This window comes from Triticum aestivum, chromosome 3D, assembly GCF_018294505.1.
Source record: "Triticum aestivum cultivar Chinese Spring chromosome 3D, IWGSC CS RefSeq v2.1, whole genome shotgun sequence".
Lineage (NCBI taxonomy): Eukaryota > Viridiplantae > Streptophyta > Magnoliopsida > Poales > Poaceae > Triticum > Triticum aestivum.
Window position 1 is genome coordinate 610,899,755 of NC_057802.1, and position 72,089 is coordinate 610,971,843.

Below are 72,089 nucleotides of genomic sequence, written 5' to 3' on the forward strand. Positions count from 1 at the left end.
TCATCATCACTTTCATCAATATTATCAGTTTCAATAATTTCACTCTCTCTAGCCCTAGCAAGTTGTTCATCAAGAAATTCACCTAGTGGCACAGTATTATCAAGCATAGAAGTAGTTTCATCATAAGTATCATGCATAGCAGAAGTGGCATCATCAATAACATGCGACATATCAGAATTAATAGCAGAAGCAGGTTTAGGTGTCGCAAGCTTACTCAAAACAGAAGGAGAATCAAGTGTAGAGCTAGATGGCAGTTCCTTACCTCCCCTCGTAGTTGAGGGATAAATCTTGGTTTTCTCATCTTTCAAGTTCCTCATAGTGATCAGCAGATATAAATCCCAAGTGACTCAAAGAATAGAGCCATGCTCGCCGGCAACGGCGCCAGAAAATAGTCTTGATAACCCACAAGTATAGGGGATCGCAACAGTTTTCGAGGGTAGAGTATTCAACCCAAATTTATTGATTCGACACAAGGGGAGCCAAAGAATATTCTCAAGTATTAGCAGTTGATTTGTCAATTCAACCACACCTGGATAACTTAATATCTGCAGCAAAGTATTTAGTAGCAAAGTAGTATGGAAGTAGCGGTAACGGTGGCAAAAGTAACAGTAGCAGCTTTGTAGTAATTGTAACAGTGGCAACGGAAAAGTAACTAAGCAAAGATCAATATGTGAGAAGCTCGTAGGCATTGGATCGGTGATGGATAATTATGTCGGATGCGATTCCTCATGCAACAGTTATAACATAGGGTGACACAGAACTAGCTCCAGTTCATCAATGTAATGTAGGCATGTATTCCGAATATAATCATACGTGCTTATGGAAAAGAACTTGCATGCCATCTTTTGTCCTACCCTCCCGTGGCAGTGGGGTCCTATTGGAAACTAAGGGATATTAAGGTCTCCTTTTAATAGAGTACCGGACCAAAGCATTAACACTTAGTGAATACATGAACTCCTCAAACTATGGTCATCACCAGGAGTGGTCCCGATTATTGTCACTTCGGGGTTGCCGGATCATAACACATAGTAGGTGACTATTGACTTGCAAGATAGGATCAAGAACTCACATATATTCATGAAAACATAATAGGTTCATATCTGAAATCATGGCACTCGGGCCCTAGTGACAAGCATTAAGCATAGGAAAGTCATAGCAACATCAATCTTAGAACATAATGGATACTAGGGATCAAACCCTAACAAAACTAACTCGATTACATGGTAAATCTCATCCAACCCATCACCGTCCAGCAAGCCTACGATGGAATTACTCACGCACGGCGGTGAGCATCATGACGACGGCAATGAATTCCCCTCTCCAAAGGCACGAACGGACTCCAGATCAGCCCGCCCGAGAGAGATTAGGGCTTGGCAGTGGCTCTGTATCGTAAAACGCGATGAATCCTTCTCTCTGATTTTTTTCTCCCCGAACGTGAATATATGGAGTTGGAGTTGAGGTCGGTGGAGCCTCAGGGGGCACACGAGACAGGGGGCGCGCCCCCACCCTCGTGGACAGGGTGTGGGCCCCCTGGTCTTGATTCTTTCGCCAGTATTTTTTATTAATTCCAGAAATATTCTCCGTGAAGTTTCAGGTCATTCCGAGAACTTCTATTTCTGCACGAAAATAACACCATGGCAATTCTGCTGAAAACAGCATCAGTCCGGGTTAGTTCCATTCAAATCATGCAAGTTAGAGTCTAAAACAAGGGCAAAAGTGTTTGGAAAAGTAGATACGATGGAGACGTATCACAATGCCAGACAAGCCCAGGAAGCCGGAAGAGAGCGCAGCTTCAAGAGCGCCAGGGTCGGAGCCACCAAAACGTCGACGAGCCCAATAAGCCGGAAAGCACGCAGCTTGTGGGACGCCGGGGTCGAAGCCGCTACGGGAGCGCCGGCAAGCTGGAAACCGGAAAACGAGGGTCCACGCCTCCCGGGCCGCAACAGCGACGGCCAGATCCACCGCGTGCAGGCCATCACGCCGTCGAGGAAGACGAGATCCGCACCACCACCAAGCAGAGCGGCTGCAGGCCCGCGTGAGCCCAGATTGGGCTCGCTTGCAGAACCAGTGCACGAAGCATCCATCGGCGCACGGCCACGGCCATCAGCGCACGCGCCGGAGAAAGGAGGCGCACCATGCACGCCCACAGCCGGCATGCGCGCACGCGCCAGAGGAAGACGCAGCACACATGGGCAGTGCGCCCACGCGCTGGATCTCTCCGTCGTGGCCCCCATGGCCAAAAACCGCCGCTCTCGTGCGCGTAGCTAGGGAGGGAAGGACGCCACCGGGGACAGGATTGCCGACCGGAGAGGGGAGGCGCCGCCGCGAGAGAAGAAGGCCCCCGCCGCCGAACCCGCCACGCGCCGTCGGGAGGCCATGGCCCCGCATCTCGACGCCACAGGAGCAAGAACGCCCCGCCGCCACCATCCTTGGAGACACGCGGACTCTGTCGGCGTCCCCTCCGGCGGCGGCGATGCGAGGGGGGAGCGGATTCGAGGGGCGGCTGGCGGCGCGCCTAGGGTTCCCCCCGAGTCGCCTGGGTGGCGGCGCGGGGGGGTGGTTTCAAAATTTTCTTCAGATATAGGTATAGATGTAACGATATGGTTTATATTATATGGTATTGCTGCCGCAGAGTGAAGTCGGTCAATGTCTGCCTTCTTGTGCAGGAAATTCTAGCCCATCAAAGAGGGTGATGACAAAAATTTGACAGCCAGCTCATTTATTCAGAATAAACCGCTTTGCATTATTGGCTTGTGATATCAAGATTGAGATATGGTGATCCCCTCGCGTCACCCCTGCTAGGGCGACTCGGGGGCCCCAAACCCTAGCTCCACCGCCTCCCCTTTCTTCTCCCCTCCTCCTCGCCGCCGCCTGAGGCCGCCGTCGGGCAAGCCCGGGGTGTCGCCGAGGAAGGTGGTGGCGGGGCCCTGGCGCCCCTGCCTCTGTTGCGGGGGGCCGTGTTCCCTAGGGCGGCGGCCCTGGTCGGAGAGGCGTCACCGGCCCGGCGGCAGGCGGTGGCGCGGGCGTGGGCCGGCGATCCTGGCCGTGTGGATGGCGGGTGCCCCGGTGGACGGGAGCCCTGGTGGCTCGCGGTGGCGCCAGATCTGGCCGCCCCTGCCCCCCTGTTTCAAGAGCTCCGCCCCGGCCAGATCTGCCCGGCTTCTTTGTGGGCCGCCGGATCTTGCGTCGTGGGGGTGGTGGAGGCGAGGATTCGCAGACCGGGAGAAATTCCAGGCCGGCCTCGTCGGTCTTGGCGGCGGCGACGCTCGTGGCGCCGTTCCCCTCCCTGGAGGCGCCGTTCAGGTCAGATCCGTCGCCCCCCATCCCTCTAGTCTCCCGGGTGAAAACCTCAACTCTGTTGGGCGGCGGCGGCGCCCTCGGCGTCGCGTCCTTCCTGAAGGCGCCGTTTTTGGGAGCTAGGTGGGCAGTGGGCTCCTCGGCGATGTGGTGGGTGTGCAGCGGCGGCAGTAGCTGGTCTTCTTTGTCGGCGGCGAGTTCGTCAGCGGCTCAACGCCTACAGGGACACTATGCTACTGCTCCTCCGTCCGTTCCGTTCCGGCAGCTCTTCCTCATCCGTGTCCAGTCCGTGGGTGTTGGGTGGTGCTCTGCTCCTTGAGATCATTTCGTGGCTAGTCGGGTGAGCTAGGATCCTTTCCAAATGCAGCCTGCCGGTGTCTTTCCTCCCAGGTTCTAGGGTGAACTGCTACACTGTCAACGGTTCGGCGCCTTCGAGCCAGGCGAGGAGACAGGGGTCTTCTTTGACAGTGGAGCTGGGAGGACATGGCAATCCGGGGCCGCTGGTGATTTGGCGACGGCGTGCCCTTCCTCGCCGTCCGTAATGCTGCTCCTGTGCTGACATTCTCCTTCTCCCTGGTGATTTGTATGCGATTGAGGACCTACACATACCCGAGCTGCGTGTCTCCTTGGTCGATCCTTTAGCTGGGTGTGTGTGAGGCTTGTGTGCTGTTGTCCAGCGCCTCTGTATCTTGTTGTTTTTTTTTCGCTTTCTTGTGTTGGTTTCGAGTTTGTAATCCTGGCCGGTTGATGGCTTTGTTAATTCAAAGCCGGGCTCTTCTGGAGCCTTCGTTCTAAAAAATTATTGGCTTGTAGTTCGAGCTGCAGAGATAGATAATGAATGCCATCGACAGTGAGACCCGGCTGCCAATCTTCAGTGCCACCTAGCGAAGATAAGCAACCTGGTTGTTCCCAACCAAGCTGGCTACAGTAACCGAGTTCCATCCCCCAATTTAAGCTGGTGTTTGCTTAACCTGTAACCAAGGGCAGACTAGTAAAGTGAATATTGTACAGAGAGTAAATCAACCATGCCCCATGCCCAGGAGTTCCTGACGAGCCAGGGAGTTCTTGACGAGCTTAAACAACAATGGTACCGACGTGTACTATAAGGAGGACGAAAGCATCGACAATGACGTGGAGGGGATCACGTGTTGAGTGGTGCTCAACCTTGTCCGCCCATGTGGGTTTTGCCTCCAGATCTTTAGCCAAGTTTCTCGGATCATAATAATCAATTTTCATAAACAAGTACAACTCCAACCAATGAACTCGTACAATTATCTGGAAATAAATGGACTTACAATAACAATATTTGCACATTGTTTCCTCCTTTAATACAACTGCACGCAGAGCTTACAAAGGTAGAAACATAATCATCTATTATTGCATCAGTTTACAAAGTGAAACAAAAACATACATTATTATGAGCTCAACATACGGATCTAGCGTGGAAGGCTAGCAGATGCCATGAACTCTTCCTCCAAGCTATAACAGCCTCCTGACCGTATGTTAGCTCTCTCGCCCAATCCCATCGCAGAAGATTGACGAGCAGCTCTACATCTTCGAGTTACTGTACTTGGTTGTATTTGCTCATCATTTCTTGTGTCTGCTTGATGTGAGTTCACATAATTTGTTCGTAAAGTCTGCAGTTCCGTCTCCACTTGTTTCATGGTGGGTATTTCTTCACCATGCAGCCTCAAGCACCGCTCTGCCAAAGAGGCGACACTGTTGACCTCTTCCTCAGTTGCCTCCTCAAGGACCTGAGAATTAACAATACCTCTGATTCTCCCCTCGTTGAACTCCTGCAGAAAATAGTTTGACAAGCTCTTGACTGTGCCTGATTCACTTGTGAAAACAAGCTTCATTCTCAGAAGCAACTCCACTAGTACCACATCAAAACTGTAGACGTCGCTCTTCCCGTTCAGCTGCCTGGTATGGAAATACTCTGGATCTAAGTACCCAAATGTACCTTGCACATTCGTGACAATGTGTGTTTGATCTAACGGAACCAATCTGGATGCACCAAAATCTGAGACTTTAGTTATGTAGTTCCTATCCAAGAGTATATTTGAGGACTTCACGTCACGGTGGATAATTTGTATTGAAGCTGAAGAGTGGAGATAAGACAGAGCTCCTGCTGTTCCGAGCGCAATCCTTAAGTAATCACCCCAGGACAAAGGAAAACCATCAGTTGAATCAGCATGAAGAACATGAGATAGTGAGCCACTGGATACATAGTCATACACCAGCAGTGGAACCTCAGTTTCGAGACAACATCCAAAGAGCTTGACAATATTTCTGTGATTTATCTGAGAGAGGACTGCGACCTCGTTGATGAATTGACTGATCTCACACTTCTCAATGATCTTAGACTTCTTTATTGCGACGACACGCTGATCAGATAATATGCCTTTGTAAACCATGCCATGGCCCCCACGGCCAATGATACGTGTAGCATCAAAGTTGTTTGTTGCCTTCTCCAGCTCTTCTAGCGAGAAAATCTTCGTATTCTCATTTGCAGTTTCATTGGATGATATCAATGTTTCTAGGAGAAGACCTTGGTTCTTACGGAAAAAATTCTTCCGTAGTTGCTTTTGAACATTTCTTTTCCATCTATGAATGAGAAGTGATGTAATGAAGCTCAGAAGTAGAATGCCAAAACCACAAGACAACCCGATAATTATACCTGTAGGCGTTGAGTTCTTTAAGTTTCTACTCTATCTTTTCTATCATAAATTTAACAATAATGGATCATACTCGGTGTTACCTAAGAGTACAGGCTGTTGTTTTATCTTAGTACACTGCATTTTTAATGGATCATACTCGGTCTTGAGAGGACATGCGGTGCAGCTGAAGCTTCCTTTGGTATTATGGCAGACTTCTCTACATTTGTTCGGTTGAAGGCATTCATTAATATCTGAAATTAAAATTTCTTGATAAGATGCGTTGACAAAATATATAACAAAAGTAGCATGAAACCTTGCATCAGCCAATTGAATGAAACCTACATGAGTAAAAAACAAACAACAGTGAAACAAAGAGAGGACGGAGGGATTACCTTCACAACCACTTTGCAACCCATCTGAGCATTTGCAGCGGCAACCAGCGGAGACCCTTTCAGTGCTTACTTCCACACAAGTGCTGTCAATACTTTTTTTTTGAAACGGAGGCAAAGGCTTTGCCTTTTCATTAATTAAGAAGAAGATAGTTGCTCGGTTAATTACAGGAAAACCGGACGAAAACCGATACATCGAGGGTCGAATCCCACACACAGACTCAACAAGCCAACTTGGACATCGCAGATGGCACGCCACAGAAGCCATCCCGCGAAACATCATGCGGACTACTTCCAAAATAAAAAGCACCGGAGAGGAAGGTACATACTAATGGCTAACATCATCCCGTGAGGTCCCCATGCCCGAGGCGATGCTTACTCGTTGGTTGACATTCTTCATCGTTGCTGCATTGACAAGGTGGATCAACCCTTGTGTGATTGAAGGCACGACAATGAGGCCTTTGATCAACTCGGAGAAAACATGTAAAGAGTCTTGGCCCTCAGATGTTGAAGCGCATCCCTTTGCAACGCCCCACACCTCATTGGAGGCCAAAGTGGCTTGGTTAAGCTCGGTGGCCATCTTGTCGAACAAGGCCATAGACTTGACCGACGCATGCTGCCCTGCAGATTCCACAGCAGCCACAAACTCTGAAGGTACCAACCCAACCTTGTCGCCAATGCCAGTAACACCTTGGCTCCCATCTTTTGCTTGCGTCGATCCATGCACATCGGTGACAAAGGAGCAAGGATTATGCAAGGAAGCCGGGCTCAGCTCATGCTCACCATCGGACACCTCTGCCTGCAAGGAAGCCGTGCTGTCAATACTAACACAAGCATATGTAGACCTATTCTTCTGGGCCTCTGTGCAACTAACATTAGCAGCAGCCCACAACATATGGGAGAATGGTGACCCTAAAGATACAAGAAAAAGTTTATCTGCCAAGTATCCTTGTGACTGTAGTAGAGTGTTGGTGAAGTTAAGGGTCCCTTCGTGAATATCTATGTTGACCACCTGGTCACCCCCAAAAATGAGGGCAGGTGATGACGTCATATTTGTGCAGTTGAGGTGGAATTGTTCACTTGCAGAGCAACCCTCATCTAAGCCGAATGGGAATGGCACACTAGTGTTACCACACAAACGGGTGCAATCAGCCCTGCTCGGAATTGGATTATACCCTAGGTTGATCAGTGAGAAGTTAGCATGTATCAATGTCCAAAGTAGACCTAACAACGGTTGTATGTTGGTCAACTGATTAGGAAAAAAAAGTTACCTTTGTCATCATTCGAGCATACAGGTAGAGTGTAGGGTTGCCTGAATAGCCAGTCCTGCACATGCAGCTGTAGCAACGACTTCCGTCAATGCACTCAACATCTTTGACGTACAGACATTGGCTGTGCTGTCATGGTACTCGGCATACTTGCCGATGCAGGCATAGTGTGTCTTGTTTTGCTTGGCCGCAATGCAGTTGGATTCGATTCGTCAATTATCTGCCACAATAGCAGAAAGCCAGTCGGCCCATCACTAGTTATGCTGATTCTATCCCACAGTTGAGAGCTCTTCCTAGAGCGTGCATCAATGTTGCTTTTGCTTTGGTTGTAGACAAATTTGAACCGAAAACTGCCATCACCATCCACATCAACACCCCGAGGTATTTTTACAGTTGTGCATAGCCACCATCTCTGGGATGTTTGGATCCAGGCACACGGTGCTGCATATCAACATGGTTGCGTCGTCTCCGACAGAGTATACATCCAGGTCACAACCGGTAATGTTTAGAACAGCGGCCCCGAGAGAGAAGGACCTCCCAGGAGGTACCAAAGACAAGTTGTAAACACTGACACCAGGTTGTTGTATGGGGATGGTATGCCAGAAGCATGCCTTGATGAAGTTTATATTGAAAAAAGGGTCGTCAAAGTGGATCACCTCGGTGATGTCGTCCCTCAAGAATAGTTTGGGCGGATGAGAGGCGTTGTTGCAGGTGAGGTTGAAGTCAGACCCCCGGGAACACCTGGATCCGATGCCGAAGGGGTAACCGAAGCTCACATTGCCGCAGCTCTTGGGATAACCGTCGAGCGTGGCATGTGATGGTTGCACCCAATCCCCTCCGGGGTTGTGGCTTGTTACAACTCCAGATGATAGCGCACTTAGATTTCCTAGTGACTTGAGTACCAACAAAGGGAGTAGTACAAAGATCACCGGCAAGATGCCCATGATCTTGCGGCACGCCTTGCACAGCTCCCAACTTTGCTCGAGAAATTCAGGTCAAGCAGCAGCGCAACTTTGCAAGTGTGTGGATTTTTACAAGATTGATTCTGTATATTAATGGCTACAGTAACTGAATTCCATTCCCCAATTTAAGCTGGTGTTTGCTTAAGCTGCAACCGAGGGCAGACTAGTAAAGTGAATATTGTGCACAGAGTAAATCAAACATGACCACATGCCAACTGATCGCGAAATCTTCTAGTTGGGCTAAGTAACAGTAACTGAATACATCTCCAATTTTATCTGTTGTTTGCCTAAGCTGCAACCAAGAGCAGAAAGTGAAGAAAAAACAAATTCGAGCACCGGAGATGAACTGCAGACACAGAGTCAAGTAAAAGAAAAAACAGGAAATGAGCACTTGTACATGGATCTCATCTGAAGAGCTGAACAAAGGGAGTAGTACATAGATCACCGGCAAGATGCCCATGATCTTCCGGCACGCCTTGCACAACTCACAACTTTGCTCGAGAAATTCAGGTCAAGCAGCAGTGCAACTTTGCAAGTGTGTGGATTTTTTAGGGGGGAGGGGGTAATAGTGTCTACAGCGTAGGGATTTTTTTATCAAATCATGCCAGCTTTGATTCTGTATATTAATGGTTTGGTTGCATAGTTGCACTTGACTCCTGTGGATGTGGCTGTGGTGGTTTTGATGCGCCGTGAAAGTGAGGTCGCCACGACCACAATAAATTACGCTGCAGCGTGATCTTGTGAGTCAGTCAATACCTTTTCGTGCAGGTAATTCTAGCCCATCGAAGGGGGTGCTAACAAGTCTTTGCATGTCCGACTGAAAGCTGCCCCCGATAAATCATATCATCACATATTTTACTAAGAAAACTCACGCCAAACTTATGCAAATTTATGTGAACATGCTAAATAAGCAAAATTGCAGCATGAAGATGACAAACAAAACAACACCAGAAACTCACCAGAACTGGATCTGGAGTTTTGGACACTGCTTTTGTCAAACATTTTAGTTAATTCAACATTGTAGTGATCAAAGTGGCGTAATTTGCAAGATGGCCATGATCCCCACACCTTTCACAGCTCCCAATTTCACTAGAAATTCAGTTCAGGCTGTGAATTTAACAGTGGTATATATGCCGTGATCGTCTCAGCTGGGAGGCCTTATCTTCTATGTACCACTTTCATGACTGGCTTGGTGCTGCAAATTTATGGTGACACTAGACCCCTGTAAGAAGACATGGGAAAGAGCAAGACAAGTAAGCACCTGGACTCCAGAGTATGTTGATGTGGTTTATTTGGGCACATTCAACTACTTTCTTGTGGTCATGCTGCCACACAGCGACCTGGCAAGTCAGTCAATCCTGCCTTCTTGTGCAGGATGTTCTAGCCCATCAAAGGGGGTGTTGACAAGTCTTTGCCAAATGGCTCATTTCTCTTCAGAATAAACCGCTTTGCATTATCTGGCTTGTGATTCGTGCTGCAGAGATAGGCTGTGAATGCTATCCTGCTCATCGACAGTGATAGCTATCTCCAAATCTTCAGTGCCACCCAGTGAAGATAAGCTAACTGATTGCTTCCAACTCAGCTAACTGACAGTAACTGAACTCCAACTCAGCTAACTGACCCTCCAATAAAGTTGGAAGTACACTCTTTTAAGGACGGAGGGAGTATGTACCCGTGTTGTGCTGCTGAAACGTATCGATCAGACAAGCCGGTGGCTTGTAGTCTCATACGTGCGTGTATAGGCGTGAAGGGAAAATCGATCCAGCAGCTAGGCTGCTTGATTGCTTCGGTGTATACGTGCACCTCGTCTACCTCTACGACTCCAACCAGTTACTACTCGGCAAGCTCGGAAAGTACTCGAGCTAGTCTCGTACGTGCGACTCGCCGGAAAGTACACGGCGGATCGCAGTGTCAAGGTCATGTCTCCAAGTGGCTCAGGGCAAGGCTCGTTGATCGCTCTAAGTGGACAAGGTTGTGCCTGGGTGGCTGACACATAACATTAGAGATTGGCGTTTTGAAGTGCTAGTGGCTGGACCAAGAGGGCAACGCCTATGGCATTGGCGATTTGGAGTGCAGCAGCAACGCCAAAGGGTCTGGCGTTTCTAGCAACGCGGCCAACTTCGGCGTTTCGACTTGCCACGTGGCCGGCTAGCAACGCGGAATAGTTTGACGTTTCTACTTTGGACAGTAACGCCACGTGGCTTGGCGTTTCAGAAAGGGTCAGATCTGAAATAGTTTCTGAGAGAGGTCATTTTGTGTTAAAGATTCTGACAAGGTCAGGACAGCGATTTTGGCCCCTCAACAACAGGTATCATGCAACTGAACTCATCAGAAGAATGGATAATCGTATGACGCAACTGATTTGTGAGTGCCATGCTTTTAAAACAGCGGCGGCCGGATGGCAATCTTCAGTAGTCCCACATAGTGGCTAACTGATAGCTTCCGAGTGAGCTAGCTAACAGTAACTAAATCCATCCCGAATTTTATCTGGCCTGTTAGTATTTGCATACTTAAGCTGCAACCAAGATCACAAAGTAAAGATTCTGAGCACTGAGATAAATAAAGTAAAAATACAGAATCAAGGAACACAATAACAGGGAATGAGCACCTGTACGCGGATCCATCAGAAGAAGAAAAACGGAAGAGAGACCAACGCCATGGAGAGGGAAAGCAGCGGCGGTGTCGGGGTGGCTGACCCCCACGGAGCGGGCGCGGCCTCTTGTACGGCGTCGCCGAGCCGGGGGCGGCGAGCTTCTGCGCGCGGTGCGGTGTGAGCGGCCATGGTACAGTGGAGGGATGTTAGTTTAAGGGTAGGAGGAGAAACCGAGGCACCAAATTGGGCGGCGGCGTCGGGCGCGAATGAACTCTAGGTAGGTTGGGTGGGGTTGTACGGCCGCGGAGCTTGGGAGTCGGGCGCCGCCGGCAGGGAGAGGAAGGCCCATGGTTGAACGGTGGACGAGGAAGAAGAGAGAATAGGGGTGAGAGAAGAAAGGTTTTTTTTAGGGATGTGAGAGAAGAAACGTGGACTGGACTGGTCGCAGCAAATTGGGGGATGGGCTCTTGTCATCTTGAGTACGTCTTGCCAAACAAAGCCCATACAGCGTTTTGTGCTGCTCGGCCCATACTCGCCGGGACCTGCCTCCATTCTTTCCTCACTCCTGGCTCAAAACGAAGAAAAAAAAAACAACTCTCCTCGAACATGGAGTTTCTGCCCATGGATAAGTGTTACACATGTGTGCAAAATTTCATGATGGAATTACAATTCAGGAGGCATAGGCGGAAAAAAAATTGATGATTAAAAAATTTATTTTAAAAAGCATTTTCAAGCACTATTCTTTTTTGTCCACATATCCACAAATGTCATTTCATCACGAAATTTGTACACGGGCAGAAAACCATCATACGGACACATCAACACAACCTAGTTGCGGAACAACCACGGGCCTTGCATCATCATGCGTTCCCAATCACCCAAGCAATACACTTGGACGACGAACCGATTGGGTCCAACATGCCAATGTGGAGAATCATCATGCGTTCTCTCTCTCTCTCTCATAAATAATTACTTTTCCTCACAAGTCCGGCCATCTTGAGGACATAAACACATTGTAAAAGAATCCTGAATATGTGTGCTCTCTTACCAAAACATATGTAAACCATATTGAAAAAGTTCAAATCCAGCAAATACTCACTCTCAACATGCATCGATCATATTTAAAGTAATTTACAAAACCGAACCTACACCGAACCAAGGAGGTGCGCTATCAGTTTAGTGGTCAGACCTTCGGTTCATTTGCATCAAAAACCCAAAATATTTAAGGTGATTTTTCAAAATTTTGAATGCATGTAATACTGGATGTAAACCATTAATAAATCACGAAGTGTTATTAGCCTAGTTGGTTAGTGGTCCTTTAGCATGCCTTGCCTCAAGGTCAGGTGTTTGATTCCTTGTTGGTGCACTTTTTTCTGATTGTTTTTCCTGTTTTTTAATAAAAAAAAGGTACACCTTTGAAAACCGGTCAAGGTGCCGATTTTTGGTTTTTCCGGTTGGTCCGATCCAATTTTTAAAACTAAGATTTAAACTAAAGGTGCGATATGAAAATGAATTAAACGTCAAACCTCTTCCTTGGGTCTTTGTCCACGTCCATCCTTCCACCGTGACTCTTCACCGGGCTTGATGCCGTGTATGAGGTATCCGGATCAAGGTTCTCTTGCGCGGGAACAGTTTGAGACCATCCTTAGCTGAAGTCCCATCCTGTCCCACATTAGAACTAGGGCCAGCCGCCCTATTTGGTTTTGATTCTGTCCGGGTCTGTTAGGAGCATCTGCATATAGCCAGTCCCCGTATTTAAGCTTCTCATCATGAATTCCCAGACCACACTCTTTATGCTCATGACCAATAAAGGCCACACACCTTACATAACCTAGCAAGCTTTTCATAACGAACACGGTGGACTTGTCGTTCCTTTGCACGGACAAATACTAAAAATGTCGTCAAGGGTTGTTGGATATCATGCTTCACCTTCACCCTTACGTAGTCACCTCGAGTGTTGCCGTTCAGACGCATCTCAATGATATCTCGTGCACCTTTCAAGAGCTTCTCCACATTGTTCTTTTTGTAGTGGGTCAGGAAACTTATAGATTTGCAGCCAGATTGGCATATAGACGATATTTACGTCCTGCGCCCTACTGAAACCCTGAAGGAAATATGCCCTAAAGGCAATAATAAATTTATTATTTATTTTCTTATATCATGATAAATGTTTATTATTCATGCTAGAATTGTATTAACCGGAAACATAATACTTGTGTGAATACATAGACAAACAGAGTGTCACTAGTATGCCTCTACTTGACTAGCTCGTTGATCAAAGATGGTTATGTTTCCTAGCCATTGACATGAGTTGTCATTTGATTAACGGGATCACATCATTAGGAGAATGATGTGATTGACTTGACCCATTCCGTTAGCTTAGCACACGATCGTGAAGACGTACGACTACATCAACCGCGTTGTGCTAACGCTTCCGCTTTCGGTCTACGAGGGGCTGAATGTGTGCTGAACTCGGAGGTGCCGTGCGTTCGGTACTTGATCGGTCGGATTGTGAAGACGTGCGACTACATCAACCGCGTGGTGCTAACACTTCCGCTTTCGGTCTATGAGGGTACGTGGACACACTCTCCCCGCTCGTTGCTATGCATCACCATGATCTTCCGTGTGCGTAGGAATTTTTTTGAAATTACTACGTTCCCCAACAATGGCATACGAGCCTGGTTTTATGCGTAGATGTCATATGCACGAGTAGAACACAAGTGAGTTGTGGCGATATAAGTCATACTGCTTACCAGCATGTCATACTTTGGTTCGGCGGTATTGTTGGATGAAGCGGCCCGGACCGACATTACGCGTACGCTTACGCGAGACTGGTTCTACCGACGTGGTTTGCACACAGGTGGCTGGCGGGTGTCAGTTTCTCCAACTTTAGTTGAACCGAGTGTGGCTACGCCCGGTCCTTGCGAAGGTTAAAACAGCACCAACTTGACAAACTATCGTTGTGGTTTTGATGCGTAGGTAAGAACGGTTCTTGCTCAGCCCGTAGCAGCCACGTAAAATTTGCAACAACAAAGTAGAGGACGTCTAACTTATTTTTGCAGGGCATGTTGTGATGTGATATGGTCAAGACATGATGTTAAATTTTATTGTATGAGATGATCATGTTTTGTAACCGAGTTATCGGCAACTGGCAGGAGCCATATGGTTGCCGCTTTATTGTATGCAATGCAATCGCCCTGTAATGCTTTACTTTATCACTAAGCGGTAGAGATAGTCGTAGAAGCATAAGATTGGCGAGACGACAACGATGCTACGATGGAGATCAAGGTGTCGCGCCGGTGGTGATCATGACGGTGCTTCGGAGATGGAGATCACAAGCACAAGATGATGATGGCCATATCATATCACTGGACATTGTAGCGGCACGTTGGCTGAGAGCACTGCCCACGTGTTCTCCTGGTCTCTGCGCATGTTCAATGCCGAAGATACGTGACTGGACATGACGAGATGACTATCGGCCGCATTCACAATGGTTGCTTGTCTGTCCGCCTGGCGGCATAAAACATGCGCGACGGCCGATAAACCCACTCTAGCGTCCCCATTGATACAACCCACCGCTTGGCCTAGCTGGTGTCCGCTATTTATACGTGCCCACGCCCGGCACGAACCACACCGCACCATCCCCACTCTTGTTCCTACTCCGTGCACCACCTTCGCCATGACCGCGAGCTCTAAAGAGATGTGGGAGAGCATCTCGACATAGCAGAAACACGAGCTGGACGGCTGATAACCCACAAGTATAGGGGATCGCAACAGTTTTCAAGGATAGAGTATTCAACCCAAATTTATTGATTCGACACAAGGGGAGCCAAAGAATATTCTCAAGTATTAGCAGTTGAGTTGTCAATTCAACCACACCTGGATAACTTAGTATCTGCAGCAAAGTATTTAGTAGCAAAGTAATATGGAAGTAACGGTAACGGTAGCAAAAGTAATATTTTTAGGTTTTGTAATGATTGTAACAGTAGCAACGGAAAAGTAAATAAGCGAAGAACAATATGTGAAAAGCTCGTAGGCATTGGATCGGTGATGGAGAATTATGCCGGATGCGGTTCATCATGTAACAATCATAACATAGGGTGACACAGAACTAGCTCCAATTCATCAATGTAATGTAGGCATGTATTCCGAATATAGTCATACGTGCTTATGGAAAAGAACTTGCATGAGATCTTTTGTCCTACCCTCCCATGGCAGCGGGGTCCAAATGGTAACTAAGGGATATTAAGGCCTCCTTTTAATAGAGTACCGGACCAAAGCATTAACACATAGTGAATACATAAACTCCTCAAACTATGGTCATCACTGGGAGTGGTCCCGATTATTGTCACTTCGGGGTTGCCGGATCATAACACATAGTAGGTGACTATAGACTTGCAAGATAGGATCAAGAACTCACATATATTCATGAAAACATAATAGGTTCAGATCTGAAATCATGGCACTCGGGCCCTAGTGACAAGCATTAAGCATAGCAAAGTCATAGCAACATCAATCTCAGAACATAGTGGATAGTAGGGATCAAACCCTAACAAAACTAACTCGATTACATGATAGATCTCATCCAACCCATCACCGTCCAGCAAGCCTACGATGAAATTACTCACGCACGGCGGTGAGCATCATGAAATTGGTGATGGAGGATGGTTGATGATGACGACGGCGACGGATTCCCCTCTCCGGAGCCCCGAACGGACTCCAGATCAGCCCTCCCAAGAGGTTTTAGGGCTTGGCGGCGGCTCCGTATCGTAAAACGCGATGAATCCTTCTCTCTAATTTTTTTTCTCCCCGAAAGTGAATATATGGAGTTGGAATTGAGGTCGGTGGAGCGTCAGGGGGCCCACGAGGCGGGGGGCGCGCCCAGGGGGCAGGCGTGCCCCCCACCCTCGTGGACAGGGTGTGGGCCCCCTGACGTGGATTCTTCTTCCAGTATTTTTAATATTTTCCAAAAATATGTTCCGTGGAGTTTCAGGTCATTCCGAGAAATTTTGTTTCTGCACATAAATAACACCATGGAAAGTCTGCTGAAAACAGCGTCAGTCCGGGTTAGTTCCATTCAAATCATGCAAGTTAGAGTCCAAAACAAGGGCAAAAGTGTTTGGAAAAGTAGATACGACGGAGACGTATCAACTCCCCCAAGCTTAAACCTTTGCTTGTCCTCAAGCAATTCAGTTGATAAACTGAAAGTGATAAAGAAAAACTTTTACAAACTATGTTTGCTCTTGTTGTTGTAAATATGTAAAGCCAGCATTCAAGTTTTCAGCAAAGATTATGACTAACCACATTCACAATAACTCTTAGGTCTCATGTTTACTCATATCAATGGCATAATCAACTAGCGAGCAATAATAATAAATCTCGGATGACAACACTTTCTCAAAACAATCATGATATGATATAACAAGATGGTATCTCGCTAGCCCTTTCTGAGACCGCAAAACATAAATGCAGAGCACCTCTAAAGATCAAGGACTGATTAGACATTGTAATTCATGGTAAAAGAGATCCAATCATAGTCATACCCAATATAAATTAATAGTAATGGATGCAAATGACAGCTGCGCTCTCCAGCTAATGCTCTTTAATAAGAGGGTGATAACTCAACATAAAAATAAATAGATAGGCCCTTCGCAGAGGGAAGCAGGGATTTGTAGAGGTGCCAGAACTCGGTTTTAAAACAGAGATAAATAATATTTTGAGCGGCATACTTTCATTGTCAACATAACAACCAAGAGATGGCGATATCTTCCATGCTACACACATTATAGGCGGTTCCCAAACAGAATGGTAAAGTTTATACTCCCCCTCCACCAACAAGCATCAATCCATGGCTTGCTCGAAACAACGAGTGCCTCCAACTAGCAACAGCCCCGGGGGAGTTTTGTTTGCAATTATTTTGATTTAGTTTGCATAAAGCATGGGACTGGGCATCCCGGTGACCAGCCATTTTCTCGTGAGTGAGGAGCGGAGTCCACTCCTCTTGAGAATAACCCACCTAGCATGGAAGATACGGACAACCCTAGTTGATACATGAGCTATTCGAGCATACAAAACAGAATTTCATTTGAAGGTTTAGAGTTTGGCACATACAAATTTACTTGGAACGGCAGGTAGATACCGTATATAGGAAGGTATAGTGGACTCATATGGAATAACTTTGGGGTTTAAGGGATTGGATGCACAAGCAGTATTCCCGCTTAGTACAAGTGAAGGCTAGCGAAAGACTGGGAAACGACCAACTAGAGAGCGACAACAGTCATGAACATGCATTAAAATTAATAAACATTGAGTACAAGCATGAGTAGGATATAATCCACCATGAACATAAATATCGTGAAGGCTATGTTGATTTGTTTCAACTACATGCGTGAACATGTGCCAAGTCGAGTCACTTAAATCATTCAAAGGAGGATACCACCCCACTATACCACATCACAACCATTTTAATAGCATGTTGGCATGCAAGGTAAACCATTATAACTCATAGCTAATCAAGCATGGAACGAGCAACTATAATCTCTAATTGTCATTGCAAACATGTTTATTCATAATAGGCTGAATCAGGAACGATGAACTAATCATATTTACAAAAACAAGAGAGGTCAAGTTCATACCAGCTTCTCTCATCTCAGTCAGTCCATCATATATCGTCATAATTGCCTTTCACTTGCACGATCGAACGATGTGAAAATAATAAGAGTGCACGTGCATTGGACTAAGCTAAAACCTGCGAGCATTCAATAAACAGGAGAAGACAAGGCAATAAGGGCTCTTGGTTAAATCAACAACAATGCATATAAGAGCCATTTCAACAATTTAATCATAGTCTTCTCCTATCGACCCCAAAGAAAAGAAAAGAAATAAAACTATTTACACGAGAAAGCTCCCAACAAGCTAAAGAAGAACGGGAAATCTTTTTGGGTTTTCTTTTAATCATTACTACTACAGCAAGAAAAGTAAACTAGCTAAAGCTATTACTATTTTTTTTTGGTTTTTCTTAAGGTTTATTAAACACACAAGAAGAAAGCAAGAAAAAGGAAAATAAACTAGCATGGATATTACAGTGAAAGAGTATGAGCACCGACATCTAGCAATGAGTGTGTGAACATGAATGTAATGTTGGTGGGAAATACGTACTCCCCCAAGCTTAGGCTTTTGGCCTAAGTTGGTTTATTGCCACAGATGGCCTGGCGGATATCCATAGTTGTAGCTGGGGTCGTACTGCGATGCGGCAGTTATTGCCTCCTGGCTGCAGCGTGGCGGCGAGCTGCGTCCGCCTCCTCTCGTACTCATCTGCCTCCTCTCTGGTAATAAAATGTCTTCCTTTTGCCTCCTCACAAAGGAACTAGTGAGATAGTGGTACTGGCGGCACTTTTCCTCCTCGGAGCTCACAAGATCGGCGTTACGCAAATATGCGTTAAATTCTTCCTTGATTCCCGCTTGATCCATAAAGTTTTCTGAAGGCCATTCACAAGTCCGCACTGGAGCGTCCCTTGGTGGCTCATCGTCAGCATCACGCATTGCAAGCCTGGGTCCTTGCTTCCTTGAAGAACCACCATGGTACATATTTCCTAAGCATATTTCTTCCTCTGAAAAATTTCTGAAATTTTTAGTAACTTCAAATAAAAGTGAACCAAGCTCAACAAAATTGATAGCAACTACTCCTACAAGTGCCTAGAGACTAAATCAAGCATTAGAACTACTTGGAACCATATAAATTTGACATGCAAGCTCAAGAACATGGTCACCTAGGCAGCACAAATTTGCAATGAATAGAGCACTAGAACAAAAACTAATTGGACCAATGGAGGAGTCACATACCAAGGAACAATCCCCCCAAACAGTTTTGTGAGAGGTGCTTTGAGCAAGGAGATCGAAAATCGCAGCAAAATGAGCTAGAACTCGTGCTTGAGCTGGATGGTGATTTTTTTGGGAGGAAGAAGAAGTGTGTGGGTGCAGGAATAAGTGGAGGGGAGCCACAGTGGGCCCACGAGGCAGGGGGCGCGCCTTGGACCCTCGTGGCCAGGTGCTTGCTCCCCCTGCTGTGTTCTCAGTGCCAGATATTCTCAAATATTCCAGAAAAAATCATATTCCATTTTCTTTGGTATTCCACCCTTAAAAGTGTAATTAGCAAGCATGGTGGAAATTTCAGCTTCCGGTATCTTTCTTTTATTAGTAACAATATCTTTCATGTACTTAGCATAAGGATTCATTTTGAGCATATCAGTTAATCGCATACGCAAAAAGATAGGTCTAATCATTTCAGCAAAGCGCTCAAAATCCTCATCATCCTTTTTCTTGGATGGTTTGGGAGGAAAAGGCATGGGTTTCTGAACCCGTGGTTCTCTTTCTTCACCGTGTTTCCTAGCAACAAAGTCTCTTTTATCATAACGTTGATTCTTTGATTGTGGGTTATCAAGATCAACAGCAGGTTCAATTTCTATATCATTATCATTGCTAGGTTGAGCATCAACATGAACATACATCATCATTAACATTCTCACTAGGTTCATGTTCATTACCAGATTGTGTTTTAGCATCAGAAATAGAGATATCATTTGGATTCTCAGGTGGTTCAGCAATAGGTTCACTAGAAGCATGCAAAGTCCTATCATTTTTCTTTTTCTTCCTTTTAGAGGGACTAGGTGCATCTATATTATTTCTCTGAGAATCTTGCTCAATTCTCTTAGGGTGGCCTTCAGGATACAAAGGTTCCTGAGTCATTTTACCAGTTCTAGTAGCCACTCTAACAGCATAGTCATTTTTCTTACTATTCAATTCATTGAGCAAATCATTTTGAGCTTTAAGTACTTGTTCTACTTGAGTGGTAACCATAGAAGCATGTTTACTAATGAGTTTAAGTTCACCTTTAACATTAGCCATGTAATTACTCAAGTGTTCAAGCGTATCGGAATTGTATTTCAATTGTCTACCAAAATAAGCATTGACGTTTTCTTGTTTGACGATAAAATTATCAAAATCTTCTAAGCATTGTCTAGCAGACTTATAGTGAGGAATATCACCTTCATCAAATCTATAGAGAGAATTTACCTTTACTACCTGTGTCGGGTTATCAAGACCATGAGTTTCTTCAATAGGTGATGGATTAAGATCATATGTTTCTTCAACAGGCGGTAGATTAAGACCATGTATTTCTTCAATAGGAGGTAAATTCTTAACATCTTCAGCTTTAATACCTTTTTCTTTCATAGATTTCTTTGCCTCTTGCATATCTTCAGGACTGAGAAATAGAACACCTCTTTTCTTCGGAGTTGGTTTAGGAATAGGCTCAGGAATTGGCTCAGGAGCTGGCTCAGGAAGTGTCCAATTATTTTCATTTGTCAACATATTATTCAATAGAATTTCAGCTTCATCCGGTGTTCTTTGCCTGAAAACAGAACCAGCACAACTATCCAGGTAATCTCTGGAAGCATCGGTTAGTCCATTATAAAAGATATCAAGTATTTCATTTTTCTTGAGAGGATGATCAGGCAAAGCATTAATTAATTGAGAAGCCTCCCCCAAGCTTGTGGGAGACTCTCTTCTTCAATTTGCACAAAATTATATATTTCCCTTAAAGCAGCTTGTTTCTTATGAGCAGGGAAATATTTAGTAGAGAAGTAATCATATCCTAGGGACTACGCACACAACCAGGATCAAGAGAATTAAACCATATCTTAGCATCGCCCTTTAATGAGAACGGAAATATTTTAAGGATGTAAAGGTAGCGAGATTTCTCATCATTAGTTAACAGGGTGGCTATATCATTTAACTTAGTAAGATATGCCACAACAGTTTCAGATTCATAGCCATGAAAAGGATCAGATTCAACCAAAGTAATTACATCAGGATCAATAGAGAATTCATAATCCTTATCAGTAACACAGATAGGTGAAGTAGTAAAAGCAGGGTCAGGTTTCATTCTAGCATTAAGAGATTGCTGCTTCCATTTAGCTAATAACCTCTTGAGCTCGTATCTATCTTTGCAAGCTAAAATAGCTATAGCAGCTTCTTTTTTCCAAAACATAACCCTCAGGAACAACAGGCGATTCATATTTATTAGGGGGAGAGTCTTCATCATCACTTTCATTAATGTTATCAGTTTCAATAATTTCATTCTCTCTAACCCTAGCAAGTTGTTCATCAAAAAATTCACCAAGTGGCACAGTAGTATCAAGCATAGAAGTAGTTTCATCATAAGTATCATCCATAGCAGAAGTGGCATCATCAATGACATGCGACATATCAGAACGAATAGCAGAAGCAGGTTTAGGTGTCGCAAGCTTACTCAAAACAGAAGGTGAATCAAGTGCAGAGCTAGATGGTAGTTCCTTACCTCCCCTCGTAGTTGAGGGGTAGATTTTTGTTTTCTCGTCTTTCAAGTTCTTCATAGTGACCAGCAGATATAAATCCCAAGTGACTCAAAGAATAAAGTTATGCTCCCCGGCAACGGCGCCAGAAAATAGTCTTGATAACCCACAAGTATAGGGGATCGCAACAGTTTTCGAGGGTAGAGTATTCAATCCAAATTAATTGATTCGACACAAGGGGAGCCAAAAAATATTCTCAAGTATTAGCAGTTGACTTGTCAATTCAACCACACCTGGATAACTTAGTATCTGCAGCAAAGTATTTAGTAGCAAAGTAATATGGAAGTAACGGTAACGGTAGCAAAAGTAATATTTTTAGGTTTTGTAATGATTGTAACAGTAGCAACGGAAAAGTAAATAAGCGAAGAACAATATGTGAAAAGCTCGTAGGCATTGGGTCGGTGATGGAGAATTATGTCGGATGCGGTTCATCATGTAACAATCATAACATAGGGTGACACAGAACTAGCTCCAATTCATCAATGTAATGTAGGCATGTATTCCGAATATAGTCATACGTGCTTATGGAAAAGAACTTGCATGACATCTTTTGTCCTACCCTCCCGTGGCAGCGGGGTCCTAATGGAAACTAAGGGATATTAAGGCCTCCTTTTAATAGAGTACCGGACCAAAGCATTAACACATAGTGAATACATGAACTCCTCAAACTATGGTCATCACCGGGAGTGGTCCCGATTATTGTCACTTCGGGTTGCCGGATCATAACAAATAGTAGCTAGGTGACTATAGATTTGCAAGATAGGATCAAGAACTCACATATATTCATGAAAACATAATAGGTTCAGATCTGAAATCATGGCACTCGGGCCCTAGTGACAAGCATTAAGCATAGCAAAGTCATAGCAATATCAATCTCAGAACATAGTGGATAGTAGGGATCAAACCCTAACAAAACTAACTCGATTACATGATAGATCTCATCCAACCCATCACCGTCCAGCAAGCCTACGATGGAATTACTCACGCACGACGGTGAGCCATGAAATTGGTGATGGAGGATGGTTGATGATGACGACGGCGAAGGATTCCCCTCTCCGGAGCCCCGAACGGACTCCAGATCAGCCCTCCCGAGAGGTTTTAGGGCTTGGCAGCGGCTCCGTATCGTAAAACGCGATGAATCCTTCTCTCTGATTTTTTTTCTCCCCGAAAGTGAATATATGGAGTTGGAGTTGAGGTCGGTGGAGCGTCAGGGGGCCCACGAGGCAGGGGGGCGCGCCTCCCACCCTCGTGGACAGGGTGTGGGCCCCCTGACGTGGATTCTTCTTCCAGTATTTTTAATATTTTTCAAAAATATGTTCCGTGGAGTTTCAGGTCATTCCGAGAACTTTTGTTTCTGCACATAAATAACTCCATGGAAAGTCTGCTGAAAACAACGTCAGTCCGACTTAGTTCCATTCAAATCATGCAAGTTAGAGTCCAAAACAAGGGCAAAAGTGTTTGGAAAAGTAGATACGACGGAGACGTACCAACGGCCTTGCGGCTTGTTGGCAGACCCTCATGCGCTACGGATAGAGGTCGGCTGGACGGCTAGCTCGCCGTGTGTGAGCGATGACAACCGAGCACTGGAGGAGGCCTCTGACAACAAGTTGGTGCCCCCGCCCACTTGGAACCATGAGGCCGCGCCGTTCACGTCCATTATGGACCTTACCTCCACTAGCGACGTCCTGGATACAGACTCCAACAAGGAAGAGTAGGGAATGGGAGAGGGAGGTATTCCCTGTCCCATGTGGGCACAGACATGCCCCATGCCTTATGCTTCCTTGTGTGCGGCCCATAGCTTCACTTCCCGAGGCACCCTGTCTGGGAAGATGCCGGACATGAGGAACAAGGACTTCGAGCACGGAGGCCAACGAAGATTTATATTATGTTAACTTTTGGACGCTTTTGTTTAATTAAATATGTCAAGAATGTGGTCCGGTTTAAATAAAAATCATCCGATTTGCATCACACCCACCGGCTTGTTTAATTAGTATCGTCAAATATGTGGCCAATGGATGGTTTGAAAATTTTAGTCATGCATGCATGGAATATTCTAAGGCTAGCTTGCTGCTCTAGCATCATTCATTGTTTTGGTGATCAAATCGGATTGACAAGAACTAGTCGATCGGTCATGCATGTGAGTGGGGTGAGGTCATACATAAGACCGACCGACCATGTTTTGTTTCATGAATACACTTTATTAGCACCAAATGCATCACATGTATATGCAAACCAACCTGTGGTTGGGTGGTTAGAGGGACAATGGTATCTTAGCCCATCAGGGTACAAGTCCTGGTACTCGCATTATTCTTGAATTTATTTCAAGATTTTCGGCGATGCGTTTTCAATGGGAGGACACGTTCCCATCGACGGCGAGGCACCTACGGCGACTTCGTAAATCTCAAGATAATATGCCGGCTCAGTCTCTCGAAGGTGCTCATAAAGGTAGGGTGTCCCCGTTTTATATATAAAGCAACGACCAATCATCATACAACTCAACACACTCCACTCAGCACCACAATACACACACTCAAGGCTCAATACAAGGGTGATAAGAATAGCTACAAACAGAAGCCGTGTATGACGAAGAAGACTCGCGACGACGTATTCAAGAAGGGAACGACACCATAGATGTTGTGATCCTTGACCTGGCATAGCCAGAATGGGTTTTCACCTCGCCATGCCCTCTACATCTCCCAGACAGAGTACACCAAGCCCGTTTGTCGTACCACCATCACCAGCCGCCGCCGCCGTTGACCATGGCAACCAGTCCACACCCCAACCGCGAGCTCCACCCACGAGCACCACGGCTACCACCACCAAAGCCGCTGCCCCGGAATCCAAGACCTTGACACCACCCATATCCTAGATGTGTAACTACAACGACCAAAGAGATGGGCAGAAAGGACCCTCTTTTCCCACCCCTGGGCGACCCCCAGCCTCGAGACCCACCCTCGGGCCGACCAGATCTGGCCACCACCCCCCGCCCTGCCGCTCCTTGGCAATGGACGAGCTCCCCGGTGGTACACAACCAACCGACGGGGGAAGGATGATTCCACGGCCCTCCTAGCGGGGTAATCGTCCCTCAACAGTGGATGATGACTAGGAAAGGAGCAACCCTCCGGCGAAGATAGCACACGCACGACGAGGAGAGGAGGCGGAGGCCAAAATGGTCTGCCTGCAGACGAGCCGACCCTGGAGAGACCGGTCGTCGTCGTAGCGGGAATCGCCGAGCTACCATGCAGCGCCACGCTGCAGGAAGGCCACCGTCTCACCTCACCATGACACCGCCGCCCACGGCTAGAGCAGCAACCACACCAAGTTGTTGCCCCAACCCACACCACCCGCCGGTCACCACAGCAACAGAGACCACCGGGGCGCCCACCAACACCATAACACGTGCGCCTCCATGCCCTGGCCAGGTCCAGCCGGAGTCCCACCACCCCAAACCGGAGCAGACGGACACCAGTTGCATCACCACCACCTTAATAGAGCCGTCGGCAACCCCTGCCACCGCCAACCGCCACTCCCATCCAGATCTAGACAGGGACAACCAGATCCGCCGCCAGCTCACCCCAGGACTCCGGATCCCCCACGAGCTGCGCTGGAGGGGCGAGGAGGGGAGAAGGCGGCGCCGGCGGGCAACCAGGACGCTAGAAGGAGGAAGGGAGCCGAAGCAGGGCCGGCCCGACACCACCGAGTAGAAGGGGACACCCCACGCCGCCCCGCCGCCGCCGACACCATGCGGCCTTTGACCGGCGACGCCCACGGCAGCGGCAAGGGAGGGGCCAGGGTGACGGGTCAGGGGCGGCGGCGCTAGGGTTGCCACCCAGGGGCGCCCACGGGAGCGCCTTGGGAGGGGAGGGGAGAGGTGTTTTTCTGATGTTTTATTGAGTTCACATGGATAATTTTTTTGATAAAGGGCGATTTATTATCTCAAAATGTAGCATCACGTGGATACAAAGCATTATGAGTAACAACCGGCCTCTGCATAATTAGGATGCACATGGCCCAATATGAAAGTCTGACAAAAATTCATGAAATAAAAACCGACAAATCGGCAACAATAGAGTCCTCTAAACCAACACTATGACTATGTCGAAGAAGGTGGTGGGTCGATCTGAAGGTTATGTTGCCACCCATGTTGGGAAAAAACCTCCGTGGCCACCTGCTCCAATCGCATACACACCGCGTTGAACAGCGGTTAATCCTCCTATCGTTGTAACATAGACCATGTACATAGCGAGTGCGTACACCGGAAAATAACCTGCAGAGGAGAAACATTTTTTCACTAAAAACCAAATCATTTCTACATAGCCAAAGCCACCAAATTAAGGCATACGCTCCCACCCTTATTAGCGTTTTGAACCTATTTAAAATACCGTCCAACCAATGACCAAAAATATTGACAACACTTATGGGTGGATATAAATTTGACGCTATTTGGATGACTAACCACGTAGAACATGCAAACTTGCATTGAAAAAGTAGGTGTTTGATTGTCTCGTCATGAGTACAAACACAACACTTCTTACTCCCTTGCCAGTTGTGCCGTGCGAGGTTATCTTTGATTAACACAACTCCCCTACAAAGATAGCACATGAAAATTTTCACTTTTAGTGGAATCTTGGAGTTCCAAATTTTTTTGTTATTACTCACAGGTACCTCAGAATGTGTGATCTCATGGTACATAGAGTCTACAGTGAAAGGCCTTGATGTAGTAAGGTTTCAGCAAAACATATCCTGTCGTTGTTTCAGGTTAATCGAATCCAGCCGGGACAAAAGATTATGCCATGACACAAGTCAGGGGCCAATCAAATCCTGCCTGAACGAAATATTCGACGGGGATGAACTGAGCACATGCGCAATAATATTATTTTTATCGTGAGCAATGTTGTATATATTGATCCAATTAAGAGGAGTGAAGTGTTAGGGAGATATACTGATCCAATTTGTGGCGTTCTGCCGGAACGCCCATGGCGGCATGAAGAAGCACTTTAGAGTTTCACAAGTGAAAGGTAGTCAAAAGAACGACTCTGTATGTACTATAATTCTTGTATTAAGACCCCGGACACCGCGCCTCCCGGGTCGCACGCGCGTGTGGCTCAATAGGCCCTCAAATCCCTAAACCAGAAGCCGCCGGACATCCTCCCCCGGCCGGTGCCGGCGGTGGCGACCATGCCCGGCCGTCAAAGGCGGCGGGTGCTGGCGACGCCCCCACAACAGGCCCCTTCGCGCGGAGTGGGTCTTCCCCGGGGCCAGCCTTGGAGGTGGGGTGGCCAGTGGCGTGATCTCATTGCTGGTCGCCGGAGCACGGCGGAGAGCGCGGTGGTGCGGAGGAATCAAGTCAGGAGGCTGCAGAGCGGAGGAGGAGGAAGGCGGCGCGCTGGCGCTGGTGGGAGGCGACGGCGCGAGCGCTCTGCCATGGAGGTGGCGGCGCCGAGGAGGCCCTGCCAGGCAGGAGATCCTGGCGGGCAGCGGGCGGTCGGCCGTCTCCATGCGGTGGGCGTGCGGTGTTGCCCCCGGAAGCGCTGGCGCCGGAGCAGTGGAAGGAGGTCCGGTCAGATCCAGATCCGTTTTTGATCTGGGCCTGCGGGGTTGGTTCCGTCGCGCGGCAGTCCCCTGGCGGGTGAAGGTCGTCGTGGTGGTCCTGGTCCTTGCACGGCGTGGTAGGAGGCTGCAGCTCCTCGCCTTGGTTGAGGGTGACCGTGGGGGTTCGCTCTCTCAGCAGTGCAGGTGTGGAAAGACCATGGCTTTCTTCTCGCGGGCGGCGTGGTCTGGCGCGGCGTTCTTCTCGCGGGCGGCGCAGGGACTGGCGGTGTGGTTGGAGGCACTGCAGGGGGCACGGCGAGGGCGTTCTCCGGATCCTGACGAGGAGCGCTTCTGGTAGGTGGCTGCAGGTGGAGCGCCAGCAACGGCGGTGGCGACAGCGTTGGATCAGCCATGGGGGCGGCGGCGCTGAGATGGCCCTGCCAGGTAGGTGTCCTGGCGCACAGCGGGCTTCCGGCCACCTCCGTGTGAGGGGATCGCGGCGATGCCCCGGTGGAGATGGCGCCGGAGTGAGGTTGGAGGGGCGGGCCAGATCCAATCTGGCGACAGTCTCTTGTGTCGATGAAGGCCGATGGAGCGGATCTGGCTTTTGATCCGCTTGGAGGATGTGGTTGCTTCTCGACGACGATGTTTGTGGAGGTCTGGTTCGCGCTCTCTCGGCAGTGCGGGTGGTGTTGGACCACGGCTACGCGGCTTCAGCGGATTTGCTGCGATGACGGCGGTGTGAGGCTTCAGGAACGGTGCTGCCCGGTACCTTGTCGGAGTGGAGATGCGCAACATTACGGATGAAAATCCTGTCCGGTTTTGGCCGGCCGGCGTCGATGGCACCCGCGGGTGTCATTCCCCTCGCTGGACATCGAGTGTGTCGCCATCTCCCTCGTGCTTGGTGTTGGCAGTTGTCTCCGGGCGAAAGCCTTGGTCCTCTGGAGCGGCATGATGGCGGCGTCTGCGACGTCGTTTCTCTGTTGGGAGCATCGTGCAAGGAGACTGAGTTTCCTGTTGGCGCTCCTCCAGTGTTCGTCGTGGCCCTGACCGCTCTCCTCCGGCGCTATGTATGGTCGTCGCGGATGTATCCAAAGGAAGCTGGAGTTGCTGTTCTTCGGAGGTGTTCGGTGTCGGTCAAGACGCGGCGAGGTGTTTCGGTTTTGGGCAGGTTTTTCCGTGTTGTAGTTGTGTTGTCGTGTGTGGGTGTCCTGAGGAAAGTCGGATATGGTGTTGTGCTACGCTCGTTGTTCGCAGCGAGTGGTAGATGTCATATACTAATTTTCTCTCCTTCTATAAAGCTATGGTACGCAATTTGCGTACCCTCGAAAAAAAAGAACGAGTCTATCATACACAGTATTTCAATTTAAAGAATGAGAAGTACAGCTGGTACACAGCTTCTTTCTTGATATATTATTTGGGAAAATAAACATAGTACATATCGTAATGGGCCCGTACGTGAGGGTTCCCTATATCTGGATTATTACAAGTGCTCGATCATGCGAAGCAAAGTCGACAATAGAAATAGAAAGAAATAAAAATGAAACAAGAACTACTGCATGTACGATGTGCATGCATGGCAATGGAAATAAGAAACAAATCGAATATAGAGGTGAACGAGGTGCCAATTACGGAGCCAGGCTAGAAGCAGCCTCAGTAAAGCCTTTCTCCATGACCAAGAACTTCTGAGCGGGCGGCGTGGCGAGGACTTGCTCACCGACCTTCTTGTAGGCCAACATGAACGCATCTAATTTCGCCTTGTCTCCTTTGGCCGTGTCCACTTTGGCAATAGCGAGTTGCACCTGCTTCTCCGCGGCCGCTTGTACTTCGGGTATTTTGGCTGGTGGGGTGGCGGCGATAACGTCGTCGAGGACCGAACTGATGAGCCCGGCGAGGACAAACTTGAACAGGTTCTCGCCAGACTTGGTGAGGGTGGCGCTTGACGACGGTAATAATGCAGTTGCCACCATGACGATGACAAGGATTCGTGCCGCCCCAATGTTCTTGGCTGGGGCCATTACTCTGGTTGACAAGGAAAGTGGTAGAGGGACGATTCAACAAGATGTTGCTTCTTTCAATGAGATCGATGCTTACGTCAGGGACGCTTATGAAGGTGGCCGTTGCTTTAAATAGGAGATGTTGTACAAAGAGAGCGTGAGGCCATGCGAGCTTCGCGGACGCCATACTGCATCTGGGTGAAAATTTAGCTGAACCACCATCGTCTACTTTTACTGGAGTGCACTCTGAATTCAAAAGGATACTATGCCATTCACATCTGCAACAATAAATGGATTCATATTGCAAGAAGTATTATTGATGCATTGTACTACTATGTTGCAGGCTGTCTGCCATCTCTGTTCTTGGCACATGATCTCTGGTGTTACTCCATTGTACCATAGGTAATTACTGAGAATCCATGGACAAATTAACTTTGCAACACGGGTAATAGCTACCCCAATATTTATTTTGTGATGTTCCTTTTGTCTAGGTATTATGATTTATTTGAAGCTCCAATGTGATGCATGCTATGTTTAGTTGTAGGATTAGATTTGCACGTGTGAACAAAACAAACCACTGCAAAATAAAATATCCTCTGTTTAGTAAGTTCTACTTATCATTAGTACGCAAGTTCAGTTTTCCATCTATAAGCTATCCACACATGCCGTTTCCTTGATCATATATTTTATATCTTATATATTTATTCTAGCAAAAAATTAGATAATTGTCCATAGGATCGACTTATTATCTAATTGTAACATACCCTACAGCGTCCAAGGATCAATATCCTAAGGTGATGTTGCCGTTTCTACCACAAACATGTCTCCAATGGTGGACTGCATGATTTACAAAAAAGAAAAGAAATGATCCCCACAGGCTGCTAAAAAGAAATCTTAGATCTCCCCTGTAGACTTTGCTTTGCCATGCCTTCAGACTGGTACATCATCCAGAATTCCCTGCTTTTCCATTAATGTTATCAGCAATCTAGAAACAGAGTCCGATCTATCAAGTGAGCATGTTCCTACTCAAGCATTGAAATGTTGAATCCCATCAGCTTTCAAGTTATGATCGCGTAGTAAGGTATCTATTTTATTCCACAAGATGAATTTATCCCACGATGGATAATGCAGCAGAGGAGAAGGTGTACAAAGACTCTTTGGAGCAGATTGACAGCCGTCATTGCTGGCGACGAGACTGCCAAGTCAAAAATTATTTGCTAATTGACATGTGCTTACACTTAGTACATGCAGATGCAAAACAGAAAAAAGCTCTCATAGATTTCTTAACCCAGGCGTATATTTGCTAAAATGATCTTGACTTCTCCACAAATAATTCACATGCAGTCATGCCGGTCCGCATCCAGCGACAGCTTCTTGCGCGATCGATGATGGCACCAATTCGCACTGGCGGTCATATCAACTGCACGCTCCAAAGTTTGGATGAAAGAATCCGATCGATTTACAAGAAAGGAATCAAAGGAATGTGATAAGAATCCGCATGCAATTTCTGAGTAGTGATGCGTCGGCAAATGATTGAAGAATGGCAGGACTGCACTAGAGAACTAAAAGATTGTGGACGAGTGGACACCCTGCAATTTGCTAATTCAGTTTGTGTTAAATTGAGAAAATGACAGAAGGTTGGGAAAGCATAATTCTACATATAGATTGTGGCATTGGTAAAGGAAGTTGGATCTACTACGCAAATGCATAAGAAGGATTACGCTGTTGTTGGAAAACATTCAAACCACATCTCCACTTAACAAAAGTGTCATCTTATTTTTTTGAGCAACATATAAGCAAGTTCACTATTTTGTTTTGGGCGTGATCAACTGGAGTACTGAACCAATTTAGGCTTTTCTATAAAAATATGTCCAGTTTTGTAGTTGTTTTGCCACTTTTATCTTAAGAGATTGAGAAAAGAATATATATAAAACAATCCGCTTTTCATTAACTCCTGGTCAGGAGCAAAACCGAGAAATGTAGCTAATTTTTGTAATATGTTTATGGAACCAATCTTTTTCTTAATTTCAGTAAAGTCATTCAAAATTGCACTTGGTTCCCATTCACCAAAGCACAATTGATGGCCATATAACTATTGAAATCATACAATCATATTTTACAATACACTTTAATGGCGGATCATTTGGTTCAGTATATTCAGAGTTTGCATAGGAAGAAATACATATTGATGAATGCCAGAGCAAGTAAATTATTATTTGTTTATATTTTCGGATTCCTACAAAATTATCACATATTAACGCATATGCATGCAAGAACAGTATAAAAACTAACCGAGGAATTTGGTCCAAATATGCATGCATGCATGCACATATTACAAGCTATCCATATGCATTCATTTTCTATCTGTATGTGTTTCTGTTATAATATTTTTCAATAATATAATATTTAATACATTGAAAATGTTATTTAATAGTTTGACTAATTTAAAATGTGAAAATAGCTAGCCTGTGCAGTTGCACGGGTTGATGACTAGTCTATCTAGCTAGGAACCACAACCAGTAAAGCGACCGGATGAGCAAGGTTCCAAATCTGAGAGGTTCATGATACAACCTTTTGAATGAGGAGTTCATGAAACAGCCAATTGCCTCGTACGCTCGCCTACATTTATTCGCTTTCTTTTTCTCAGTTTCTCTTATGAGGTTGTATTGTCTACCAGAAGAACCGGTTGCCGATTTTTTTAATTAAAAAATGATCATAGATTAGAAAAATCTCAAATTTAAAATAAGTTTGTGAATCTGAAAAAGGTTCACAGATTTTTATTTTATTTTTTAAATTAAGGAGAAGCTTGTCCAACATCGTCTAAGATGGTTTGGGCATATTCAGCGCAGGCCTCCAGAAGCTCCAGTGCATAGCGGACGGCTAAAGCGTGCGGAGAATGTCAAGAGAGGGCGGGGTCGACCGAATTTGACATGGGAGGAGTCCGTTAAGAGAGACCTGAAGGATTAGAGTATCACCAAAGAGCTAGCTATGGACAGGGGTGCGTGGAAGCTTGCTACCCATGTGCCAGAGCCATGAGTTGGTTGCGAGATCTTATGGGTTTCACCTCTAGCCTACCCCAACTTGTTTGGGACTAAAGGCTTTGTTGTTGTTGTTGGAAAAAGTTCACGAAATTATTCAGAAAAAATAAAAAAGAAATCCGGATTTGAAAAATGGTCATGAATTTAGAAAACCTTCATGAATATGAAAATAGTTCATGAATTTGAAAAAATATCACAGATTTTGAAATTGAATTTAAAAACTTTGCAATTTTCTGAAGGGTCATAAATTTTAATAAAATAAATAATTTGAAAAACAAATTTAGAAAAGTTGAAATTTGCCTATATTTGGGTGTGTGCTGACGAAACTAGCGAAGAGTGGGTGTGCGATGTGCCCTGTCTACAGATTTGCCTATATTTGGCGGCTTGACAGCTTAATAGGACTTGGCCGCGCCATAGCCACCAAACGCACAAACCCACTGCCTCGCGTGCACTTTTGGACTGGCTCATGTTCGGGGTGGTTTTTTAATTTTGAACTTCGAAAAAAAATCATGAATAAATTTTTTGCAAAATATGATTTGGATTCAAAAAACATTCTGAATTTCATGAATTTTAAAAATGTTCCCTGATATTAATTTCTTTTCTGAATTTCAAAACATGTTCATGAAGTAGAAACATGTCCCAAATTTCTAAAAAAATCATGGATTTAAAAGAATCACGAATTTAAATAACATTGAGAATTTAAACTAGGTTCAAACTTTGGAAACATACTCTGAATTTCAAAACTTCTTCTTTTTAATGTTCAAAGATTTTTAAAAATGTTCTAACATTAAATAAACATAAATTTGAATACATTTCCTACATTTAAAAAGTATAGTTTGTTAACTAAAACATTGTTTTGGCAAATGTCTATGAATTTGAAAATTGTTCCCAGATTTTAGAAGTTTATGAATTTTATAGTTTTTCATAGATTTAAAAAAATCTGTTTTTTTAAATGAACTTAAAATTCGTTCTCCCATATAAAAATGAATTTTCCAAAATGTTCACTAATTTGAAAAAATTCCTGGACTTCAAAAAGATGTTCATGAATTTGTAAATTGTTCTCATATTTGAAAAAGAATTCAAATTTTAAATTTATTACCATATTTTAAAAATAAGCGGATTTCAAAAAATCTTCCTGAAATTTGAAAAAATGCATGAATTCAAAAAAAAATCTCTTACTTAGAAAATGTTCGCAGATTTCGAAAATGTTCTCGTGTTTCAAAAAATGTTCACGGAATCTAAAGGTAAAAACATATTACAAAAGAAAATAAGAAAAAGATACCAAAAACACAAAATAAAATAATAAAAAGGTACAGGGAAGGTTCCCAACACCGGTTGGGAGGAAATAGGGAAGGGGCGGGCCATATAGTCGCACTCTCACTAGCGGTTGTGTGTTTCCCTCTATTCTGAACCTACGCGGGGAATATGATTTGCCCTATTTCGCTCCACCGGTGTTTCGCACCTCGCTTCGCCAAACCTACTATGTTTCTTATGACCTCCTTCCTTTTTCATTTTGTTTTCGTCCATCCGATTTATTCTCATCGAGTCGGAATCAAGGCGGCTCAAGAGTCCGCCTAACCAACAACCAAAAAAGTAATTCTAACGGCGAAGTATGTAGCTGTGAAGAATCCACGGTCCCTGTAGTTCTAATGTAGTTTTTGAGACTTGTGAAGCTATTTCGGGTATAGAATATGTGAATGGAATACGGGGGGAATACAAGTGGGGCCTCTGCATGCAGCACAATTTTTCTCATAGTGATGGTGGAGGGAAAGGACACTTCCATGCATACTATAATGTTCTCTCTCTCCCAGTGCAAAGAATCTTTATTTTCTCTGTGCACCTTTTATAATGCTATATTTTTATCAAACTCTATTTTTTGTACAATTTTTATAGATATTTGAATTCATAGTGAGAAGATCTTTCGAACGACATCAATCATGATAGCGTTTAAACTAGATTGAATTTTACTGTTGGAGTCGTATTTCAATTTCAGTTATAGTGAAGTTGCCTATTTCACTAAAATTTTCAAAAAACAGATTTCACTCATTTCAAAGCGTGGATTTCGACCCATTCAAAAAACTTATTTCACTCATTTCAAAAAGTATATTTCACTCGTTTCTGAACACCAATTTCACTCAATTACGGAATATGATTTCAGTTAATCCAAAAAATGATTTCACTCGTCTTAAAAAACTTATTTCACTCATTTCAAAAACCTAATTTCACTCATATTAGAAAAAAATACTCAATTCAGAAATTTAATTTGGCTCATCTCAAAACACTAATTTCACTCATTTAAAAGGTTGGTTTCATTCATTCCAAAAAAGCTGATTTCGGTCATTTCAAAAATCAGATTTCACTCATTTTAATAATATGATTTCACTCATTTTAGAAACAGAATTTACTCATTTCAGAGAAATATATACTCATTTCAGAAAACTAATTTCGCTCATTCTAAAACATTTTCATTATTTTTGAAAATGGTCTAAAAAAATTCATTACTTAACACATATTTCAGTTAACATAAATACGATTGAAGATGTAAAATTTAATGTTAGTTTCAATGTATCCAAGAATTGTCTTGTCTGAAAGGTCTCACCGTAGGATTTCAAATATATAAAAAGATTCACAAACAATTTTTTGTTTAAAAGGTATGAATGTTTAAATTATCAAAAGAGCAATGAAAGCCATAAATTTTCCTAGTGGGAACTAGAAAAATTGAATGTGTCTATGTTATGCATGTATCACTACTAGGAAATAGCTTATAGATAGAAGCTTACTAGTAGCGCGCTATTTTGACCCACGCTACTGCTAATTACTAGTAGCGCGCCACATTAACCCCTCGCTACTAATAAATATATACTAGTAGCGCATGGCAAAAAAACGCGCTATTAGTAAATATCTTCCGCGGGCAGGGCATAGTAGTAGCGCGGGTGGCAAACCCTGCGCTACTAGTAAGCAAATAGCTATAGCGAGGTGAGATACCCCATGCTACTACTGAGCCTGTCCACCACCGCACCACACCCTCCCCCCTCCCCCCGGTCGACCCCCACCCTACCAAACTCTCTCATGAATCCCTAAAAAAAAAGCTCTCTCTCGCGCGCGAACCTCGCCCCACCCCTCGGTCGATGTCCTCTCCCCCACGATCTCCTCGCCGCCGCCACCACCCACGCCGGCCAGTTCCGGCGAGCTCCGGCCGCGCGCCACACGCCCCCAAGATCCTCAAGCTCCGCCCCTCCGTCCAGATCCGTGCCTAAGGCCTGCACCTTTGCCCGCAGCTAGGGTTTCGGGCACCTCTCGTATTCTTGCCGGAATCCACCACGATCGGCGATGGCGGGGCCGGAGCTTGCGGGATCCATCACCGGCGTAGGCGGGGAGCCCTCGGGCGCCGCATCCTCCACCCCAGCGTCTGGCGGCAGGAGGATCCTGCGCACGCAGACCGCGGGCAACCTGGGCGAGTCCATCGTCGCCAACGAGGTCGAGGCCAGCAACCCGCACGTCGCGTACCTATGTAAGGCTCCTACTCTTCTTCACACATTCATCTAATCATCTTCTGTTAATTACTGTTACCAAGGCACGAAAGCAGAGCAGATCCTCTTCTCTCTTTGTTAATTGTACTTACTGCTCACTGCTGCTGTATTCTATTAGCACCGAGTCTGCCTGCATATTATATTCTTCATGCTGGAGTATAAGATTAGTGCTATTTTTGTTGCAGCCGGTGATAGTCCATGGATTGACTGTGAATTTATTTCATTAAACAAGCCCATAATTCCCTCTCTACCCAGCCGCACCACATAGTACAGAGAACTACTACCTCTTCTCTTGTCTCATCCCGATCTCGTCCGTGATGCCCCTCTCGCTCTGCTTTCTTTTGCCTTGCTTTGCTTTCCTGACCAGATGTTCTATGGTGCAGGATTTGCTCACCAGCCTGAAAATGCTGGCCGTGAAGCGGGCGGAGACCGTCGGACGTCCCCACCTCGCCGACCCGTTCGATTTGCGCACGCTGCGTGCTATCGGTATTGCTTGCTGCATCCTCTGTTTCCTCCATCGATGGACACTGGCACGGAGTATACAGTAGAATGCTTAAAGTTAGTCGATTGCTGACCTGCTGCTGGTTACTTGCTCGATGCAATGTGCTCATCTCTTTGTTGTTTGGTAGTAAATCAATCGTCGGTACTCTGAATTTGTGTGCGTCGAATTTGGAGCAAACTTCTGAATTCATAGTGTAGGCCTTTTGAATTCAACCTTGTTGTTTCTTGCTCAGAGTAAATCATTGTTGTGTTGGGGAACATAGTATTTTCAAAAAATTCCTACGATCACGCAAGATCTATCTAGGAGAAGCATAGCAACGAGCGGGGAGAGTGTGTCCACGTACCCTCGTAGACCGAAAGCGGAAGTGTTAAGTAACGCGGTTGATGTAGTCGAACGTCTTCGCGATCCAACCGAACAAGTACCGAACGCACGGCACCTCCGCGATCTGCACATGTTCAGCTCAGTGACGTCCCTCGAACTCTAGATCCAGCTGAGGCCGAGGGAGAGTTTCGTCAGCACGACGGCATGGTGACGGTGATGATGAAGTTACCGACACAGGGCTTCGCCTAAGCACTACGACAATATGACCGAGGTGGAAAACTGTGGAGGGGCACCGCACACGGCTAAGAAATCTACTTGTGTGTCTATGGGGTGTCCCCTGGCCACGTATATAAAGGAAGGGGAAGAGGAGGCCGGCCTAGGAGGGGCGCGCCTATAAAGGGAGTCCATCTAGGATTCCCCATCCTAGTTGGAGTCCCCTTCCTTTTCCAAGAGGGGACAGAGGGAAGGAGTAGGAGAGGGAGAAGGAAAGAGGGGGGCGCCGCCCCCTCCCTAGTCCAATTCGGACCAGCCCATGGGGGGACGCGCGGCCTCCCCTTGTGGTCCTTCCCTCTTTCCACTAAGGCCCATGAAGACCCAATACTTCCCCCGCGAATTCCCGTAACTCTCCAGTACTCTGAAAAATACCCGAACCACTCAGAACCTTTCCGATGTCCGAATATAGCCTTCCAATATATCGATCTTTACGTCTCAACCATTTCGAGACTCCTCGTCATGTCCGTGATCTCATCCGGGACTCCGACCAACCTTCGGTACATCAAATCACATAACTCATAATACAAATCGTCATCGAACGTTAAGCGTGCGGACCCTACGGGTTCGAGAACTATGTAGACATGACCGAGACACATATCCGGTCAATAACCAATAGCGGAACCTGGATGCTCATATTGGCTCCTACGTATTCTACGAAGATCTTTCTCGGTCAAACCGCATAACAACATACGTTGTTCCCTTTGTCATCAGTATGTTACTTGCCCGAGATTCGATCGTCGGTATCATCATACCTAGTTCAATCTCGTTACCGGCAAGTCTCTTTACTCGTTCCGTAATGCATCATCCCGCAACTAACTCATTAGTCACATTGCTTGCAAGGCTTATAGTGATGTGCATTACCGAGAGGGCCCAAAGATACCTCTCCGATACTCGGAGTGACAAATCCTAATCTCAATCTATGCCAACTCAAAAAACACCATCGGAGACACCTGTAGAGCATCTTTATAATCACCCAGTTACGTTGTGACGTTTGATAGCACACTAAGTGTTCCTCCGGTATTTGGGAGTTGCATAATTTCATAGTCATAGGAACATGTATAAGTCATGAAGAAAGCAATAGCAATAAACTAAACGATCATAGTGCTAAGCTAACAGATGGGTCTTGTCCATCACATCATTCTCTAATGATGTGATCCCGTTGATCAAATGACAACACATGTCTATGGTCAGGAAACTTAACCATCTTTGATTAACGAGCTAGTCTAGTAGAGGCATACTAGGGACACTCTGTTTGTCTATGTATTCACACATGTACTAAGTTTCCAGTTAATACAATTCTAGCATGAATAATAAACATTTATCATGATATAAGGAAATATAAATAGCAACTGTATTATTACCTCTAGGGCATATTTCCTTCATGTTGTTGGGTAGTAAATCTTGTTGGAAATATGCCCTAGAGGCAATAATAAAATGGTTATTATTGTATTTCCTTGTTCATGATAATTGTCTATTGTTCATGCTATAATTGTATTAACTGGAAACCGTAATACATGTGTGAATACATAGACCAAAACATGTCCCTAGTAAGCCTCTAGTTGACTAGCTCGTTGATCAATAGATGGTTATGGTTTCCTGACCATGGACATTGGATGTCATTGATAACGGGATCACATCATTAGGAGAATGATGTGATGGACAAGACCCAATCCTAAGCATAGCACAAGATCGTGTAGTTCGTTTGCTAAGAGCTTTTCTAATGTCAAGTATCATTTCCTTAGACCATGAGATTGTGCAACTCCCGGATACCGTAGGAATGCTTTGGGTGTACCAAACGTCACTGTTGGAAATATGCCCTAGAGGCAATAATAAAATGGTTATTATTATATTTCCTTGTTCATGATAATTGTCTATTGTTCATGCTATAATTGTGTTATCCGGAAATCGTAATACATGTGTGAACACATAGACCATAACATGTCCCTAGTGAGCCTCTAGTTAACTAGCTCGTTGATCAATAGATGGTTACGGTTTCCTGACCATGGACATTGGATGTCATTGATAACGGGATCACATCATTGGGAGAATGATGTGATGGACAAGACCCAATCCTAAGCATAGCGCTAGATCGTGTAGTTCGTTTGCTAAAGCTTTTCTAATGTCAAGTATCATTTCCTTAGACCATGAGATTGCGCAACTCCCGGATACCGTAGGAATGCTTTGGGTGTACCAAACGTCACAACGTAACTGGGTGGCTATAAAGGTGCACTACAGGTATCTCCGAAAGTGTTTGTTGGGTTGGCACGGATCGAGACTGGGATTTGTCACTCCGTATGACGGAGAGGTATCTCTGGGCCCACTCGGTATTTCATCATCATAATGAGCTCAATGTGACTAAGTAGTTAGTCACGGGATCATGCATTACGGAACGAGTAAAGTGACTTACCGGTAACGAGATTGAATGAGGTATTGGTATACCGACGATCGAATCTTGGGTAAGTAAAGTACCGATTGACAAAGGGAGTTGTATGCGGGATTACTTGAATCCTCGACATCGTGGTTCATCCGATGAGATCATCGAGGAACATGTGGGAGCCAACATGGGTATCCAGATCCCGCTGTTGGTTATTGACCGGAGAGTCGTCTCGGTCATGTCTGCATGTCTCCCGAACCCGTAGGGTCTACACACTTAAGGTTCGGTGATGCTAGGGTTGTAGAGATATTAGTATGCGGTAACCCGAAAGTTGTTCGGAGTCCCGGATGAGATCCCGGACGTCACGAGGAGTTCCGGAATGGTCCGGAGGTAAAGAGTTGTATATAGGAAGTCCAGTTTCGGCCACCGGGAAAGTTTCAGGGGTCACCGGTATTGTACCGGGACCACCGGAAGGGTCCCGGAGGGTCCACCGGGTGGGGCCACCTATCCCGGAGGGCCCCATGGGCTGAAGTGGGAGGGGAACCAGCCCCTGGTGGGCTGGTGCGCCCCCCTTGGGCCTCCCCCTGCGCCTAGGGTTGGAAACCCTAGGGGTGGGGGGCGCCCCACTTGGCTTGGGGGGCAAGCCACCCCCTTGGTCGCCGCCCCCCCCTTGGAGATTGGATCTCCTAGGGCCGGTTCCCCCCCAGGGGCCCTATATATAGTGTGGGGAGGGAGGGCAGCCGCACCCTAAGCCCTGGCGCCTCCCTCTCCCTCCCGTGACACCTCCTCCTCTCGCTGAGCTTGGCGAAGCCCTGCCGAGATCCCCGCTACTTCCACCACCACGCCGTCGTGCTGCTGGATCTCCATCAACCTCTCCTTCCCCCTTGCTGGATCAAGAAGGAGGAGGCGTCGCTGCTCCGTACGTGTGTTGAACGCGGAGGCGCCGTCCGTTCGGCGCTAGGATCATCGGTGATTTGGATCACGACGAGTACGACTCCATCATCGCCGTTCTCTTGAACGCTTCCGCTCGAGATCTACAAGGGTATGTAGATGCACTCCTCTCTCTCGTTGCTAGATGACTCCATAGATTGATCTTGGTGATGCGTAGAAAATTTTAAATTTCTGCTACGATCCCCAACAGTGGTATCAGAGCTAGGTCTATGCGTAGTTACTATGCACGAGTAGAACACAAGATTGTTGTGGGCGTAGATCATGTCAATTTACTTGCCGCTACTAGTCTTATCTTGATTCGGCGGCATCGTGGGATGAAGCGGCCCGGACCGACCTTACACGTACGCTTACATGAGACAGGTTCCACCGACTGACATGCACTAGTTGCATAAGGTGGCTAGCGGGTGTCTGTTTCTCCCACTTTAGTCGGATCGTATTCGATGAAAAGGGTCTTTATGAAGGGTAAATAGTAATTGGCATATCACGTTGTGGTTTTACGTAGGTAAGAAACGTTCTTGCTAGAAACCTATAGAAGCCACTTAAAAACATGCAACAACAATTAGAGGACGTCTAACTTGTTTTTGCAGCATATGCCTTGTGATGTGATAGGGCCAGAAGATGTGATGAATGATATATGTGATGTATGAGATTGATCATGTTCTTGTAATAGGAATCACGACTTGCATGTCGATGAGTATGACAACCGGCAGGAGCCATAGGAGTTGTCTTTATTTTTTGTATGACTTGCGTGTCATTGAATAACGCCATGTAAATTACTTTACTTTATTGCTAAACACGTTAGCCATAGAAGTAGAAGTAATTGTTGGCGTGACGACTTCAAGACACGATGATGGAGATCATGGTGTCATGCCGGTGACGAAGATGATCATGGCGCTCCGAAGATGGAGATCAAAAGGAGCAAAATGATATTGGCCATATCATGTCACTATTTGATTGCATGTGATGTTTATCATGTTTTACTTCTTATTTGCTTAGAACGACGGTAGTAAATAAGATGATCCCTTATAATAATTTCAAGAAAGTGTTCCCCCTAACTGTGCGCCGTTGCGAAAGTTCGTTGTTTCGAAGCACCACGTGATGATCGGGTGTGACAGATTCCAACGTTCACATACAACGGATGTAAGACAGATTTACACATGCAAAACACTTAGGTTGACTTGACGAGCCTAGCATGTACAGACATGGCCTCGGAACACAAGAGACCGAAAGGTCGAACATGAGTCGTATGGAAGATACGATCAACATGGAGATGTTCACCGATGATGACTAGTCCGTCTCACGTGATGATCGGACACGGCCTAGTTGACTCGGATCATGTATCACTTAGATGACTAGAGGGATGTCTGTCTGAGTGGGAGTTCATTAAATAATTTGATTAGATGAACTTAATTATCATGAACTTAGTCTAAAATCTTTACAATATGTCTTGTAGATCAAATGGCCCACGCTAATGTCAACCTCAACTTCAACGCGTTCCTAGAGAAAACCAAGCTGAAAGACGATGGTAGCAACTATACGGACTGGGTCCGGAACTTGAGGATCATCCTCATAGCTGCCAAGAAAGCATATGTCCTTGAAGCACCGCTAGGTGAAGCACCCGTCCCAGCACACCCAGACGTTATGAACGCCTGGCAAACACGTGTTGATGGTTACTCCCTGGTTCAGTGCGGCATGCTTTACAGCTTAGAACCGGGGCTCCAAAAGCGTTTTGAGCAGCACGGAGCATATGAGATGTTCCAAGAGCTGAAAATGGTTTTCCAAGCTCATGCCCGGGTTGAGAGATATGAAGTCTCCGACAAGTTCTACAGTTGTAAGATGGAGGAGAATAGTTCCGTCAGCGAACACATACTCAAAATGTCTGGGTTGCACAACCGCTTGTCTCAGCTGGGAGTTAATCTCCCGGATGACGCGGTCGTTGACAGAATCCTTCAGTCGCTCCCACCTAGCTACAAGAGCTTTGTGATGAACTTCAATATGCAGGGGATGGAAAAGACCATCCCTGAGGTATATTCAATGCTGAAATCAGCGGAGGTGGAGATCAAAAAGGAACATCAAGTGTTGATGGTGAATAAAACCACTAAGTTCAAGAAAGGCAAGGGTAAGAAGAACTTCAAAAAGGACGGCAAAGGAGTTGCCGCGCCCGGTAAGCCAGTTGCCGGGAAGAAGACAAATAATGGACCTAAGCCTGAGACTGAGTGCTTTTATTGCAAGGGAAACGGTCACTGGAAGCGGAACTGCCCCAAGTACTTAGCGGATAAGAAGGCCGGCAATACCAAAGGTATATGTGATATACATGTTATTGATGTGTACCTAACCAGCGCTCGTAGTAGCTCCTGGGTATTTGATACCGGAGCGGTTGCTCATATTTGTAACTCAAAGCAGGAGCTGCGGAATAAGCGGAGATTGGCGAAGGACGAGGTGACGATGCGCGTCGGGAATGGTTCCAAGGTCGATGTGATCGCCGTCGGCACGCTACCTCTACATTTACCTACGGGATTAGTTTTAAACCTCACACTACAAGAAAATCTACGTGTAGAGACGTTCAATTCCATAGCTAGGGACATGTTATTTCATCTCTAGGCAACCATAGAGTCGACATAGTAAAGCATCTTTGGAGCGTCTTCTCACGGACCGTCTCAAAACATCTACATACGCCGACAAAGCGTGTGTACATGGCATGAGACGCTATATTGGGACGTTCAAAATCGTCTCTAGATATATAAAGACGTTCTATTAGATGCGCTCATATCACGTCTCTACTCATATACATACGTTTCATTCGTCATGGGCCCAATGCTTATATGCGCTACGTAGAGACGCTATATTCGTCTCTAAATATACATAAGCTTCTTTGTAACTATGGAATATTTTACTTTGATTATTATTTGATTTATGTTGAATTTGTATTTCATAATTTCAAATTCAGTTACTATCACGCCACAGATGCATGTTCAGAATGATCATCAAATATAATTACATAAAGGCATCCGCCCATATCACCATTTGCATTCACAGGCAACAAATATCATCATATAAAGGCATCCACCCATATCACCAATTGCATTCACAAGTATCCCATTCGTACAATTAGCATACTTCAAGTGTACTAGTTAGTAGGAACAAACATCTTGAGTTCACAACTGAATCAAATCAGACATTCATATGAAAGATGCAAATAATTAAGAAATTATACTGAAACTAGAACTAAGTTTTCCTATAAAGCTAAAATCTATACATAATCTATAATATTTGTTCACTTAAAGACTAGATCTTCTGTCTGTAGTTCCTCCTGGCTCTTGGAATGCACTCCTTTTCTAAATCTTGAGCTACCCTGAAAAAAGAAAGATTTATCATAGAAACTTTCAGAACATAAGCTTTCAGTCTAGTGTAAGAAGAAATGCTGAACTGCCAGGTGATTCTTCAACTTTGTTGTCTTTCATGTGGGAGGTCACTACCAGCTACTCTTCCATTCAGATCAACCTAAAACAAGAATATGATAATAATATATTAATACTCATACTTTTGTCTTTGTAGAAAGAGATGTGGCTAAGATACCAACTTCATCACTTCCCTCAGTTACAAATTCATTTCTCCAATTCTCTCCAGGGAATTTTTGCTTCAGAAACGAACTCATCATAGCCATCTCATCTGTCATGTTTTCTACATTATCACCTAGTGCCCACAGTGCAAACTGAACATTTTCTCCTCTATAAGAATGCCGAAAGAAGGTCAGTCCCTGAGAGACTTTATTTCTTCTTCACCATGCACACTTTTAAATACTTCTCTATTATATTGACATGAAAGGCTCCCACTGTTATCTTTTGTTTTCTTTCTTCCAGTTTCTCCTAGTGTTGAAATAAATATGAACATCTCATTATACTAAGTATTAAGTTAAAATCGTTACTTTAATCACAAGTAGAAGTATACCATCACTTTCTTCGTAAGAAATCATTAATTTTCTGGAGGGCCTTGTAAATTTTCTTCATCTGCTTGTACACTATCAGCAGCCAGCACTGGGATTTTCAGGCTTCGAAGCCGTCTCGGTACCCTTGACATAAAATCTTTTCCACAAGAATGTTAAAATCATATGTTAATCAACAAGCTAATGACAGGTAATGTGTCCATAGAAATGCATGTCAAGGTCACGCATTGCACTGCATCATCTAATAAACATCTCAGATTTTGGCATTCGTAGAACAAGCAGAACATATGATGTTTGTCCTCCCAAAGTTTCCAATCAGAATGGCATGAATCCTGGTACTGTTGTGCTTCCATGCAGAAAAAATTCTAAAACACTAGAAACTCCACATATGTGTATTGTCATTGCTAATTAGGTTTTGTTGTTGCGGACTGCATCTCCTAATTTGTTTATTTTTGTTTTAGTTCTACCAGAATTAGCAGTTCACTATTCACTTTACTTTGGTACATGAATATTAGCTATAGCCTCATTTCTGCTATAGATAAGTGTTGAAAATACAAGAGGTACGCGTACTCATTACTGTTAATTTTTGTATAGACTTTGCACACTATGTTAGGATGAGAAGTAAGATAAGCTTGCTACTGCCGGAGGTGAGAGGAGCTGCCGCAGGAGCTTTGCCTGCTTTGGAGCGAGTCGAGATAGCAAGTGAAACGAAGAAGCCATGTTGTGAGCATTGATCCGGAATGGCAGCGGTGCATAAAAATTTGAGAACTTGACTGACAATAAACAACCAATGGAAAACTACAGACACCACAATTTCATGCACCGGTAGTGCTTTTCTACGTCCAAATACTTAAGTGAAGTTCTATTTGTTATTGGATTAACTTAAGTTCTTAACAGCCCAAAGGAGGACAATGGAAATTCCTGGAGTCAGGGCAAAGCTACTGAAGCACACTGCAGTTTAGATCTTCAATGCCATCCGTGTGGAGACTGACCGTATTAACTCAAGTTCTTAACAACTGAAAAGGAGGACAACGGAAATTCTTGGAGTCAGAGCAAAGCTACTGAAGCACATTGTAGTTTAGGTATTCAATGCCATGGGTGTGGAGACTGATGGCAAACTGACTTGGAGAACTATTGTGATCTGTACTTTTGGCTTGTTTCCCGTTATTTCTTTTGCAAGGCTGATTGTGATCTGTATTAAGTGATTTTCGGACACTTGTACGGAGGTGACTAGGTGCTATGTTTGGTCAATAATGAAACATGAAATCTTTAGATGGCTTGGGTTATTTAGTACTACACTGGCAGGTGTCATTTTTCATCACAAAGAATGTCTTGGGACAGCAAATAACTTAAGAGCACTAGCACTTTGTTACAGCATTTTGAAAGTCCACAAAATGTTTTGTAAATAGTCTACAAAATATAGTTTAGCCAGTACAAAACACTATTTGGATGTTCAAGCCAGGTAACTACAGATTGTTTTCATAAATTTACTGCTTACACCTCTATCATAAGCCCACCGAGGAAGCAGTATCATGTAGCTTACTTTGAAAAGGAATCACTGAGTCATTTATATTCTCAAATGGAAAGATTATGGGACCAAATGGATCAACCTTGTGGAGAATGATTTCTGATTCATCAACGGTTAACCATATGGATCGACCTGATGAAAATTACTTCTAATCACCATTTACAATTTATCCGAGCAATAAGCATGTGAACTATAGACCATTCCGAATAAAGCAATGTAATTCATTTCAATTAAATTAAACATCAGTCCAGTTGTTGTAAATTCAAAATTCTTATGTAAACGATTATCTCCAGATGTAACCCCTTTCTGGACGATGGATTTTAATACATGTCTTTTCTTGACTGTCGGTAATGAAAATTCAGAAAAGTCATGGTAAAAACTTGCTGTTAGGTCTGTGAGGGTAACATACACCCCTTGTACTACTTTCAGTTTTACTATATATTGTTTTATTGGACCAAACAGTTGATGACATATTTTACCATGTTAGGATTGATTTCGAGGCAAGCAAACAATTCACCAAACACTTAGAGTGCATTGCGACTACCAGCGGGAAGTAAGGAGACGGAGCTGGAAGTATTGAACTTAGGAAAGAGAACCAATAGAAATATAGGCTTGAGATGCATAAATTAAGGAGGCCACTTTGAATGATTTAATGGTAAAAACCATAGAGGATATGGGATTCAAGGGATTACCTGCAGACGTGTCGAAGGCTGACGATGTTGGATGGAGGCGAGATGCGGGGAGGTGTAGCAACGGAACACGCCGCGGAGCTTCCGGTGAAGGATGTAATCGGCCTGGATGCGTCTTGGTGACGGTGATAACGACGTGGGGAGGAGCACGTTGTTGTTGGCGACGGTGAGGAGTGAGGACGATGGACGCCGACGGGGCTCCAACTACTGAGATTGCCGATGGGAGGAGAACAGAAGTCAGCGGCTGGCGGAGCTAGCGGCGGAGGGCACCGCTTCTAGCTGAGGCAGCCACCGCGTGGGTTGCGTGAATGGACGGCGCGCGGTGGGTGATGCCGCTGTAGATTGGAATCAAGAGGTTGGAGCAACTGGGAGGTGGGGAGGTGAGGGGATGGCGGCGTGGGCAAATTATCCGGGCATATATTGGAGCGCAAAAAAATCAGACGCGGGAAGTATTAGGCGGTAAAGAAAATAATTTGGAGCGCCAAATTTGTTAAGAGAAAATTGTATAGGAATGCCAAATTTGATTAACAAAAATAATTCAGAATCCCAAATTAACCATATATGAATAAATAGTATTTTCAAGGTTTTGTTTTACTGGATCAATCCGTATTCATTTTCTTTTTTAAAATGGATCAAACTTTATTCGATAATACACATATTCAATGTGATATCCACAAAATGGACGAGCTCGCGGCAGCGACGCCGACGCGGTGGAGGAGCTCAGTCATCGGTCAATCTTCCTCGTCGGAGCTGACGAGGTCGATGTACATCTTCTTCTGCTCCTCGCGGACACGCCGTCACTCATCGTCCTTGTCCTTCGCGGTGAGGTTGGCCGCGACCGACGCGCCGTCACTCATCGTCCTTGTCCTTCGTGGCGAGGTTGGCCGCAACCGCTTGCTTGAAAAGGAGCTCTTGGATCTTCTCGTCGTGGCGGTGGCGCTCCTACTCCTCTTGCAAGCTTCGTGCGGCAATCGCGGCCATGACCGCCTCGACATCGTTGCTGACGTAATCTTCGGGACCGATGATGCCTCGGCGCAGGATCTCCTCCGGCTCCCGCTTGACGGCGACGAGCTCGCCCTCCTCCGGCTCCCTCTTCACGGGGAGAAGTGCCGCGTCGGATGGGCGCTCCGCGCTGGAGGTGAGCCACGCGGCCGAGGAGGGGATCCTCCCGTGTCGGCGGTCGTACTCCTCCGTCTTGCGACGGAGGAGCCTTGCCGGCGGCTGGAGGCCTTGGTTGGTCCACTTCCTGGCCATGTGCTTCCTCGAGCCGTTCACACAGACACACCGCTCGCGCTCGGGGTCGCCGTCCTCGCCGAACCTGCGGCCGGAGCTCCACATACCTCCCCACATGGCGGTTGGAGGCAGAACTGGGCTCACCGGCGGTGAGAAATGCGATGGAGAGAGTGGGGAATCGCGGGGAAATGCGGCGGCGGGCGGCGGCAGGGGGATAGGGTTTTGACCCGTATTTGCCCCGCAAACCCATAGTTATACGGCTTCAGGGGTAAGGTTTATGGGTCGCGGTAAAAAACATTACGGGCCGGACGAGTATACGGGCTCTGTTCTGACCAGAAAATTGGGTCGAGCCCGTATACTCACCGGAATTATGCAGGTTCACGCGTTATACAAGGGGAAATCCTATACGCCGCTTACTACGTCGAACTATCGACGCTTCGCACAGGGAGGTGCAAGCGAGCGATCGACCGGGCCGGCCCATTTATAGCGCGAAGCAGGTTTTCGAGAAAATCCTTTCCGGGTTTTGGGAAACATCTAGAATTTCCTAGCCGGTTTTTCCTGGTTTTAGGAACCTTCTAGTAGGTTCCCAAACCGGTTTTCTGGTTTCTTTTTTTGGTTTTTCTTTTTTTTCATTTTCCTGTTTATTTTTCTTCTTTCTTTTTTCTTTTCTTTGACTTTTCTGTTTCTTTTTTTCCTTTTCCATTTCGTTTTTATATTTCAAGTTTTTAGTTTCTTTTTTAGTGTTCATGTTTCAAGAATTGTTTGGAAACCTAAGAAACCTTTGTGCTTTTCAAAAAGTTCAATTTTAAAAAATGTTCGTGTTTTCAAAATTTTGTTCGTATTAAAAAATGTTAGCGAATTTCACAAAATGTTTCCTTTTAAAAAAATTGTTCAGAATGTTTTTGTTCATTTTTCTAAATTTTAAATAATAACCAGGATTTCAAAAAAATGTTCGTGTTTTCAAAAATTGCTCACAAATTTCAAAAAAATTCTTTGTTCTAATTTTTTTTCACGTCTTAAAAAATTGTTCACATTTCTACTTTGTTTGGGATTTTCAAAATTGTTCTCCATTTCGAAATTTGTTCAAAATATGTTCATGATTTTAGAAATTGTTCCCGTTTTCAAATTTTTTGAAAAATGCGAACAATTTTTGAAAAATATATGCAGCATTTTGAAAAATGTTCGTGGTTTTTCTAAATTTGGATTGCAAAAATTGTTTACAGTTTTTTCAGAAACAACACTTGGAATATCAAAAAAAATGCGGCATTTCGAATCGGTCGAAAATTTCAAGAAATGATTCTAAATTGTTTTTTTCTAAAATCACAACCCTGCTGTCTGTTCTTATAGAGTTTAGCGCTTTAAATTTCATAGGCAGCAGTGTGATGGAGTGGCAAGCTGGTCGCTGTCAGTACTCTGGTGTGAGCAAGATCATGGGATTGAAACCTAGTGCCTTTTTGTTTTTCCGGGGTTTTTTTAGGTCGCGCGTGATGCAGAAAACAGAAACGGATTTCGCGTCCATGGGCCGGCCCAGTCATGCTATGGGCGACTGCTTTTTTTAGGGAGCTGTGTATCTCCGGGGTGATTGGTTAACATAGTAGGAGAATATCACAGAGGTAATATAATATACATTACATAGGAGAATATTACACACCGGATAATTAAGGTTACAATAAAATAGAAAAGTATGATTATTCAAAGTTTAGTACAACTATTTTTGATAGCTACTATCCAAATTTATAAAATATATTATTCAAGCTTTGCTTGAGTCTAAGATAAGAATAGAGCCGGACACTAAAACGTCTCACAATTCGTCTCTAAGTTGATTAAAATTATATACTTTTTTTCTGAAAAGTCTAATTATAAAGAAAATTGGCGCTTTATTAACGTCTTAAGAAGCGTCTTTAGGTCGCCGGTGTTCATGGGTGTAGAGACGAACAAAATAGCGTCCCAGAAAAAGCGACCATACACGGTGTTTTTGTTCTAGTGTCAATAATTGTTATTTAGTGCCAGCTTTGAGCATGAACATTGTATCTGGATCTCGTTTAATGCGAGATGGCTACTCATTTAAATCCGAGAATAATGGTTGTTCTATTTATATGAGAGATATGTTTTATGGTCATGCCCCGCTGGTCAATGGTTTATTCTTGATGAATCTCGAACGTGATGTTACACATATTCATAGTGTGAATGCCAAGAAATGTAAGGTTGATAATGATAGTCCCACATATTTGTGGCACTGCCGCCTCGGTCACATTGGTGTCAAACGCATGAAGAAACTCCATGCAGATGGACTTTTGGAGTCTCTTGATTGTGAATCATTTGACAAGTGCGAACCATGCCTCATGGGCAAAATGACCAAGACTCCGTTCTCCGGAACAATGGAGCGAGCAACCAACTTATTGGAAATCATACATACTAATGTGTGCGGTCCAATGAGCGTTGAGGCTCGCGGTGGCTATCGTTATGTTCTCACCCTCACTGATGACTTGAGTAGATATGGGTATGTCTACTTAATGAAACACAAGTCTGAGACCTTTGAAAAGTTCAAGGAATTTCAGAGTGAGGTTGAGAATCAACGTGACAGGAAAATAAAGTTCTTACGATCAGATCGTGGAGGGGAATATTTGAGTCACGAATTTGGCACACACTTAAGGAAATGTGGAATTGTTTCACAACTCACGCCGCCTGGAACACCTCAGCGTAATGGTGTGTCCGAACGTCGTAATCGCACTCTATTGGATATGGTGCGATCTATGATGTCTCTTACCGATCTGCCGCTATCATTTTGGGGTTATGCTTTAGAGACTGCCGCATTCACTTTAAATAGGGCTCCGTCTAAATCCGTTGAGACGACACCGTATGAATTATGGTTTGGAAAGAAACCTAAGCTGTCGTTTCTTAAAGTTTGGGGATGCGATGCTTATGTCAAGAAACTTCAACCTGAAAAGCTCGAACCCAAGTCAGAAAAATGTGTCTTCATAGGATACCCTAAGGAAACAATTGGGTATACCTTCTACCTCAGATCTGAAAGCAATATCTTCGTTGCCAAGAATGGGTCCTTTCTGGAGAAAGAGTTTCTCTCGAAAGAAGTAAGTGGGAGGAAAGTGGAACTTGATGAGATGACCCCTCTCGAACCAGAAAGTAGCACAGCACAAGAAAATGTTTCTGTGGTGCCTGCACTGACTAGAGAGGAAGTTAATGATGACGATCATGATCAAGTTGCCACTGAACTTCGTAGGTCCACAAGGACACGTTCCGCACCAGAGTGGTACGGCAACCCTGTTCTGGAAATCATGTTGTTGGACAACGGTGAACCTTCGAACTATGAAGAAGCAATGGCGGGTCCAGATTCCAACAAATGGCTTGAAGCCATGCAATCCGAGATAGGATCCATGTATGAAAACAAAATATGGACTTTGACAGACTTGCCCGATGATCGGCGAGCGATAGAAAATAAATGGATCTTTAAGGAGAAGACGGACGCGGATGGAAATTTTACCATCTATAAAGCTCGACTTGTCGCTAAGGATTATCGACAAGTTCAAGGTGTTGACTACGATGAGACCTTCTCACCCGTAGCGAAGCTGAAGTCCGTCCGAATCATGTTAGCAATTGCCGCATTCTACGATTATGAAATATGGCAAATGGACGTCAAAATGGCATTCCTTAACGGCTTCCTTAAGGAAGAATTGTATATGATGCAGCCAGAAGGTTTTGTCGATCCTAAGAATGCTAACAAAGTATGCAAGATCCAGCGCTCAATCTATGGGCTGGTGCATGCATCTCGGAGTTGGAACATTCGCTTTGATGAGATGATCAAAGCGTTTGGGTTTACGCAGACTTATGGAGAAGCCTGTGTTTACAAGAAAGTGAGTGGGAGCTCTGTAGCATTTCTCATATTATATGTGGATGACATACTATTGATGGGAAATGATATAGAATTCTTGGAAAGTATAAGGGCCTACTTGAATAAGTGTTTTTCAATGAAGGACCTTGGAGAAGCTGCTTACATATTAGGCATCAAGATCTATAGAGATAGATCGAGACGCCTCATAGGTCTTTCACAAAGCACATACCTTGACAAGATATTGAAGAAGTTCAATATGGATCAGTCCAAGAAGGGGTTCTTGCCTGTATCGCAAGGTGTGAGATTGAGCACGGCTCAATGCCCGACCACGGCAGAAGATAGAGAAAAGATGAGTGTCGTCCCCTATGCCTCGGCCATAGGGTCTATTCTGTATGCCATGCTGTGTACCAGACCTGATGTAAACCTTGCGTAAGTTTGGTAGGAAGGTACCAAAGTAATCCCGTCATGGAACACTGGACAGCGGTCAAGAATATCCTGAAGTACCTGAAAAGGACTAAGGATATGTTTCTCGTTTATGGAGGTGACGAAGAGCTCGTCGTAAAGGGTTACGTTGATGCTAGCTTCCACACAGATCTGGATGACTCTAAGTCACAAACCGGATACGTGTATATTTTGAATGGTGGGGCAGTCAGCTGGTGCAGTTGCAAGCAAAGCGTCGTGGCGGGATCTACATGTGAAGCGGAGTACATGGCAGCCTCGGAGGCAGCACATGAAGCAATCTGGATGAAGGAGTTCATTGCCGACCTAGGAGTTATTCCCAATGCATCGGGGCCGATGACTCTCTTCTGTGACAACACTGGAGCTATTGCCCTTGCCAAGGAGCCCAGGTTTCACAAGAAGACTAGGCACATCAATCGTCGCTTCAACTCCATTCGCGAAAATGTTCAAAATGGAGACATAGATATTTGTAAAGTGCATACAGATTTGAATGTCGCAGATACATTGACTAAACCTCTTCCACGAGCGAAACATGAGCAACACCAGAACGCTATGGGTGTACGATTCATCACAATGTAACTAGATTATTGACTCTAGTGCAAGTGGGAGACTGTTGGAAATACGTCCCTCGAACTCTAGATCTAGTTGAGGCCGAGGGAGAGTTTCGTCAGCACGACGGCATGGTGACGGTGATGATGAAGTTACCGACACAGGGCTTCGCCTAAGCACTACGACAATATGACCGAGGTGGAAAACTGTGGAGGGGGCACCGCACACGGCTAAGAAATCTACTTGTGTGTCTATGGGGTGCCCCCTGGCCACGTATATAAAGGAAGGGAAAGAGGAGGCCGGCCTAGGAGGGGCGCGCCTATAAAGGGAGTCCATCTAGGATTCCCCATCCTAGTTGGAGTCCCCTTCCTTTTCCAAGAGGGGACAGAGGGAAGGAGTAGGAGAGGGAGAAGGAAAGAGGGGGGCGCCGCCCCCTCCCTAGTCCAATTCGTGCCAGCCCATGGGGGGACGCGCGGCCTCCCCTTGTGGTCCTTCCCTCTTTCCACTAAGGCCCATGAAGACCCAATACTTCCCCCGCGAATTCCCGTAACTCTCCAGTACTCTGAAAAATACCCGAACCACTCAGAACCTTTCCGATGTCCGAATATAGCCTTCCAATATATCGATCTTTATGTCTCAACCATTTCGAGACTCCTCGTCATGTCCGTGATCTCATCCGGGACTCCGACCAACCTTCGGTACATCAAATCACATAACTCATAATACAAATCGTCATCGAACGTTAAGCGTGCGGACCCTACGGGTTCGAGAACTATGTAGACATGACCGAGACACATATCCGGTCAATAACCAATAGCGGAACCTGGATGCTCATATTGGCTCCTACGTATTCTACGAAGATCTTTCTCGGTCAAACCGCATAACAACATACGTTGTTCCCTTTGTCATCAGTATGTTACCTGCCCGAGATTCGATCGTCGGTATCATCATACCTAGTTCAATCTCGTTACCGGCAAGTCTCTTTACTCGTTCCGTAATGCATCATCCCGCAACTAACTCATTAGTCACATTGCTTGCAAGGCTTATAGTGATGTGCATTACCGAGAGGGCCCAAAGATACCTCTCCGATACTCGGAGTGACAAATCCTAATCTCAATCTATGCCAACTCAAAAAACACCATCGGAGACACCTGTAGAGCATCTTTATAATCACCCAGTTACGTTGTGACGTTTGATAGCACACTAAGTGTTCCTCCGGTATTTGGGAGTTGCATAATTTCATAGTCATAGGAACATGTATAAGTCATGAAGAAAGCAATAGCAATAAACTAAACGATCATAGTGCTAAGCTAACAGATGGGTCTTGTCCATCACATCATTCTCTAATGATGTGATCCCATTGATCAAATGACAACACATGTCTATGGTCAGGAAACTTAACCATCTTTAATTAACGAGCTAGTCTAGTAGAGGCATACTAGGGACACTCTGTTTGTCTATGTATTCACACATGTACTAAGTTTCCGGTTAATACAATTCTAGCATGAATAATAAACATTTATCATGATATAAGGAAATATAAATAACAACTGTATTATTACCTCTAGGGCATATTTCCTTCATGTTGTTGGGTAGTTAATCTTGTTGGAAATATGCCCTAGAGGCAATAATAAAATGGTTATTATTGTATTTCCTTGTTCATGATAATTGTCTATTGTTCATGCTATAATTGTATTAACTGGAAACCGTAATACATGTGTGAATACATAGACCACAACATGTCCCTAGTAAGCCTCTAGTTGACTAGCTCGTTGATCAATAGATGGTTATGGTTTCCTGACCATGGACATTGGATGTCATTGATAACGGGATCACATCATTAGGAGAATGATGTGATGGACAAGACCCAATCCTAAGCATAGCACAAGATCGTGTAGTTCGTTTGCTAAGAGCTTTTCTAATGTCAAGTATCATTTCCTTAGACCATGAGATTGTGCAACTCCCGGATACCGTAGGAATGCTTTGGGTGTACCAAACGTCACAACGTAACTGGGTGGCTATAAAGGTGCACTACAGGTATCTCCGAAAGTGTTTGTTGGGTTGGCACGGATCGAGACTGGGATTTGTCACTCCATATGACGGAGAGGTATCTCTGGCTCACTCGGTATTGCATCATCATAATGAGCTCAATGTGACTAAGTAGTTAGTTACGGGATCATGCATTACGGAACGAGTAAAGTGACTTACCGGTAACGAGATTGAACGAGGTATTGGGATACCGACGATCGAATCTCGGGTAAGTAAAGTACCGATTGACAAAGGGAGTTGTATACGGGATTACTTGAATCCTCGACATCGTGGTTCATCCGATGAGATCATCGAGGAACATGTGGGAGCCAACATGGGTATCCAGATCCCGCTGTTGGTTATTGGCTGAAGAACGTCTCGGTCATGTGTGCATGGTTTCCGAACCCGTAGGGTCTACACACTTAAGGTTCGGTGACGCTAGAGTTGTTATGGGAAATAGTATGTGGTTACCGAAGGTTGTTCGGAGTCCCGAATGAGATCCCGGACGTCACAAGGAGTTCCGGAATGGTCCGGAGACAAAGATTTATATATGGGAAGTCCTTATTCGGTCGCCGGAAGTGTTCGGGGGTATATCGGTATTGTACCGGGACCACCGAAAGGGTTCCGGGGGTCCACCGAGAGGGTCCACCTGCCCCGAAGGGCCCTATCACTAGTAGAAAACAGGGCTTTGGTTCGGCCAGAAAAGAGCAGTAATCCCGGTTGCATTACGAACCGGGACTAATGTGAGCATTAGTCCCGGTTCGAGCGGCTAGGGCACCGTACAGGCATTAGTCCCGGTTCAAATGGGACCTTTAGTCCCGGTTGGTGCCACGAACCGGGACTAAAGGGTGTGATGCCCATTAGTACCGGTTCGTGGCACCAACCGGTACTAAAGGTTAGACCTTTAGTCCCGGTTCGAGCCACCAACCGGTACTAAGGGGTTTGAGGCATTAGTACCGGTTCATGGCACGAACCGGTACTAAAGGTCCCATTTTCAAACTCTACCCCCCCCATGGATCGCCTTTTCAGTTTTGTGAAAAGCAAAAGAAAACGATAAAAACTTCAAAAATTAAAATCCTTCTAGATGTAGTTATGTTACTACATCTACTAGTTAGGAAAATTTAAAAACTTAAATTTGGACATGTTTTGCAAAAAGTGTAGAGAAAATGTAAAACGGCTATAACTTTTGCATACGATGTCAAAAAAAAGGTATAATATATCAAAATGTTCAGCATGAAAATCCGCATCCGATTTTGATGGCCTACGGCCTGTTTGCAAATTTTTAGAATCCTCAAATTCTAAAAGGAAAATAAGTTATGCTCAAATTTCTGTTTTTTTGAATTTTTGTTAAATCTGGTCAAACTACTTATTCAAGAAGTATTAGTGTTACTAAATAATTATTCAAGAATATTAGTGTTACTAAATAATTATTTTAGTATTTTTGAATTTTGGTCAAATCTGGTCAAACTGTGGTCAAACAATGGTCAAACTAATTATTCAAGAAATATTAGTGTTACTAAATAATTATTTCAGTTTTTTTGAATTTTGGTCAAATCTGGTCAAACTGTGGTCAAACTATGGTCAAACTACTTATTCAAGAAATATTAGTGTTACTAAATAATTATTGTTTTTAGAACAATAGTTTCAAACTCAAACAGTGAAATGTGTGACTTCATGCTCAAGCTAAATTCCTGAGGGTTAATAGGATTGACATCTTACTATTGTCAGGAAAACAACAAGTGCAGACTTGGAAACGAGGGAGAATAGAACCCGGAAGTTAAGCGTGCTCAGGCTGGAGTAGTGAGAGGATGGGTGACCGTCCGGGAAGTTAGATGATTTGGAATGATGAGGGGTGATTAGAGATTAGAGGTTAAATTGAGCAGTGATGAGGGGTGATTAGAGATTAGAGGTTAAAATAATTCAGAAATTTGAAAATAAAAAAAATTCAAAAAAAAATCATAAAATTTCCTTTAGTACCGGTTGGTGTTACCAACCGGGACTAAAGGTGGACCTCCAAGTAGCGGCCACGTGGAGGGCCTTTAGTCCTGGTTCGTGTAAGAACCGGGACTAAAGGGGGAGGCTTTAGTAACGACCCTTTAGTCCCGGTTCCAGAACCGGGACTAAAGGCCCTTATGAACCAGGACTAAAGGCCCTTTTTCTACTAGTGTATGGGCCGAATATAGAGGGGAACCAGCCCCTAGGTGGGCAGGGCGCCAAACCCCCCTAGGGCCCATGCGCCTAGGGTTGGGGGGAAACCCTAAAGGGGGCGCCCCCCTTGGCTTGGGGGGCAAGCCTCCCCCCTTGGCCGCCCCCCCTCTAGATCCATCTGGAGGGGGCCGGCCCCCCTCTCCCTTGCCCCTATAAATAGAAGGGGGTGGGAGGGCAGCCGCACCCCTTGCCTGGCGCAGCCCTCTCCTCCTCCAACTCCTCCTGCTCCTCCGTAGTGCTTAGCGAAGCTCTGCCGGAGAACCACGAGCTCCATTGCCACCATGCCGTCGTGATGCTGGAGTTCTCCCTCAACTTCTCCTCTCCCCTTGCTGGATCAAGAAGGAGGAGACGTCCCCGGGCTGTACGTGTGTTCAACACGGAGGCGTCGTCCGTTCGGCGCTAGATCGGATCTTCCGCGATTTGAATCGCCGCGAGTACGACTCCATCAACTGCGTTCTTGTAACGCTTCCGCTTAGCGATCTTCAAGGGTATGAAGATGCACTCCCTCTCTCTCGTTGCTAGCATCTCCTAGATTGATCTTGGTGACACGTAGGAAAATTTTGAATTATTGCTACGTTCCCCAACAAATCTACCCGTATTTTCTTGTCAATTCACCTGCCATTGTAGACATGTTATAGGAGGTTCAGCTGTTCTTTCTTTTGTCAGTACTATGAATTTCTATGGTCGATACTCTGAAGTCATGCGAAAAATGGACAGATTTGAAGCAAACTTTTGAATCCATAGCATAACTCTTTATTTATTTTTGCTGAATTAGAACTGTAAACTCTGCATGCATATAGAAATGCTACAGCATGCTCAACCAAATGTGTTAGTTATTGAGTCATTGGGCTGACTTCATACAAAAGCCTATTGCAAGTGCATGGAAAATTTGGCACTTGCCATTCCGGAATACTGCCTGTTTTCTCTGTGATTGAAGTGTCTCTGTCAAATACTTCTAAACTGAACAACTTCATTCAGAATTCTGACACTTCTTAGTGTAGCATTGTAGCTTTATTTTTACATGATCAAACTACCTTCTGTATGCAGTATGCAGCCACACTATGTCGTATATCTTCAGTAGTAAATGTATCATCTTAATAGTGTACTAAAGCTAGATTATTTTGTAGCTCATTTTTTAGGCTTTCTCCATGGTTAATATAAATTATGCAAAGCAATGTTTACTTTGAGTGTAACTCTAGTGCCATTCTTATTATTCAATGTACATCGATGGTGCTGCTGGACTTGTGCTAGTGAGAGGGGAGAAAGCTATGAACCTTGGCCTTTAAGTTCTAGCAAGGATCAGAGGGTATGCTGATACTGCTCAGGTAAATCTTACTTGCCTCGTCATTAATCATTGTTGGTGAAACAAATGTCATTTGAGAAATCTCAGTCCATTGTTCTTGTTAATGAAGACTTTTACCAATATTACCCTTTCCCATGCCTCGAAACTATCAACCTGGCCCAAAGAATGATCTTTTTTCTAGGATTCATGTTTTTTTCTTGTTATTATGCATTACTATTGATTCATGTGCATGTGCTAAAAAGAAAGAAAATACCCTACTGGATTTGGATGCGGACGCCAACTAACAAATTTTCACTTTCCGATGTGGGCGCAGGGGTGATTGACGTGGACTACTGCGGCCTGGTGGGCGTCATGCTCTTCAACCACTCGGAGGTGGACTTCATCATGAAGCCCGGCGATCGCGCCGCACAGATGATCGTCCAGGTCATTGCGATGCCGGAGGTCGCCGAGGTGGAGGACCTCGACGCCACCGTCCGGCGGGAGGGAGTGTTTGGATCCACCGACGTTTGAACTCCGAGCCTTGGTAGATACCTCTAGAGAAGTGGTCTAGTTGTTTGCATATAATGTTAAATGATATCTCGTGATCTCGAGTTGAGATGTTCAATGTTGTATCCATGAATGCTGCAAGTGCTAAGATGGTTATGTGAACTTAGTTTATTTACACTGGACGTGTCTTGATTTCCATCCATGAATACTGCATCTGATTTTTTTGTTTTTTTAATTTCTATTAGTTAGTTGTAGCGTGGGGGGGGGGAATGGAGGGCTACTAGTACTTGGATACTAGTAGTGTAGGTGTAACTGGGGCGCTACTAGTACTTAGATAGTAGTAGCGTAGGTGCGGAATAGTGGCAGCATGGGTGCAACACGCTACAACTAACTTTTTTAGCTGTAGCACGGGGTAAAAAACGCGCTACTGCTAAAAGTTAGATGTAGCGTCTTACTAGTAGTGTGGGTACCCACGCTACTGGTATGCAAAAAACATACGCTACTGCTAGCGTTTTTCCTAGTAGTGTATGGGGAGGAAGGGGATAGATGTGTCATGCATGCATGCGTGGACGTGGGATGGATGGGACCATTGATTTGACGTAAGTGTGAGATACGAGAGTGGAGGTTGGACAATACAGAAATACTATATCATTGATGGTGTGCATTGCTGCGCCCATTCATTTTTACAATATAGTTACATGAATTATGTAAATATGTGGAGACATAAAGCACGGAAGTTAAATTTGCACAAACATATACGGTTGAGAGGTGTTGATACTAAGTCGCTTCCCCTATAGGTCTTACATTGTTCTTGACAAATTCGATTCGGTCATTGTAATCTGGAGTAAAAGGATTCGAACCTTTGCATGTCGATACCAACCAATATCTTACCATTTGGCTTGGCTCGAAAAACCCATACTACATATTCTCACAACATTGAGGCAATTGCATAAAGTATGCTAGAAACTCCATGAAAGGTCGTGCTAGAAACCCACTTTATCATCCGGAGATGAGAGTTTATGCGTAGAAACCTGATAGATGTTGATGATGTCTCCCTGGCAACGGCGCCAGAAATTCTTCCTGATTGCTTGTATTTGCGTTGGTATTTCCCCAAGAGGAGAGGATGATGCAGCACAACAAAGGTAAGTATTTCCCTCATTTATGAAACCTAGTTTATCAATCCTGTAGGAGAACCAAGCAACACTATGTAAACAGCACATGCACACAAACAACAAAAATTTGCAACCCAACGCGTAGGAGGGGTTGTCAATCCCTCCTCGGTATTAAGATAGATTAAATAGTATGAGATTTGATAAATAGATTTAACAAAAACACAAAATAAGATAAATAAAGGAAAAACACAGCAAGGTATTTTGATTTTATATGATAGGAAAATAAACCTGAGGGCCATAGTTTTCACTGGAGGCTTCTCTCGAGAAAATAGCATACGGTGGGTAAACAAATTACTGTTGGGCAATTGATAGAAAAGCAAGTGATCATGACGATATCCAAGGCAATGATCATGTATATAGGCATCACGTAAGATTAGTAGAGCGAAACGATTCTGCATCTACTACTATTACTCCACACATCTTTTTATCCTTAATAGCAACGATACATGCGTGTCATGTCTCTTTCTATCACTGAGATTGAGCACCGCAAGATCGAACCCATCACAAAGCACCTCTTCCCATGGCAAGAAAAATTAATCTAGTTGGCCAAACCAAACCAAAATTCCGGAGAAGAAATACGAGGCTATAACAATCATGCATAAAAGAGTTCAGCAAAAACTCAAATAATATTCATGGATAGAACTGATCATAAACCCATAATTCATCGGATCCCAACAAACACACCGTAAAAAGAGTTACATCAAATAGGTCTCCAAGAACATCGACGAGAACATTGTATTGAAGATCAAAAAGAGAAAAGAAGCCATCTAACTACTAGCAACGGACGTGTAGGTCTACGGTAAACTAATCACGCATCATCGGAGAGGCAACAAGGATGATGAAAAACCCCTCCGGGATCGTTGACCCCTCTGGCGGAGTGCGAGAAAAGGCCTCTAGATTGGATCTCATGGTTCTGGAACTTGTGGCGACGAAAATTGTATTCTCTCGACTCCCCTAGGGTTTTTGGGATTTCAGAGTATTTATAGAGGTGGATGGCGGTGGAGAAGCTTCCCGTGGTGCCCACTACCTACTAGGGCACGCCTGGGCCTTCTAGCACGCCCTGGTACCTACTGGCCCCTATGGGCCTCCTCCCGTGCACTTCTTTGGCTCCCTGGGTGTCTTCTGGGCAGAAAAAAATCTCCCAAAAGTTTCGTGGTATTTGGACTCCGTTTGGTATTGATATTGAAGGAAATATGCCCTAGAGGCAATAATAAAGTTGTTATCTATATTTCCTTATATCATGATAAATGTTTATTATTCATGCTAGAATTTTATTAACCGGAAACTTAGTACATGTGTGAATACATAGACAAACAGAGTGTCCCTAGTATGCCTCTAGTTGACTGGCTCAATAATCAAAGATGGTTAAGTTTCCTGACCATAGACATGTGTTGTCATTTGATGAATGGGATCACATCATTAGAGAATGATGTGATGGACAAGACCCATCCGTTAGCTTAGCATTATGATCGTTTAGTTTTATTGCTATTGCTTTCTTCATGACTTATACATATTCCTCTGACTAAGAGATTATGCAACCCCCGAATACCGGAGGAACACCTTGTGTGCTATCAAACGTCACAACATAACTGGATGATTATAAAGATGCTCTACAGGTGTCTCCGAAGGTGTTTGTTGGGTTGGCATAGATCGAGATTAGGATTTGTCACTCCGTGTATCGGAGAGGTATCTCTGGGCCCTCTCGGTGATGCACATCACTATATGCCTGGCAAGCAATGTGACTAATGAGTTAGTTACGGGATGATGCATTACGGAATGAGTAAAGAGACTTTCCAGTAACAAGATTGAACTAGGTATGATGATACCGACGATCGAATCCCGGGCAAGTAACATACCGATGACAAAGGGAATAACGTATGTTGTTATGCGGTTTGACCGATATAGATCTTCGTAGAATATGTAGGAACCAATATGAGCATCCAGGTTCCGCTGTTGGTTATTGACCGGAGATGTGTCTCGGTCATGTCTACATAGTTCTCGAACCCGTAGGGTCCTCACGCTTAACGTTCGATGATGATTTGTATTATGAGTTATGTGTTTTCGTGACCGAAGTTTGTTCAGAGTCCCGGATGAGATCACGGACATAACGAGGAGTCTCGAAATGGTCGAGAGGTAAAGATTCATATACTGGAAGGTAGTATTCGGACATCGGAATGGTTCCGAGTGATTCGGGTATTTTACCGGAGTACCGAGGGGTTACCGGAACCCCCCCCGGGGGAAATATTGGACCTTAGTGGGCCTTAGTGGAGAGAGAGGAGGGCCGCAAGGGGTGCCCCCTGCCCATGGCAGTCCGAATTGGACTTAGGGAAGGGGGCGGCGCCCCCTTTCCCTCTCCCTCTCCCTCTCCTTCCTTTTCCCTCTGGTGGAGAAAGGAAAGGGGGGGTGAATCCTAGTAGGACTCCCCCCTTGGCGCGCCCCTCCTGGCCTCCGGCCTCCTCCTCCCCTCCTTTATAACGAGGGAGGGGGCACCCCAAAGGCACATCAGTTGTTCTCTTAGCCGTGTGCGGTGCCCCCTGTCGGTGTCAAAACAGGCGGATCTCGGGTAGGGGGTCCCGAACTGTGCGTCTAAGGCGGATGGTAACAGGAGGCGGGGGACATGATGTTTACCCAGGTTTGGGCCCTCTCGATGGAGGTAATACCCTACTTCCTGCTTGATTGATCTTGATGATATGAGTATTACAAGAATTGATCTACCACGAGATCGTAGAGGCTAAACCCTAGAAGCGAGCCTATGGTATGATTGTTGTTGTCCTACGGACTAAAACCCTCCGGTTTATATAGACACCGGAGGGGGCTAAGGTTACACAGAGTCGGTTACAAGGAAGGAGATCTACATATCCGTATTGTCAAGCTTGCCTTCCACGCGAAGGAGAGTCCCATCTGGACACGGGACGAAGTCTTCAATCTTGTATCTTCATAGTCCAACAGTCCGGCTAAAGTATATAGTCCGGCTGTCTGAGGACCCCCTAATCCAGGACTCCCTCAGTAGCCCCTGAACCAGGCTTCAATGATGATGAGTCCGGCACGCAGATTGTCTTCGGCATTGCAAGGCGGGTTCCTCCTCCAAATACTCCATAGAAGATTTCGAACACAAGGATAGTGTCCGGCTCTGCAAAACAAATTCCACATACCACCGTAGAGAGAATAATATTTCCACAAATCTAATCTGCTGACGCATTCTGCAGCGTGACATCACACCATGGCCCGGTCATTATTCGAACCGTTTTTCATAACCAGCCACTGCACATATTGCGAGGCGGTTTTCTTGACACGTCTTGTCGAAGCAGAGATCGTGTCCCCTTATCACGGGATTCTCATCAATACGGGTGTGGGTAACCCAACCGCGCCATCAATTACGGCGCTTGGGGAATAAGCGAGTTAACCAGGCAGGTGGGGAGGCGTATAGTTTCTTCCGCCCTTATAAAGGGACAAGGATTCACCTTTTTCACCCACGCCCTCTTCCTCCTCGCTCATCCATTCTTGCGCACTCGAGCTCCAGCACCCAAGTTCGCATTTTCTCCTCAAACCACTCCAAGCATGTCCGGAGCGGGAGGCAAGTGGATGGTTTCCTCCGTCACGTAGGAGGACATCAAAAAGCTATGGGGAGCCGGATATCTGGCCGCGGATATCGCACACCGGCTGCCAGATGAGGGGCAGATCGTCCCTACTCCAGAACCCCATGAGAGGGTGGTTTTTCTTACCCACTTCGTCCGCGGACTGGGATTTCCCCTCCACCCGTTTGTCCGCGGGCTCATGTTTTACTACGGGCTGGATTTTCACGATCTGGCCCCCAATTTCATCCTCAACATCTCGGCGTTTATCGTCGTGTGCGAGGCCTTCCTCCGCATCAAGCCCCACTTCGGCCTGTGGCTAAAGACCTTCAATGTTAAACCGAAGGTGGTGGTCGGCCAGCAAGCGGAGTGCGGAGGCGCCATGGTGGGCAAAATGCCCAACGTCATCTGGCTCGAAGGCTCCTATGTGGAGACCATAAAGGGGTGGCAATCGGGGTGGTTCTACATCACCGAGCCGCGCGACACCAACTGGGTGGCGGCCCCCGAATTTCGATCCTGAATCCCCACGCGGCTCACCTCCTGGAAAGAGAAGGGCCTATCCTGGGGTTCCTCGGTAGAGCTGACCGGACTCCAGACCTGCATCAAAAACATGATGAGAAAGAAAATCAAGCTCGTCAACGTGGTCCAAGTCATGTTCTTCCGCCGGATCCTCCCGTGTCAAAGACGGGCATTCAATTTGTGGGAGTTCGACCCGGCCGAGCACCAGACGCTGCGAAGGCTCTTCGACACGACGCACAAGGACGTCTGGAAGGTGCTGTTCAAGGGTGCCGAGGTACCTCCTCCGAGGACCGCGGACTCAGCGCGAAGCGCCCTGCCAATCCGGTAAGCCTTCTATATCTCATAAGATGTTTATTCTGCCCAGTTTAACCATGCGGGGGATCTAAGCCTCCATGCCATTTAACAGGACTGGGTGGCGATAGCGGAGCAGATCAATTGCCCAGCCCCCCTGCCCGAAGATCCAGCAGATGCTCTCCTAACGGAGATGCTGGTTCCGGCGCCTTATGAGGTGCCGGTGAAGAAGGCCAAGAAGAAGGCCACGGGAACCAGGAAGGGTCTCCGGCGCAAGGTTGTATCGGACTCATCGTCCGAAAACACCGAGGCGCACTCCTCCCACGAAAATGAGGAGGGGGAAGAGGAAAGTTCTCCCCCCCCCCTGCCGGGGGAGACAAGAAAAGGAAGGCCGCCCCATCCGGGGAGGCCGAAGGGTCCAAAAAGGGAAGGACCCTCCTCCTGGACTGCTCCACGACGGCCGCCTATAGCGACGATGAGTGGTTGCCTAGGGACAAGCCCCTGGCGAAGTCGTAAGTATCCGGATACCATAATAATTCTTGGTACGTCTTATTGTACTGTTTCTTATCACGCTGCGCGTGATTACGCAGGCCCTCCCGAGCCCACATCGACGTATCTTCGTCGGATGAGTCTTTGGGCCCATCGGACCTGAACAGCGATTCACTTCTGACCGCCTCCTCCCCTCGCCCTACAGACAACGTCGAGGTGTTGTCTCAAAGGGCACCGAACCAAGGGGAGGTAGTCCTGGAGGCGCCTCAAGGCGACATTCCGGACACTGGGCGCAAGGGGAGCAAGACTCCCATGGGCTCCGATGACGGGGGCAGCAAATTCGGCCCCCAGCCGAATACTGCGCCGGAACCTCCATTGGTTCCGGACTCTGCCAGGCGGCCCCTCGCTAAGAGGGGCAAGCCGCCTGTGCCGATGGCCTCTGTCCATCCAGAGGCATCGGACGACTTGCTGGAAGCGCTTCGCGGCGCTTCCATCGACGAAGAGCACCGCACTATCATGAGTGCGGTGATCGAAAAGGTTCAGTCCGCCAAGAGCGGACTGACTGAAGCCTGTACCAGCCTCCTAACAGGCTTTGAGGTAAGCAACCGGATTATAAGAGAATATTACCACATAAACAGTTGCCCCTGATGCTCTGTTTGGCGTTCGCGAAGAAAGGCCGAATAGAGGATCAAATAATGACCGCAGGAGTCTAATCGGAATATGTGTCTATGTGCATATGCAGGCTTCACTGCTAGCCGCTGCCGCACGTACTGCGGAGGTTGCTGCACTGAAGCAGGACCTTGAGCGGTCCAAGGAAGAGCTCGGCCTTACTAAGAGGCAGCTCGAAGAGAACAAAGGTAAGTGATACCCCGTCTGTATATTAAAAAAAGTTTGGTTTTAGAATAATAGGATCGTCATGAATTTTGCTAGGGGCCACGACCGAAGTGGCGGCCCTGCAGAAGGCGCTATCCGAGGCCGAAGACAAAGCGGCCAAGGAGCGCATCGAGCGAGAAAAGCAAGAAGCCCGGGTAGGCGAGGTGCAGCAAGAGCTCCAGGCTCTCGTTAAAAAACATGAGTCCTTGGAGCTTGACTCTAAGACGCAAGAGTCCGAGCTTGCAAAGGCACTCGAGAGTGCACAAAACGCCAAGGCTGAAGCCCAAAAGGCCCTCCAGGAAATTGAGGCGGTTAAGAAGATAGCAACGGGTAAGGCATTCATTATGCAAAGCAAGCATGTAAAGGAAACTTTCCTTTTACTTACCCGAGTTCGGAGCTCTCCAGGAGCATTCGCAGATCTTCCCCGCGGTGTGTCAGATGCCGCGGAGTTCTACCGGGCTGAGGAGGGGAGCTCGACGGAGAAGTTGTTCTGGTCTCAGTATACTGGGACCGAACACCCAATGCCCTTGAGCGACCAGCTGAAGCAACTGGTCGAGCTCCACAAGGCGGCCGAACAGGCCATGAAGGGTCTTATAGTCCGGATGTGGCCTGGCGAGCCCCTGCCTGATAGCTACTTCGGTCTAGTGAGGCGGCTTGTGAATGCCTGCCCACGGCTTGAAGTCATAAAGCGGTCCGTCTCCATCGAGGGTGCGCGCAGGGCTTTTGCCCGGGCGAAGGTGCACTGGGCGAAGCTGGACGTCGAAAAGCTGGTGAAGGAGGGGCCGCCGGAGGGCAAGGAGCATCGCCACCCCGAAAAGTATTATGAAAGTGTCCTGAAGGGTGCTCGCCTTGTGGCGGAGGAATGTGCTAAGGATGTAATATTTGAATAAATGTACTCATGCGATCCTATAATATGAAACGAGTTCATTTGCGCTATGCAACGCTTGTGAATTTAAAATATTACCTTCTGTGCGGCCGTTTATAAAATCTGAGAGTTGGCCAGTCATCGGCTTCTGCCCCATGTAACTAGTACTGAGGTGTTCGGGATAAATCTGAGCACTCTTTATCCCAATTTTGGGTCCTTCGAGGGAGGTGTTCAGTGCAACGAACCAGCAAATCGGACTATAAGGCTTTATCACTCTCACTTAGCCATAGAAGTCTACAATTTTATATTTTGGCGAAGCCCCTAGTATTCGGAAGGCCGAATTTGGGGCGCTATATACGCCTAAGTCGGGCAAGACCGACTCCTCGCCCGAAGCAGAAAGTCTTTAAGGACTTGAGACCTCTCGAACAGCGACCAGCTCTCGCCTTATCATGACAGTCAGTTTTCGGCTTTCTCTACTGAGGTGCTCGTCCGGAAGAACCAGGACACAATCGCAGTAGTTCTCCCAGTGTTACCTTAGCCAATATTGCGGAACGTAAGGTACCCAAACATGGGAGCCAGGCAAACCCAACTATTGACCCAAGACATGATTCGGAGCTGATGCATATAATGCTATAAGTTCGGGGTGCCGCACTGTCGAAAGTGTTCGGACTTCTCACGCCGTATTTATGGGGTATACTGAAGCCCCTGGCGTACTGGTCGTACCAGAATGTACGGGTGTAATCTGTTGTAAATAAGCAGACAAGGAAAAAAAGTGTAATGCAATAATAGACTAACGCTATGCATTGTTATTAAATAATACGTCGAAGCGTACGGATACAAGTAGTGCAATAAGCAAAAAATAGGACTATTTGACATGTCCTATCCCAGGGCAAGCTGCGTATGAGTATTTAAAACAGGTATTTCGATCGTTATCAGAGACCACCTGGGGATTCTTAGCTTCTTGCCTCCTTGGTATTTCCTTCTCGTAATGCGTCCAGCGATCGGACTGCCGAAAAGGGCTTCCAGAGAGTAAGGTCCTGAAAGAGAGAAAATTATAAAGGTATACAGCCCCTGGGGCGGTTGAGCCGCATTGTGGGACGTGTCCTGGCCGTGCCACCGCCTATGCCCATGGTATTTTTAGTGCGTAATTATGTACGCGCGGCACAGATTTCGTCGCTTGACCGGGACTAGGACGGAGGCCGAATTGCTAGGCGAGCTCTGAACGTGCCAGGCGATCCTGTTGCAGGTTACTCCGGACTCGCTTGAAGGTTTCCGGGGGCTTTATCGCCGAATTGGCGGTTTGCCTTGAAAGGCTGCTTTGTGCTTCTGCTGCGAGGGCCGCAGTGTGCTCCTCCGTGCGGAGCGAGCGTTCTGTGTTTCCATTGACTGTTATAACCCCCTGAGGTCCTGGCATCTTGAGCTTGTGGTATGCATAATGCGGCACCGCATTGAATCTGGCAAATGCGGTTTGTCCGAGCAATGCGTGATAGCCACTGCGGAACGGGACGATATCGAAGATTAGCTCCTCGCTTCGGAAGTTGTCCAGAGATCCGAAGACCACTTCCAGTGTGATTGAGCCCGTGCAATGGGCCTCTACACCTGGGATGACACCTTTAAAGGTGGTTTTAGTGGGTTTGATCCTTGAGGGGTCTATACCCATTTTGCGCACTGTATCCTGATAAAGCAGGTTCAGGCTGCTGCCGTCGTCCATAAGGACTCGGGTGAGGTGAAATCCATCAATGATGAGATCAAGGACCAATGCGGCAGAACCGCCATGACGGATACTAGTGGGGTGGTCCCTACGATCGAAAGTGATCGGACAAGAAGACCATGGGTTGAACTTTGGGGCGACTGGCTCCATCGCATAGACGTCCCTTAGTGCATGCTTTCGTTCCCTCTTGGGAATGTGGGTTGCGTATATCATGTTCACCGTTTTCACTTGTGGAGGGAACCTCTTCTGTCCTCCTGTGTTCGGCGACCGAGGCTCTTCCTCGTCGTCGCTATGCAGCCCCTTGTCCTTGTTTTCGGCATTTAACTTGTCGGCCTGCTTGAACACCCAACATTCTCTGTTGGTGTGATTGGCTGGCTTATCGGAGGTGCCGTGAATTTGACACGAGGAATCGAGTATGCGGTCCAAACTGGACGGACCCGGAGTACTTATTTTGAACGGCTTTTTCCGCTGACCGGATTTAGAGCCACTGAATCCGGCATTGAATGCCTTGTCTTCGGCGTTATCGCCGTTGTTGCGGCGCTTGTGTCTGTTACGACATGGCCTGCCGTTACTATCTTTGGTATATGAAGTGCCAGGATTCCTTGATGTGTTGTTGCTGCGAGCCAGCCAGCTGTCCTCGCCCGCGCAAAAGCGGGTCATGAGTGTCGTGAGGGCTGCCATGGACTTCGGCTTCTCTTGGCCGAGGTGTCGGGCGAGCCACTCGTCCCGGATGTTATGTTTAAATGCCGCTAAGGCCTCGGCATCCGGACAGTCGACAATTTGGTTTTCCTTAGTTAGGAACCTGGTCCAGAATTTCCTGGCCGATTCCCCTGGCTGCTGAGTTATATGGCTCAAGTCATCAGCATCCGGTGGTCGCAAATAAGTGCCCTGGAAGTTGTCAAGGAATGCATCTTCCAAATCCTCCCAACTGCCAATGGAGTGTGCTGGCAAGCTATTCAGCCAATGCCGAGCTGGTCCTTTGAATTTTAGTGGGAGGTACTTGATGGCATGTAGATCATCACCGCGAGCCATGTGGATGTGTAGGAGGAAATCCTCGATCCATACCGCGGGATCTATTGTACCATCATATGATTCAATGTTTACGGGTTTAAAACCCTCTGGGAATTCGTGATCCATTACTTCATCAGTGAAGCATAGGGGGTGTGCGGCGCCTCTGTGCCGGGCTATATCATGACGCAGTTCATACGAGTCTTGTCTGCTGTATTCGGCCCGGCCGGATTTGCTTTTAGTATATCCGGCGTGACGATCATCGTCTCGCGTTGGGGCGCGCCCCCGTGATCCGTAGATCGATCTTGCATGTTTTGCTTTGTTTTCCAATACGTCTCACAAGTCCCGCGTGTTGCCCCGGGCCTTGGTATTTTTGCTTGAGTGGCGGCGGGGTGCGGGCTGGACTTCGGGCTGATATGCCTCTCTGTCTCGGCCACGAGGTGGCCGATCAGCCGCATCATACGCTGGTGATGTAGGTTTCAATGCTTCCTCCTCGAGTTGGGGTAGCAACCTGCGCTTTGGGTAACTCTTGGTTGGGCGCTCGAGTTCGTATTCCTCGGCCGCCAGGACTTCAGTCCATCTATCCGCCAGCAGATCTTGATCAGCTCGAAGTTGTTGTTGCTTTTTCTTCAGGCTGTTTGCTGTGGCTATAAGCCGACGCTTGAAGCGCTCCTGCTCGACGGGATCCTCAGGCACGATAAATTCTTCGTCGCCGAGGCTCACCTCGTCTTCGGAGAGAGGCATGTAATTGTCATCCTCTGATTCTCCGTCTGCTGCCTGTTCCGGAGGGCTAGCTTGTTCATCCTCCCGCTCGAGGTCTGGCTGGAGGGGATTATCGTTGTCTTCGGCACTATCCGGAGCGTTATTGTCTCTTGTGCCGGTATCGCTGCTTTTGCTATGGCGAGACTTAGAGCGGCGCCACTGGCGTCGGTGCTTGGATTGCTTCTTGGAGGGATTATCCTCCGTTGTCTTATCGACATCCCCTTCTTTGGGGGTGTCCACCATGTATATGTCATACGATGAGGTGGCAGTCCAGCGCCCTGTGGGCGGTGGTTCTTGTTTGTCTCCTGCATCGTCGTCCATACCGTCGATGTCTTCGGAGCCGAAGTCGAGCATGTCGATTAAATCGTTGATAGTGGCTACTAAGTGGGTGGTGGGTGGGGAGTAAATTTCTTCGTCGTTCGCATCCCATTCTAGCCGGACATAGTTCGGCCAAGGGTCTCCTGACAGGGAGAGTGACCTCAACGAGTTTAGCACGTCGCCAAAGGGCGAGTGCTGAAAGATATCCGCGGAGGTAAACTCCATGATTGGTGCCCAATCGGATTCGATAGGCACGGACGCAGGCGGCTCGGATCCCATGGCCGGGGACGAATCCAACGGTTCGGCAACACGGGTCTCGTGGGAGGTGAAGTCAGTATTCGGCTCTATCGCCGCTGAGTGTGCGGCCTCCGTGGCGGGGTCCATCCACCCGTCCTCAGATGGCGCAATTTGTTCTGGATTGAGGGCCGGAGTAGTTGCAGGTGTGATCTCCCGAACACTGTCCGACGGCAGAGTTAAGTCATGCTCATCATGATTGTGCGGCGCACCTGACATGGGCTCGAATCCATCGAAGATCAAGTCCCCGCGGATGTCGGCAGTATAGTTCAAGTTTCCAAACCTGACCTGATGGCTAGGGGCGTAGCTCTCGATCTGCTCCAGATGGCCAAGCGAGTTGGCCCGCAGTACGAAGCCGCCGAATACGAAGATCTGTCCGGGGAGGAAAACCTCACCCTGGATCACATCGTTGCCGATGATCGAAGGAGCCATCAAGCCTTACGGTGACGGCACAGTGGAACTCTCAATGAAAGCACCAATGTCGGTGTCAAAATCGGCGGATCTCGAGTAGGGGGTCCCGAACTGTGCGTCTAAGGTGGATGGTAACAGGAGGCGGGGGACACGATGTTTACCCAGGTTCGGGCCCTCTCGATGGAGGTAATACCCTACTTCCTGCTTGATTGATCTTGATGATATGAGTATTACAAGAGTTGATCTACCACGAGATCGTAGAGGCTAAACCCTAGAAGCTAGCCTATGGTATGATTGTTGTTGTCCTATGGACTAAAACCCTCCGGTTTATATAGACACCGGAGGGGGCTAGGGTTACACAGAGTCGGTTACAAGGGAGGAGATCTACATATCCGTATTTTCAAGCTTGCCTTCCACGCCAAGGAGAGTCCCATCCGGACACGGGACGAAGTCTTCAATCTTGTATCTTCGTAGTCCAACAGTCCGGCTGAAGTATTGTTGGGGATCGTAGCAGAATTTTAAAATTTTCCTACGCTCACCAAGATCCATCTATGGAGTATACTAGCAACGAGGGGAAAGGAGTGCATCTACATACCCTTGTAGATCGCGAGCGGAAGCGTTCCAATGAACGAGGTTGATGAAGTCGTTCTCGCCGTGATCCAAATCACCGATGACCGAGTGCCGAACGGACGGCACCTCCGCGTTCAACACACGTACGGTGTAGTGACGTTCTCCTCCTTCTTGATCCAGCAAGGGGGAAGGAGAGGTTGATGGAGATCCAGCAGCACGACGGCGTGGTGGTGGATGTAGCGGGGTCTCGGCAGGGCTTCGCCGAGCTTCTGCGAGAGGGAGAGGTGTTGCAGGGGAGGAGGGAGGCGCCGAAGGCTGTTGTGTTGCTGCCCTCCCTCCCCCCCTTTATATAGGCCCCCTGGGAGGGGGGGCGCCGGCCAAGCCCCATCTACATGGGGGGGCGGCGGCCAGGGGGGAACTTGCCCCCCAAGGCAAGTGGGGCGCCCCCCCACCCTAGGGTTTCCAACCCTAGGCGTAGGGGGGAGGCCCATGGGGGGCGCCCTAGCCCACTAAGGGCTGGTTCCCTTCCCACTTCAGCCCATGGGGCCCTCCAGGATAGGTGGCCCCACCCGGTGGACCCCCGGGACCCTTCCGGTGGTCCCGGTACAATACCGATAACCCCCGAAACTTTCCCGGTGGCCAAAACTGGACTTCCTATATATAATTCTTCACCTCCGGACCATTCCGGAACTCCTCGTGACGTCCGTGATCTCATACGGGACTCCGAACAACTTTCGGGTTTCCGCATACTCATATCTCTACAACCCTAGCGTCACCGAACCTTAAGTGTGTAGACCCTACGGGTTCGGGAGACATGCAGACATGACCGAGACGCCTCTCCGGTCAATAACCAACAGCGGGATCTGGATACCCATGTTGGCTC

General features: G+C 46.3%; 2 protein-coding genes and 1 pseudogene across 2 annotated transcripts; 1 reads left to right on the top strand and 2 right to left on the bottom strand.

Annotated features, from left to right (window-relative positions):
- Window positions 1-4,589: 4,589 nt before the first annotated feature.
- On the bottom strand, window positions 4,590-11,564 carry LOC123080960 (wall-associated receptor kinase-like 18; annotated as a pseudogene).
- A 16,893-nt stretch (window positions 11,565-28,457) lies between these two features.
- Window positions 28,458-29,174, bottom strand: LOC123075913 (uncharacterized protein OsI_031781). Its single transcript, XM_044498412.1, has one exon. The coding sequence runs from the start codon at window positions 29,108-29,110 to the stop codon at window positions 28,721-28,723; it is 390 nt and encodes a 129-aa protein (XP_044354347.1). The 5' UTR covers window positions 29,111-29,174; the 3' UTR covers window positions 28,458-28,720.
- A 6,283-nt stretch (window positions 29,175-35,457) lies between these two features.
- LOC123075914 (deoxyuridine 5'-triphosphate nucleotidohydrolase-like) lies at window positions 35,458-58,375 on the top strand. Its single transcript, XM_044498413.1, has 2 exons — window positions 35,458-35,638; window positions 58,179-58,375. Exons 1-2 carry the CDS (start codon window positions 35,458-35,460, stop codon window positions 58,373-58,375), a joined length of 378 nt encoding a protein of 125 aa, XP_044354348.1.
- The last annotated feature ends 13,714 nt before the right edge of the window (window positions 58,376-72,089 follow it).

Coding starts and splice junctions, on each gene's coding strand:
- LOC123075914 (XM_044498413.1), top strand. CDS start 35,458: ATGGCGGGGCCGGAGCTTGCGGGATCCATCACCGGCGTAGGCGGGGAG. Junction 35,639..58,178: donor CCCGCACGTCGCGTACCTAT/GTAAGGCTCCTA, acceptor ATGTGGGCGCAG/GGGTGATTGACGTGGACTAC.
- LOC123075913 (XM_044498412.1), bottom strand. CDS start 29,110: ATGGCCCCAGCCAAGAACATTGGGGCGGCACGAATCCTTGTCATCGTC.